The sequence below is a fragment of the Eupeodes corollae genome, chromosome 2, assembly GCF_945859685.1.
Source record: "Eupeodes corollae chromosome 2, idEupCoro1.1, whole genome shotgun sequence".
In the NCBI taxonomy this organism is placed as follows: Eukaryota; Metazoa; Arthropoda; class Insecta; order Diptera; family Syrphidae; genus Eupeodes; species Eupeodes corollae.
This window is the reverse complement of record NC_079148.1, coordinates 140,938,729-141,010,817: the sequence shown is the minus strand read 5'-3', so window position 1 is coordinate 141,010,817 and position 72,089 is coordinate 140,938,729. Positions and strand designations below refer to the sequence as shown.

General features: G+C 33.6%; 4 protein-coding genes across 5 annotated transcripts; 2 read left to right on the top strand and 2 right to left on the bottom strand.

The window, feature by feature from the left end:
• Positions 1-1,473: 1,473 nt before the first annotated feature.
• LOC129945167 (mediator of RNA polymerase II transcription subunit 14) lies at positions 1,474-7,361 on the top strand. Its single transcript, XM_056054827.1, has 14 exons — positions 1,474-1,862; positions 1,923-2,055; positions 2,125-2,424; positions 2,481-2,613; positions 2,674-3,177; positions 3,249-3,456; positions 3,519-3,678; positions 3,740-3,944; positions 4,068-4,339; positions 4,401-4,713; positions 4,783-5,087; positions 5,142-5,336; positions 5,404-6,600; positions 6,661-7,361. The coding sequence occupies exons 1-14, from the start codon at positions 1,702-1,704 to the stop codon at positions 7,072-7,074; spliced, it is 4,500 nt and encodes a 1,499-aa protein (XP_055910802.1). The 5' UTR covers positions 1,474-1,701; the 3' UTR covers positions 7,075-7,361.
• Positions 7,362-10,144: 2,783 nt separating this feature from the next.
• LOC129945271 (uncharacterized protein K02A2.6-like) lies at positions 10,145-14,229 on the top strand. Its single transcript, XM_056054928.1, has 5 exons — positions 10,145-10,733; positions 11,505-12,261; positions 12,335-12,393; positions 12,453-13,316; positions 13,394-14,229. Exons 1-5 carry the CDS (start codon positions 10,145-10,147, stop codon positions 14,227-14,229), a joined length of 3,105 nt encoding a protein of 1,034 aa, XP_055910903.1.
• A 3,006-nt stretch (positions 14,230-17,235) lies between these two features.
• Positions 17,236-23,693, bottom strand: LOC129947037 (protein henna). The gene is made up of 6 exons (XM_056057471.1): positions 23,297-23,693; positions 18,484-18,917; positions 18,185-18,417; positions 17,861-18,123; positions 17,575-17,804; positions 17,236-17,509 (listed from the first exon to the last, which is right to left on the bottom strand). Exons 1-6 carry the CDS (start codon positions 23,324-23,326, stop codon positions 17,347-17,349), a joined length of 1,353 nt encoding a protein of 450 aa, XP_055913446.1. The 5' UTR covers positions 23,327-23,693; the 3' UTR covers positions 17,236-17,346.
• Positions 23,694-30,580: 6,887 nt separating this feature from the next.
• On the bottom strand, positions 30,581-60,136 carry LOC129944741 (fibrillin-1). 2 transcript variants are annotated; one of them, XM_056054407.1, is made up of 13 exons: positions 60,018-60,097; positions 59,578-59,631; positions 49,492-49,683; positions 49,124-49,349; positions 48,832-48,989; positions 48,313-48,723; positions 48,121-48,246; positions 40,802-42,073; positions 38,951-40,183; positions 38,225-38,871; positions 38,059-38,161; positions 37,851-37,993; positions 30,581-30,904 (listed from the first exon to the last, which is right to left on the bottom strand). In XM_056054407.1, the coding sequence occupies exons 2-13, from the start codon at positions 59,621-59,623 to the stop codon at positions 30,785-30,787; spliced, it is 4,677 nt and encodes a 1,558-aa protein (XP_055910382.1). In that variant the 5' UTR covers positions 59,624-59,631; positions 60,018-60,097; the 3' UTR covers positions 30,581-30,784. The 2 variants fall into 2 exon arrangements, with proteins under 2 accessions (XP_055910382.1, XP_055910381.1); XM_056054406.1 differs by having other exon boundaries at positions 38,951-42,073; positions 60,018-60,136.
• Positions 60,137-72,089: the final 11,953 nt, after the last annotated feature.

Here is a 72,089-nt window from a genome sequence, read left to right as displayed (position 1 = left end):
ATCAATTGAGTGGTAAAGTCCTCTCTCGAGGGACCAAAGTGCCGCTATATACGACCCTTATCATCCCCGTCCTGCTATAAGGTGCAAAAGCATCGACCATGACAAAAGCGGATGAAAGAACCTTGGGTCGTTTCGAGAGAAAATTTCTTCGTGCGATCTACGGTCCCGTATGCATCGAAAGGGAGTGGAGAAGAAGATGGAACGACGGACTGTACGGGCTGTACAGTGACGTAGACTTAGCCAGAAGGGTAAAAGCCCAACGACTTAAATGGCTGGGTCACGTAGAGCGCATGGAAACCAATGCTCCGTCCCGGAAAGTATTCGAAGCCTTATTTTTTTTATATTCCAAACACAATCCATCCCTTTTTTCACAACTACAGTTCACACTACCTTACCATTTACTACAAAATAGCCTTCTATCTGCCATAATTAATACTTATTTTTAGGTTTATGAAATTAATCTGGCTAAATAATAGGATAACAAATTGGTTTTTAGCCCATATGAATCATTTTCCATAATAAAACCTGGCTTCTATAAACTTTATATACAAAGGCGTCATCGCATAAATATTTTAAACTAATCACTGATATGTATAATTATTAAATATTGCATTATTTTTTGTAGCATTTAACCACAAAATAACTACAAAAAGCCTATTTTGTCCGCCTCAATGGTGATTTAACTCTTAATCATACAATTGGCTTAGGGGCCATTTACAGCTATCATTGAAATCGATCCGAAGAATTTTTTGACTCCATATTTGACTGAGTTTCCCTTTGATTAGAAATGAAAATTGAACATTGATTGATCGGAAAACACAAAAAGAATTTTTTAAGAAAAAAAAGTGAAATTGTGCCTTTATTTCTCTGTAAAAATGATATTTTCTATTTTCAGTTCAGTTTCCTGAACAGCCGATTTTTATGTTCAAAAGTGAAACCAATCATTCCAATGATTTGTGTTCCAATTTCACACAATACCAATGACAAATTTCTTTCAGTACAAATTTGATGTTTTTCAATCAAGACCATTTTTTTCAATGACGGAATTTTTTAATTAAAACCAACGATAGCTGTAACTGGCGCTTTAATCAATAAACACTTTTATTTTTAAATATACATAAATTCGTCTATTCAAATTATTAATTTATTAAATACTTTGTTATCTTTTATCACTCTGCTTGATATGAAATTGTAGTTACATAGTTTTTAGAATAACAGAAATTTTCTATTATTATTTTTTATTCTGAATAAAATGTTGTTTCTATAAGGATATTAAGGACTTTCGTTTATTTAAATAGCTTCCACAATTTTTTTATAAAAACATAACCAATATTTATTACTATTAAAACAGTTTTAGGTAGCTTTGAAAACATTTGCGCATTAACCTTAACACTCCACCACCTTACCGACACCAAACAAAAAGTCAACGCCCGAAACGCTCCCTGTCACAAATTTTCCAACTGTCATCATAGCTGTCACACAAATCGATGCCGCTGTGAAAGAAAGTGAATCTACGATGCAGTGAAGTGAATTTCTATTATTTCCTTTCTAAATAAATAAATTACAATTTTATACCAAATAAATACAAAAATTAACAAATATTCCATTGAATATACCGAAAGAGCATCGTATTGAAATAAATTTCCATAGAAAAATCACGAAAAAATCGATTAAAATCGTGAAAAAGTTCAAAACAAAATCATGGCCCCACAACCACTTGAGGGCATGCAAGGCCCCATGTCTGGTTTCCTACCGCCCGGACAAGAACCTGCTGCCTCATGTCGCAATACAATATCCCTTGCTGTTCTCATAGATTTCATCATCCAAAGAACTTATCACGATTTAACAGTTTTGGCGGAATTGTAAGTCTTTATACAAAAAAGTCGATCGGGAATTTCACAATTTCTCTCTCTGCTCCTTAGGCTTCCTCGAAAAACAGACATGGAAAGAAAAATTGAAATATACAATTTCTCCGCAAGGACAAGGCAATTGTTTATAAGACTCATAGCCCTCGTTAAATGGGCCAATTCAGTTTCCAAAGTTGACAAATCTGCTGTGAGTTTTTGATCTTTTCTTATCCTGGCTTTTATCCCTTAAAAACGTACTTATTCATTCATAATTTAGCATATTATGAGCATATTGGATAAACAAAACATGCTCTTTGTGGAAACAGCCGATATGTTGGCGAGAATGTCGCGAGAAACCCTCGTCCGAGCTCGTCTTCCCAATTTCCATATCCCAGCTGCTGTGGAAATCCTCACCACGGGCACATACAATCGACTGCCTTCTTGCATTCGGGAGCGAATCGTCCCTCCAGATCCCATCACTCCAACTGAAAAGAAGCAAACTTTACTCCGACTGAATCAAGTGATCCAACATCGATTGGTCACTGGGAAACTTCTTCCACAAATGAGGGACTTCAAAGTGAGTTTTCAGATTCCCAAATACTTAGAGATTTATTTTATGATCTTATTTTGAAGATAAAACACGGACGTGTCACGTTTGAGGTCAAACACGAGTTCAACGTTTCTCTCACAGTCATGGGTGATGGACCAACTGTCCCCTGGAGACTCCTGGACATCGACATCCTCGTCGAAGATAAAGAAACTGGAGGTAACTTCTTCATTTATTCTTTTTGTTTCTACAAAACTAAAATGTCTCTTTTTTTTTTAGATGGCAAAGCCCTCGTCCACTCGCTGCAAGTCAACTACATCCATCGCCTGATCCAGGCTCGTCTTGTCGAGAACCCCAACGCCCTGAGCGAGGTCTACAACTGCCTGCACTACTTCTGTCAATCCCTGCAGCTCGAAGTTCTCTACACTCAGACACTCCGTCTGAGCTATGAACGTCTCGAGGATAACATCTACGTTGAGGAATATGTCCCCGGCGTCAAGGTCACAGTCTCCTATTGGCGTGAACTCACCCGAATGGATCCAAAATCTGAACTAGGCTATCGTCTAACAGTCCAATCTGATCCCAATGAAATTGGTCGTCCATTGGCTGTGGTGCATGTTCCTTCGTTGGGTGCCAAAGAATCCTCAGAAGTCGCCGATCGTGCTGTTCGCACCGAACATCTCTCAATGGAGCGTCTCATTGTCCACACAGTCTACATTCGTTCTGTGTCCCGTTTAAGTGATTTAAAACTTGAATTTCAATCGTTTTTGAAAGATGTTGATTGTAAGCAACTCGAAAAAGAGGTGTTTTGGGAAGCTTTTCCTCGTTACAATGATGTGGTCTTCTACTTTCAGTTAATTTGCAAGGAACTCCAGCGATCTTGACAGTTCCAGTGTTGAATCCATGTCTGCGAGCGGAGCAGGTGCACATAACCATCGATACACACACCGGAATGCTGAAATGCCACGTTCCCAAGCACTTGGATTGTCCAATCATGAATGAGCTCCAGACGACGCTCAACGGAGACCACAGCAAACTCCAGACACTTATCTCTGAACTGAGGTGACCCTCCTTAGTCCCAAGAACCACAATGTTTTCTTGAAATAATGCTTTTTCCGTTGTAGATTCTGGATAACCCATCGTCGCTGTGAGAAGACGTTGCAACATCTTCCCGCCGCGGCCACAGAAACTCTGCCATTCTTGGTAGTTCCGGATAACCCTCTGCTTCAGCCAGGACGACATAAGATCTTTGTCAAACTCAACCGCCAACCAAATGTGATTCTGGTGGGTTTTTAATGGAAGTTGCACCCACTAGTTCCTCTAAAGAATTCTCTCCCTCCTTTAGGTTGTCCAACTCAAGGAGAAACCTTCGGCTCCAAGTGAAATGGAATACACCTTCCATTTGGGCTTCGTCAGTCACAATGTCGTCGAATCCGATGATCCCAACAATCAACCTCCTCCGGATATACCCAAAATGTATACAAAACTCTTGCGTCTGATTGAGTTCGACACGTTCGTGGCAACCCATGGTCCTGGCACGCATGTTGATGGTAAGGAGCAAGTATATACCAATCAAGTGGGATGTCATCCCTTATCTCCTTCCATATGCAAGACAAAAACCCCTCCTTGGACGCCTTGGAATCGATGTTAACTTCAGTCTCTTTCTTTTCCAGATGTTCCACCACACAAACGTAAATCCTCCATGGAACTGGTTGGGCCACCATCGAAGCAACAGAAGACCATATTTCCAGCTTATTTCATCCCCGAGTTGGCTCATGTCGTGGCGATGTGCGATGAGAAGATTCCATTCCTCAATTTGGCTCAGGAATTTGCCAAACACAACATACCCCACAGTGGACTGCAGGTGGAGTCGAATGCTACTTCGTTGGTGCTGAAGTTGCTGACCCTTCCGATGCCTGTGGCTGCTGCTGATCCTAATCAAAAGGTTGGAGTTTCCTTTGGAAAAAGATTTGAATTCTTATGGTTTCTTTGCATCCTCCTTTCAGTCCACAACAACGATGCCAATAATCGAGAAACACGTGTGGAACGATTTGCTGAAGCGTCTCCTTTCGGTGTCCATTCGTTCCCAGATGAACAAGAGCAACCAGAATCGCACCTGGGTTGTGGAGTTCGTTTTCTACAGTACTCCCCTGCAGAGTACCCATCAAAAGGAGCAAGGAAACCGGCGAACTGTCTACCTGACCTATGAGCAAACCCACAACGACCTCGGCAAGACAGTCGAGGAGCTCCTCAAGGATTGGTCGAAGATAGTCTATCTCTATACGTTGGTGTATAATTTTTCAGAGCACTTCAAGTCAGGTTTGTCTTCCACAAAACCCTCGTTGAATCCTCAAGAATTCCAATTGGATCTGTGTTCCTTTTTTGCAGAGAAATTCAACCTCCACACGATGGTGAGTGTCAAGTCCTACAGCTACGTGAATCTTCTGATGGGTTATGGGCCCAACAAGGAAGTCACCTGCAACGTGTATTGGTCCGCCCAGCAGAAGGGATTCCGGTTGGTCTTTGTCGGTGGCTTATCTGCCATCAATGCCCACTCCATGATGAGGGAGCAGTTGCAGTCGCATCTCAACAAGCATCAGGATCTGACTCACATTGTTCACATTCTCCACGAAACTTATCAACCTTTGAGCTCGATATCGAAGTTGCCAATTATCCCACAGTTGGGAATTCCAGTGAGTGGAAGAGAAACCTTCCAATTATAACAGATTAACATTTTTCTCTTACAGCGTCCTCAAGTTCCAGTCCTGTCGTTCTGTATTCTCCCGCAATCTCCAACTCTCCTTCGTCTGGCTTATCAGGCTATGTACTGTTTGGAGATCCGGTTCAGGGCTGGAGGATTGGTGTCCATTCGAGATGGAGCCTATAGCCGTTTCGATAGGAGCAATGTCATAGATGAATTCACGCCCACACAGGGTCTTAAGGTATTGTGGGATTCTCAAGACTTTGTTCAGTGTTTGTTTCATTTTAAAAACGTTTGGTCTTTTTTAGGGCTTCCTTTCAAAATATGTCGATGAGAACGCTGTGTATAGGAGGCGTTCACAAAGCGAGGACGATAACCCACCGTCACCAGTGCCCATGGAGGACACACACAACACCCAAGGTGCTGGAGGATCTTCGCCGTTCTTGAGCAGTAACAACATCCGAGGACCCCAAAGTCCTCGAGATGGTGGATTGCGATTTGCCCCACCAATAACTCCCCCGACAAGTTCGAATCCTCACACCCCGGCAAGTCCACATCCCATCGGAGGCCAGCAGAATCATCCAAACTTTAGTATGACATCGCCACCAGCTCCCCATATGCCTCATCCATCTCCGAGCGGTCTTATGCCTTCGTCGCCTTTGAATCCACAGCCCAGTCCGATGGCCCACTCGCCTGGACCGAGTATGTACATGCAGCAGCATACAGACGGAAGTCCATTTACTGCGATGTCTCCGGCGACCTCGAACTGGCCTGGTTCGCCGAGCATGCCACGACCATCGCCCAGACCGGGACAGAGCCCGGAGCACAAATCACAGACGACCGTCTCAACAACACATTTATCGAGGGTGTTGCCAAATAGGTCGTGGGCTGGAGCTGTTCCCACTCTACTCACTCATGAAGCTATGGAGACTTTGTGCCGGCCGTGTCCACATCCAAATAAAGACATCGGTGGACCGGAGGTGTGTCCTTTGGAGAGGTTCTTGGGTTGTGTGTACATGCGAAGGCAGCTTCAACGTAACATCCAGGCTGAGGAGTCTCTGACGGCGTTGAACTCCAACGAACCAGGGGTGGTCCTCTTCAAAGTTGACGGCCTCCAGTGCCAGGTGGTGCTGAACCAGATACACATGCAGTCGCTGCATCTGAAGGTCTCGCAAATACCCGTCCAGCCTCTGCCCGATGGAAAACCCACCTTCCAATGGAATCCAGACGATCTGCAAGTGGTGGAGCAATTCTTCGAGACGCGCATAGCTGTGCCTCCATATCGACCAAATGCCCTGCATGGCTTCTGCCGAGCCCTCAACTGTCCCATTCAAGTGCTGAAGGATTTCATCCAAATTATGAGGCTAGAAATGATGCCTGAACTCGCTCAAGGTAGTCTCAAGTGGACTGTGCAGCTCTGTATGAGAGTTCCACCCTCAGCGCCTCCAATCGTTCCCATTGGAAGTCCGGGTGTGTTGATTTGTCGATTGAAGATACTCTTTTTCGTAAGTTCTTTATATCCCAAGTCTTGAGAAGTTTTAGTTGACTTTTTGTTTTTTCCTAAGCTCCAAGTAACACGGATTCCCTATCCCGGAATGGATCGCAGCAATAGTCCGTCGCTAGTTCTACCAATGATCTATGATCTGAATTCGAACATAACCCAGTTGGCTGAGCGGCGAGAACAAGTCCCATCACAAGCGGCCAATGCCGCCGGCATACTCCTTAGACGATTCGCTGACTATGGACCACAACCCGGCGAGTGTTCGCTCTTCCCAGCGGTGAGGGATCTACTGACGAATTTGACTCTCCCAAGTGACGTTCCTCCACCTGGAGCACAAATGCCTGGAGCTCAGTCAATAGTCCCATCGCCGGTTGGCTCCAGTCCTGGCCCCATGATGCACTCACCAATGCCTCAGATGGGACAAGTCGGACCACCTCCTCAGGGCTATCCTATGGCACCGAATCAAGGACCTAACTGATAATTACTGTAAAAATTAACATAACCAAAAGGCTGGCTAAGTGGTTTCTATAAAAATTAAACATTAAACAAAGAAAGTGGACGTGACTGGGCGGAATGACAGTTGAAAGAAATACAAAAACAAAACAAAAAAACGTAGCTCATTACAGTGGCCTATTATTTATATTTTAATTCTTTTCTTAGGTATAATTATTATAATTATGTATTATATATATAAAACAAAAATAATGTATTGTGTAATGAATCATCAAGTTACTTATATTAAAAAATTCGGTTTATTTAACTTTTTATTTACTCCCAAAGAAGTGATGATTTTTGAATTTTTGTTTTAACGGAACTCTTTGTTCAGAGATTTCTAAAGTTTGACACCTTAGCCGCTGCGCTGATGTCACATTGTTTAAAATGTAGGTATTGAAAAGATTCGCAATTGGGACGCCGAACTAAACGGTTGTGTTATCTGTCTGTGAATTTAGGTAAGTTTGAAAAAAAAAACTAAGTGAAAAAAATCTATTTTTGGGGAAAATGGCGAATATCAATTATTCGCGGTCGAATTTACCGACGGTTTCACCGGATAAATTTAAAGATGGAATTCTTTTCCCGTCGCTACTTATTAACGAGGAAGATAAGAAAAAGATTTCGAATAATCTAGAAAGAATCCCGTGGTGGGATGGAGAAGCCGTCGTTAAAGAGGACGCTGGCACGCACACTTCGGCAAATGTTGATTGCGTATCAGGTGAGAGCGAGATGGAGATGGACGCCAGTTTTTCGGCAACCAACAAGAAGGAGCGAGGTAGCTTTCAATTGCCTCTTAGCAACTGTGTCCACATAGGGACGAGTAACGGTCTATCTGTAAACAAGAAAATGAATGCAAACAACAATTTTGCATGTGGTACAGAAGAAACGCTGTGCAAGCATTTGGAAAACGATAAAGAGATGTATAGGCAAGTTTTAGCGCGCAAGAGGCACCAACATTATAGCAATAGGGATGCGAAAAAGGTGGCAATTGAAGCACCTAACAACGCAAACTATTATGTTCTTCTGGACAATTCAGAAAATGAAACGGTACAGAGTACTTCCAAATCCAATCAGCTTGGCAACATGGTCAGTGTAATCAAGGATAGTGTGAGTTGCAGTAACTCTAACAACAGCAACATAAAGCAGATGCAGGTTCCTGCTGCCCTCCAATCTTTACAAAGGGAGTGACGGCTAAAACCATAATGGAAATGTTAAGTAAGTCAAAATTTAACTTAGATAACATTAAATTTGTAATTAACGGTTTTTGCCAATTTTTTTGTAAGGGGAGCATTTCAAGAAATGTAGTTTTGAGGCTTTCTCTTTCACTCCTAAGGAGCATAAGAAATTTAATTTAGTACTTAAGGGACTCAGCGGCAATTTTTCACCCGAGGAGGTACATAAAGAGCTGCTTAGATTGGATTCCTCTATGAGGGTGGTAGTAAAAAAATGTGAGACCAAGTGGTCTAGAGAAAATGAGATTCCCTTGAATCGCTTCCTTTGCGTCTTGGAGGACAGGGAAAGTGTTTCCAAAATTAAAAGCTTGAAAGAGCTTTTCCGGCACAGAATTAAATGGGATTCGGTTAGGAGTTCTGGAACCCGACAATGTTATAGGTGGCAAAGATTTGGACACATGGGACAATACTGCTCATTTGCAGTAAGATGTGTGAAGTGCCTGGCTTTAGAGGAAGTGGGAAAGTGTGAATTGGGGCCTAAGAGTGAAACCTCGATTGCTTCATGTGTAAACTGCGGGATGACGGGTCAACCTAGTTCCTAACCAATCCTTCTCATATGCTGATGCAGCAAGAGGAGGTAAAGCTAAGCATACCCCTGCTTTGGTACAGCCCACTTCCATTCCGGGGGGTGATATATCGGACTTTATTGAAGAGTCCCAACAAACTATTTGGTTTACCAATTAATTGCCAAAATCAGAGAATTTTGGCCAACTTACACCAAACTAGATGCTTACCAGAAACCTGACGCATATCTTTGCTTTATAGCATCCCTTACACCTCCATCACCATGAATATAAACCTTATCACTGCAAACATCAATTCCTTTTCACGTGACAAACAAATTGAATTAGATCTCCTTCCTAAGGACACTCTTCCTACAGCCATCTTAGTTCAAGAAACTTGTCTCAAAAAAAATATATTGAAGTGCAATTTTAACGAAAAATGTGGCTTCATCAGAAATAATGAAGGTAGGGGAACGGGCATCCTTCTCAAAAATACTATCATTTCAGCTTCAATTCCTTTAAAATCATATAACTCAACTAAAATCTTAGCAATAGATTCTATTTATATTCCGTGTAGCGTCGGTTCAAGTTTGGTTCCGGTATTTGATTATCTTCTTTCCTGCCTTCTTAATCTTTACATCCACAAATCTGACTTTTTGGTGTGCTTTGCCATCGCCATGTTATTGCCAATATATCGCCAAAAATGTTGGAAAAAGTCATAGAAAGTTTGACTCCTAGAGTAATAAGAAACATGTTGGGAATATAATTTGCCATCATTTCCTTGCAGTGCTTTTACAGTTGATTTCGGTCCGAAGGTTTGCATTACCTAACTTCTCAGGTACTACGGCACTGCGGTATTAAAAATTATTTTCATTAATTAATCCGAACTAAAAATCTTTTTATATCTAGAACATATCGATATTTGCCTGGTGTCCGAAACTCATTTCTCCAATGGGCAAAGTCTAGATAATGTAATAGAAAACTATTCATGTTACCACGCTCCACATCCAGCTGACAAGGCAAGAAGTGGATAGGCGATTCTTATAAAAGAAAGCTTAAAACATTATGAAGTTGTTATAACCTTAAGTTTAAAATCAAGAAGTCTTTGAACGCGCCCATGTAACTACTAATGTGAATCTATTTTAATAAGAATAATAAAGTTAGTCGTGAAAAACATCCGTAGAGAACAGTTGTGTTTTTGTGTTAAATTGATGTATCGGCCACAATAAAATTGGCGACGAAAATTGGATAAAAAAGGAGTGCGTTTTTTTTTTTTTTGTTCTTAAAAAAGAGAAAGAACAAATTATTATAATTTATAACTATGGCTCAAGCATTCCAAGCTGCTTTCTGCGTCGAAACATTCGACAAGAATAAAACGAAGTGGAGTCGCTGGGTAAGTCGACTCGAAGGTGCTTTCGGTTTGTTTCATGTGCTGGAGGCACAGAAGAGAGACTTTCTCCTCCATTTTATGGGTTCGGAAACCTACGATATATTATGCGACAAGTTATCACCTGCGCAGCCAAATGACAAAACGTTTAAAGACATCGTCGAATTATTGGAACAGCACTTCAACCCGGATCCTTTGGAGATCGTCGAAAACTATAAATTCCATTTGCGGAAGCAACAGGAGGGGGAGAATGTCTGCGAATTCCTCGTTAACCTAAGAAGACTGGCGGCATCATGTAATTTTGGTGAGTACCTTCTTACGGCTCTTCGAAATCAATTCGTTTTCGGACTCAAATCAAAAGTTATGCAAAACCGATGCCTGGAACAGAGAAAATTAACATTGGAAATGGCACTTGATATTGCGAAAGGCATCGAGTTATCCGAAGAAGGTGGTGTAGTGCTCGGAAATGTTCAGGATGTTACATCGGCAGTGAACAAAATAACGACGAACAAGTCGAGACAGGGTTTGTCTGGTAACGGGATGGGTTATTCTCAAATACATCCTAATGATACAAATAAAAATAAATATGGTAGTAGTAGGCCTATTCACAATGTTAGAAATGGTGGAAATAAATGTTTTCGATGTGGTGAATTGCACTTAGCTACAAACTGCAAGCATTATAATTCGGTGTGTTCATATTGCAAAAAAAAAGGTCATTTAAGAAGAGTTTGTTTTTCTTTGAATAAAAATAGTGATAATTTTGCAAATTATGTTGAAATTAATGAAAACGAAAATGAAATAAACCAAATTGAGAGTATTTTTCAAATAAATGAAATAACAAAAAATAATGACGATGGACTTTTTGCAAAAATGTACATTAATAATATAAATGTAACTTTTGAAGTCGATACTGGTTCGAAATTCACAATTATGTCCATGGAAAATTTTAAAAACATCATACCAAATAAAGTAATCGAAAAACCTGATATTGTAATGAAAAGTTTTACAGGCAACAATGTAGGAATTTTAGGATTCTGTACTGTTGATGTTAGATACAAAAATATAATGTATAAATTAAAACTTTATTTGACTTCTATTTCTAAACATCCTTTATTAGGGAGACAATGGGTAAGAGCACTAAACATAAATCTAAACGAATTGGCAGGTATAAGTTATAATGATCTTGATTCAAATAATATTAACAAAATTAATTCAGACGATACCTCAACTGACGATACAGTTTTGATTGATAAAATTAAAAAAAAATTTCCTAACCTTTTTGAAACCTCTTTAGGTAAAATTCCAAACTTTCAGGCTAAATTAAACATTAAAGCTAACGCGAAATCAGTATTTGTAAGGCATAGATCTATACCATTTGCTATAAGAGAAGGGGTAGAACTGGAAATTAACAAGATGGTAAACGATGGTATCTTGGAAAAAGTAAATGCTAGTGCATGGGCGACACCGATTGTTCCAATAAGGAAAACTAATAACCAGATAAGACTGTGTGGCGATTACAAAGTCACGATTAACCCGTGTTTGATAGTTGATGAGCATCCTCTGCCAACAATTGAAGAGTTATTTGCATCAATTAGCGGAGGAAATAAATTTTCAAAAATTGATTTGACCAAGGCTTATCTGCAATTAGAAGTCAACGAGGAATGTCGAGATTATTTGACCTTAAGTACACATAAAGGTTTATATAGACCAACAAGACTAATGTATGGCATCTCATCAGCGCCAGCTATTTGGCAACGATATATGGAGGAATTATTGAGCGATATTCCTGGAGTATCCATTTTCATCGATGATGTCAAGATAACTGGCCGGGATAATGAAGAACATTTGGACAGATTGTTTCAAGTTTTGAGTCGTCTCGATAAAAACAACATGCGTATCAATGTAAACAAGTGTCAATTCTTTCAAGATAAAATCGAATATGTCGGATACGAAATCGATAAAAACGGTATTCATAAAACAAAGAATAAAATCGAAGCCATTGATCAGATGCCAGTACCAGAAAACAAGGACCAAGTGAGATCATACGTAGGGTTAGTAAACTACTACGGAAGATTTTTCAAAAATCTAAGTACAACTCTTTATCCGATAAACGATTTACTTAAGAAAAATGTACCATTTGTTTGGAATAAAAGCTGCCAAACTGCTTTTGACAAAATCAAAATGTAAATGCAAACCGATAACTTTTTAACACATTACAATCCAAAACTTAAATTGCTTTTAGCCACAGACGCTTCACCATACGGTGTAGGAGCTGTTCTCAGCCATGAATTCCCGGATGGAACAGAAAAGCCAATAATGTACGCCTCTCAGACGTTGACACCTACCCAACAGAAGTACAGTCAGATTGATAAAGAGGCTTATGCTATCACGTATGGAGTGAAGAGATTCTACCAATACGTATATGGCCGGAAGTTCACTCTTGTAACAGACAACAAGCCAGTTTCCCAGATTTTTTCCCCTAAAAAGGGAATGCCAGTTTTATCGGCAACACGCATGCAACATTATGCAGCTTATCTTCAATGCTTTGATTATGATATAGTTTTTAGAAGAACTGAAGATCATTGCAACGCAGATGCAATGTCAAGATTGCCTATCAAAAAAATATCAAAATTTACAATGGATGAGGCTGATATATTGGAAATATCACAAATCGAAAATTTACCGTTGACAGTGGACGAACTGGGAAAAGCAACTATTAATAATGATAATGTGAAGGTTTTAGTACAAGGTTTAAGAACGGGAAGAATTGTAGAACCAAAATACAGATTTGGAATTGACCAAAACGAGTTCACATTACAGCAAAATTGTATCATGCGAGGGATGCGAGTGTTCATTCCTGAAACTCTCCGTAAACGGGTTCTTAGCGAGCTGCATGCATCACACTTCGGGGCAACTAGAATGAAATCTCTAGCGAGAAGTTATTGCTGGTGGGAAAGGATCGATAGTGATATAGAAGATTTGGTAAAAAACTGTCCGGACTGTCAACGAATAAGAAGCAATCCTCCTAAAACTTCCGTGCATTGTTGGGAAGCACCCACTGAACCTTTCCAAAGAGTACACATTGATTTTGCAGGTCCATTTCTGGGTAAGCTTTTTTTTTTATTTTAGTCGATGCTTACTCAAAATGGCCAGAAGTTTTTGTAATTCCAAACATGACGACAGATACAACTATAACCACCTGTAGGAATATTTTCAGCCGTTTTGGTATACCGTCGGTTTTAGTTAGCGATCACGGAGTTCAATTTACAAATTACAAATTCAAAGAATTCTTGAAGATGAACGGAATCGTGCACAAAATGGGAGCGCCATACCACCCTGCAACTAACGGCCAGGCAGAACGTTACGTGCAAACAATTAAACAAAAATTAAAAACATTAGGACCGGACACGACAGATTTAAATACCGAATTATGCAGAATCCTTTTGGACTACAGAAAGATGGTTCATCCTGCGACAGGAAAATCGCCCTCTATGATGGTATTCGGACGCGAAATTAGATCCAGAATTGATTGCATGATACCATTTAGGTGTTTCAATTCAATCGAAGCTAAGAGGGGAAGATCACTTGAAGAAAATGACAGAGTTGCTGTGCGTGAATACCTCGACCGTGGAGTAAAGTGGAGATTTGGACAAATCATAAGAAAGCTAGGACTTCTTCATTATTTAGTAAGGATGGATGATAATCGTATTTGGAAACGCCACATTGACCAGATTCGCCAAATAGGCATAGATGTAAAAAATCAACAAACCTATGACGTTTCCAGAGAAGAACATCCTCCTTCACTTAACATTCAGCAACATTACAATGGTGGAGATATGCTTACAGATACTGAAACATCCGATAATAACATTTCAATGAATAATGAAAAAAATCATCAAAACTGTACTGCTGGTGAAGGTATAAATGATGACTCAAATTGTAATCAAAATAAAAATGTAATTAAGATTTTACGAAGATCAAATCGTATTATTAAAGCACCAGATCGACTAGATATTTAAGTTCCTAACTTTACATTTTCAAGCAATTATTATAAAAAAAAGTACATATGTTTATTTAATTTAATTCTTAATTCTTCTCTTGTTGATTTAAATACAATGAAAAAATGTATCTCTATGTTTGTAACAATAACAAAATTATATACTATTTTTATTTTTTTTAAGGGGCGAAGAACTGTTATAACCTTAAGTTTAAAATCAAGAAGTCTTTGAACGCGCCCATGTAACTACTAATGTGAATCTATTTTAATAAGAATAATAAAGTTAGTCGTGAAAAACATCCGTAGAGAACAGTTGTGTTTTTGTGTTAAATTGATGTATCGGCCACAACAGAAGTAGCCAAGTTTACAAGTGAAAATATGCAAGTAACAACTATTAGTATTGGTTTGAAAAAGAAAGAGTTTAAGATAGCAGCTATATACTGCCCACCAAGGCGCTCCCCGACAGAAGATGACTATAGAGATCTATTTAATCTTCTTGGGCATAACTTTCTTGTTGGCGGAGACTTCAATTCGAAACACACCCATTGGGGTTCAAGACTTATATCAACAAAAGGCAAAAAACTTTTCCAAGCAGGCCGTAAATACAATTGCGAATTCTATTCCTCCAGGTCGCCGACTTACTGGCCTTCCGATACTAACAAAATACCAGACCTTATTGACTTTTTCATAGCTAAAGGAATCAAACAAAATCACATTAGTCGAAGGTAATTATGACCTGTCATCAGACCATACTCCAGTGATTCTATCACTAAGTGAATCGGAAGTACTAGAAAAAAGTAATCCAAAGCTTGTAAATAAGAAAACAAACTGGAATGATTTTAGAGAAAGGCTTTTAAGTTTTATAAATTTAAGATCTCCCATGGATACAATCGAGCAAATTGACCATGAAGTGGAACAATTTATTGCTGATGTGCAACAGGCCGCTGAAGAAAGTACTCCAACATTTTCTAATAGAAGACAAAATTAAATAAAATAGCCTTTAGAGATAAGAGAGTTGATAATAGAGAAAAGAAGAGCTCGAAGAAAATGGCAAAATACTAAATTTCCAGATGATAAAACAACGTTTAACCGTATAAGCAACAATCTTAAAAAATAAATTTACAAATTCAAAAATGATCCACTCAGTACATTCCTAAGAGATTTAACGACTGATGCTTCAACCGATTTTTCGCTATGGAAAGCAGTCAAGCGCCTGAAAAGACCGCAGTTACAAAACTCGCCCTTGAAATCTCAAGATGGGAAATGGATCGGTAACCCGAAAGAAAAAGCTAACCTTTTCGCTGAACACCTTGCAAATGTTTTTAAGCCATACTCATCAAACTCGGCTGAAAATAACTTACAGTTTGTTGATAAGATGAAAGTGAAATACCAATTATAAGACTTAAAGAAATAAAAAGTATGTGTTTACAACAACTACCAAATAAAAAATCACCAGGTTACGATCTAATTACTGCTCAGGTTATGAAAGAAATGCCATGAAAGCCTTCATAAAACTTCAATATATAATAAATGCATGCCTTAAGCACCGGTATGTAGCACCATTGGAAAATTGCTGAAGTAATTGTCATACCAAAGCCAGGTAAACCACCTACAGAAGTGACGGCTTTCAGACCAATATCGCTTATACCAATGATGGCAAAAGTTTTTGAAAAACTGCTTCTGAAGAGACTTAGCAAAATCATACAAGAAAGAAGGTTAATATCAAACCATCAGTTTGGCTTTATAAATGAACATTCCACGATAGACCAAGTTCATAGAATATCGGATGTAATAGAAAAAGCATTAGAAAAAAAACAAGTATGTTCAGCTATTTTCTTTGATGTTACTCAAGCTTTTGACAAGGTTTGGCATATGGGACTTGAGTACAAACTGCAAAGGGATCTTTCCAAGCAGTACTTTGAAATATTAAAATCGTACATCTCAGACCGATTGTTTAGAGTAAGGTACGATCAAGAATACTCGGAATTGAAGAAAATAGAAGCCGGTGTACCACAAGGAAGTGTCCTAGGTCCTACCCTGTATTTACTATATAAAAGGGATATTCCAGTTGGTAATCACACCATAATGGCTACTTTTGCAGATGATACCGCAATTTTGGTACCCGACGAATGTGTCTCTAAGGCATCTGTAAACTTCAAAATGCCGTCGACACAGTGAGAGCTTGGTCCGAAAAATGGCGTATCAAACTCAATGAAACAAAATCTTCACATATAAACTTTACAAATAAAAAGATAAACAATATTCCAATAATCATTAATAATCAAACTGTACCTTACACCAATACGGCCAAATACCTTGAAATGACTTTAGACGCAAAGCTTAAGTGGAAAGAGCACATAATAAAGAAAAGAGAAGAACTAAACTTGAAATATAGAAAAATGTACTGGTTGCTTGGTAACAACTCATCAATCAATCCAAAACAAAATAATGCTGTATAATCAAGTTTGGAACTATGGAATCCAATTATGGGCTGTACAAAGAAAACAAATACCTAAATCATCCAAAAATTCCAAAGCAAAGTCCTTCGTGGAATAGTTAAGGGTACATAAGAAATACCGATCTACATCGTGGCTTACAAATAGAAATGGTTACAGAAGTTGTCAAATAATACGCTGTATCGCACAAAAAGAGATTGCAAAGTCATACTAATTCTGAAATGGAGCCCGTCTTGAATATAAGAAACCTTGCGAATACTGCCAAGTGTCTTTTGAAGATTTCCTCCTATCAAAAAAAAAAAAAAAAAAATTAACTGATTGAATATTTTTTTTACTTTACTCTTTCATTTTGTTGTACAGTTGTGTGACTATGGCTTAAAAGGAACATGCATTGTGCTGAGCGTATTATAAGCTCACTTAGACTAGACCACGTGGATGAATCTCAGTTAAGTGACTTCTGGACTTTCTCCTTTCAATTGATTTAAAATTCTTTGTATAAAAACAGTTTTTCACAAAATTATCAGGATTGATTACATGATGTCGTTATACAATAAATAAGACATACAAAAATTCATTTTTGAAAATTTAAAAAAAAAACATTTTTATTTTCATTTATATGTACAAAAATGCATTACGACACAAACTTACACTAAAAGAAATTAAACTTATATTAAATCAAGACCTTAGACCTTAAGCTTCATCATGGCATTTTGCAGAACTTGGAATTCCGATCCAATTATACTCATCAGGTTCTGAATTTGGAACCTTGAATCGAGAATGTCAATACTTTGAGTATAGGGATTGTATCGGACACCGAATGGGCGGGGAATTGAGTTTGCAAATTTTCTAAAAAAAATTAAACCAAAATTAAAATAAGTTCAGAAAATTGGGAGACTTTTGTTGCAGCTTACATTGTTTTCTCTTTGGCGCTCTCAAAACTATCTGCAACATAATAGACCTCTTGGAATTTCGTAATGGGATATTTAGTAACGCCTGTTATCGATGGATCAAAGGTCTTCAACTGTGGCTTATCGGTTAGACAATATTCTAATTCGGCATAAGATGATAAGAGACCAGCACCGTAAGCTTTGATTTCGTTTCCCTGCCGACACAGTCCATATTCCACAGTGAACCAGAAAATCTACGGCAAAAAAACAAAATAAATACAAATTTTTTGAATAATGTCGTTATTTTTACGGTTGCTAGTTTTTCAATATAATCATCTGGAGCCCCGAGAGAAGCCAAACCAATTTCTTGACTGAACTGTGCAAATGCAGGATCGGCAAAGAGTGGAGCGTGTCCCAGGAGTTCATGACACACGTCTGGTTCTGGGGTGTACATTGGTTTGCTGGGATGCCTTATATATTGAGTGGAGTGGAATACACGGAAGGCTAAGCCAGCGAGAAAATCACGGGATGATAGCAAACCAGCGACGGGCCTCAGAGTGAATCCAGTACAATCTTCGATTGAAATTCAAAATAAATAACACTCATTCAAATCTTCAAAGAAATTCAAACGTACCTCTTAAAAAGTTTGACACATCTTCCATTTGAGGGATATTGTCTTCCCTGTATCCACAATTGTCCACAAGGAGAGGGAACACATGGTTATACTCCCGACAGGCATGAGTTTTGTAGAGTTTGGTGAGATTTCTGAAGATCTGTCCCCAGGTTGCGATTTCTTCTTTAGTGTAGTCAACTTTTGGCAAAGGTTCTCCGTGCTTATAATTGTAGGCAATATCAGCAAAGTACTTCCTAAACAAACAAACAAACAAACATTTATTTCTAAGTTCCAAGATGGTTTATCAAGAAAAAACCCACCTCCTAGCACGATAAACAGGATCCGTGAATCCAGGATGATCAGAATCCAACTCAGATCCATACGATAAAATTTGATTAGCAAATCGATCTAAATCACGAATTCTTCTTGGGAACCATGGAACAGCCGAAGTGTTGTCTTTGTAATCTCTTGAGATGACATTGAAGTAACTGGCGTTTTCTTTTAAGTCATCAATAGCACTTCCCAAGGAACCAACTTTTCCATCACATTCGACAAAGAATTCATAACCTGGGACACGAGTTGATGATCGTGATTCGATGTGGACCAAATTGACGTTGTTCTTTTGGAAGATTTTCAACATGCTAGCCAGAGCACCACTGGCTTCGGTTTTAGGGGAGAAAAGAAGACAGGTGTTGCGAGCCTGTTGGGCATCGATGCCTTCAACGATGTAAGATGTGCCATCGATGCGAGTGGGCTGTGGGATATTAAAAAATGTAAATGTGTTAAGAAATGTTCTAAACGTGTTTAAGTTAAGGATGGAAAAAATTAAAACCATGAACTTTAGATGTTATGTTGACGGTTAGAGTGGGGAACCTCTTAAGTACAAAAAAATGTATTTTCAGCATTTTAAGATAGATTTAAAAATCTGAGAACGCAAAGAGATTTTAGATTCTGTTGTTTCAACATTGGTTTTATGCCAGCACTGTATTTTCTTTTCAAAAGTCCCGCCCATATAATGTCGATATACCTAAACTTCAGAAAAAAGCGGCTTTTTTAAAGAAGAAAGCATTTGGACAAAAAGCAAAATGGTTTCAGTTCGATAACAAAAACTAAAAAATCTTCATAAGAAAATTTAATAAAATCCTTAATATTCAAAATATAAACTTAAAAATTATGACAACAAAAACATTTTTAGTTTTTATAATCATTTTTGAAGAGTTATCATCTGTATACAAAATTATTGTATTGATAATAACTTAAAAGTATTTCAAAGATTTAAACTTTTTCTGTTTTAAATTTTATTTAAAAAAAACTCCCATCTTTGTTTGCATAGTTTTTTAATTCAAATTCCATTTCTAGTGGACACGAAGCCTTTTAAAAATATAACTTGTGCAAAACACTGAAAAAAAGTTATCAATAAATCTTTTGGTTTCGGTTTTTTAATATACTTAAAAAAGTGCATATTTTTTATATTTAAAAATAACTTAAGAGACTTTGAGTAATAATTACAGAGAAATGGGCAGAGAAATTAGTTTCAAAACTTTTATAAATATTGATGCTTTAGTTTTCCTTAAATCTTATGTTTACCAAAATAGTGTTGGTGATCAATATTTGCTAATTTGTTGAAAATTGACAATAAACTGAAAACTCACAAAAATTTATTCTTGGGAGCATTTCTTAAAACTGCAAATAAATATTGATCCAAAAAATTGTATTCGATTTTCTTACATAAATGTAAGTACAATTTTTAAATCTGATATTAAATTTTGTATCTCTGGTTCTTAACTGAAATATTTTGATAGCCAATTATAATAGTTTTAGAATTCTGATATATTGCAAAAAAAATCATTAAAAATACTTCGAAAACTTTGTAGTTGAAATTGAAGTGTAAGCTGTTTTCTGACATTTTCAAGATTATAAACTAATCCAGTCGTATTTTTGTAGGTTTTTATATTACATAAGAAAAAACAGCAGTTTGAAATTCGGATTTTATGATACCGTTTTTCGGAATTCGTAAAAGTTTCCGAATAAGATATAATTCGTGGTACGCTTATTTATAAAATTTTTCGTAAAATAAGTTTCAGGTTTTTGTATTGGTTATTGATTTGAGATATAATTGCTCTTATAAAATTCTTCAAGTCGTTTTATGAACGTACATAAGTACATTTATTCTCGGGCCTTGAAACTTAAAGAAATGTCAACATTTTCATTTCGAAAAATTGGTCTTCCAAAACGGGGACTAAAAAAAATATTTATGCGCTTTCAGACAGTATTTCAAAAACTCGAAATAAAATTGAAGAAAATCGACTCTCAAAATTTTGTTCCTGTAATTCCTCTTTCTTTATTTATTTTTTCCTTGTAATATATTTAACAAAATTAGTATAAAAGATTTACATGCATGGCTTACAAGCCGTCTGCCGGAAACTCAAATTATATGAATTAAATAAACATACGTATAGAGTTTTACATCCACTTTCTCCATTTAAAATTGCAAAACATTCTTCAATTGTAAAAAAACTTTTATTAAAATATAATCTTCGGATTTCCTGTATGATTGGACAAAACGCTAAGAAATGAGAAATATTTTCAGCTTGATTGAGGTTACATAGTTAACAATTTGGATTCAAATCATTTCTGTGAGGTCATTGTTATTAATGAAGTGGGAAAAAATCAAGAGACACAAAATGCAACCCTGTGGTACTAACGTTTCAGATTTCAATAGATTTGACAATCTCATACCAATTTTTATTACTGAACTTGTGTTTGATATTAGATGTTCATATATTCTTATGAACTTTGCAGACAAGCCTTCACCTGTAAGTTTGAAAAGTAGTAACCTTCTGTTCTGAGTCAAAGGCGGCTTCGAAATCTACAAAAAATGCATAGAGGTTTTTTTTTAAATAAAATGTTTAGCAACAATCGTTAGAGTAAAAATTTGGTCTATTGTAGAGATTTTTGATCTGAAACCAGCTTGGAAACAACTTATTTTATTATTTCTTTCAACCCAGAAACAAGCCTTAGGTACAGTAATTGAGTGAAAATTTTCCGCAGAGAGCTGAAAACAGAGATTCCCCTATAGTTGTCCGATAGGATAGGATCTCCCTTTTTTAAAAATCACAGAAATGTATAAAGATCGGAAGCTATTTCGAATTGTCTTATCTATAAACATCTTGTTTATTAAAAGTAAAATTTGTTCTAGAAATTGTGAGCTGGCATTTTTTTAAAACCCGGTTATTTGACCAGGGTCTGCTATGAAAAGTGTTTTGAAGTAAGTAGCCACTGTATCCACATCAATAGCAGAGACCGTTGACTTATTATTTCAGCCAGCTTGAATGCGTACATTTGACCAAAATGTTCTGGAATCATTACAATGTACAAAATTCAACGAGATATTTTTTAGATATTGTTGTTTTTTGAGGCTACACAATCTTCTGTACGAATTATTTGCCTGAAGATATAGGGACTTAGTTATTGTTTTTTCTAAAGATTTTAAGAAAAACGAAAAATTTGTTTATACTTCTCCTACATTCATCGTCATACCAACAAGATTTATAGTATAGACATATTTGCTCTATTGTGAGAACTCATGACAGCTGATATTCTGATGGTGTCAAAAATTAAATCCGTTGAGACATCTACTGTGTTGGAAACCAGACTTGAAGGATTGATTTGGTGTTGAAGTAGATTTCTTCTATAGATATCGGATTTTAAATTAATCCAACGTAGCTTTTTGCATCCGTTTTCAATTTGTTGTCGTAAATCGCATTCAGTGGTCCTAAATTTGCAAGAGGCACATATATAGGAAGATGCGATGAAAAGGAAGCAGTAATCACCTAGAAATCATTGACAATTTTGAGCCAGTCACCCTTTTGAGTTTGTGCATTTATCAATCGATTCTCTTTGGAATGCCAATTCTTCAAAATTTAAGAACGAAGAATTTTGGAAAACTCCTATTCGACTGTTAAAGTCACCAATTATTAGAATATTTTCATTAGTTTTTTTAAAGTTTTAAGTAAAGTAAAGTAAATTTGTATTATTAAATAATGTTTTCCGGTGAAGACACAGAAAATAAATATTTAGATTTCACTATTTTTGAATTTTAAATCTTGGCTTTATACTTTTTCAGCTGCGAAGTAAAAATACTTTGAATAAGAAATTTTGGTTTACCGCAAATATATCAAGAACTGCTTGAAGTTATTAATTTGTTTCAACTTAAATATCTAAGCAACAGTTAAATTTTAAAAATTCATACATTTCTTAAAAGATATCCAATCAGAATTTTGGTAAAAGAAATACAAAAAAATGCTACTAAAAATTGTGTTTCGAAATAAATATCTCGGGAACAAATGAAATACAAAATATTGTTATTAACTTTTGATTAATTGTTTAAAAAATCCAATTTACCACTTTTAATTTTTTTTAAATTTTACTACTACTTAATAAAACGAAAAATACGATGTTTTATTAGCCAAATTTATACTAAATTACATCAGAATCCTTAATTACGTTTCTTCTAACATTTCACAATTTTGAAGCAATAACACTCTCTTTTTTGTTGGAACATTTTAAGTTCTTGCACGGTTAGGGCCGAAAAGTTTCTCATCCTCCAAATATTTCAAGCTAATGAGCCCATTTTATAAGAATAATACAAATTAGTAATCCCCATTTTCACTTTTCTTATTCTAAAAGAAGAACGTACAAGTCTAAGCTCTCGTGAGTTGCAAAACTACTTCTTAAGAAGATTATACCTTTCACTTGCATGCGTTGATGTTCCAAAACGAGTTTAAGAACACCATCATTATTGTTTGTTATGTAACCAACATTAATTTCCACTTTTGATTGAAATAATTTGGTTTGGATGGTTTGACAATCAGGATTTAGGAATATGTTTTCGAATGCCTACTGGCATACTTTATTTTACACCAAAAATGGTATTGAACGTTGTAAGTGTTACACACAACATTTTAAAACGAATAAAGACACGTCACGAAAATTATTTTTAAATAAACCCAAAAAATATCCTTCTGTGTATTTTAAATAAATTATTTAAATATTTACGAACATTCTATGAGTCTGTCACTCTTCTTATTATCACAACATGGCGTATTTTAAAACCATTTTCTTAGTTCTTACCTTCTCAAATGAGGTTTGTCTTTCGTACATGATGTTGTCTTGTTTTATAAATTATATATTCCTTTTTTGTATATCCAATATTATTTTGTGTTTATATTTTAAAAATCCAGTTAAGTTTGAATGTTGTATTCTTCTTGAATCTCGGTACAATAATTCAAAAATATAAAATCCACGAAAAACTAAAAAATATTATAACGTAAATTAAACGCGATCGGTTTGTGCCACTATATGGACCATAAATCAAGCACTAAAAGAATGAAACACGACTGCTGACTTAAATAGACTTCTCAACCTTAATCGAAAAATCGAAGCTGCTGCTTTATGTACGCTTACGTTTTGCGGTGCGGTGGTGATAATGATTCCCCTTATAGGTTATCGGGGGTAAAATTATCGCCACTACCATCACCATCATCAGCCAGAGCCATAGCCAGAGCCAGCCAGCCAGCAACGTTAGCGTCAACTTTATCTACGAGTACCTACAACTGCAGCTATAGAGATTGAGAATCCTGTTTAATAATAATTAAATAAAAAAAATCATCAAAATGGTAGCAATAGCAACTAAAACCAGAAGGCAAAATCAACTTTAGTTGGTATTAATCTTTAAATAGTAAATTCAATCAATTTAAACTAAGAACAGTGCCGGAATGACAAAGAAGAGTTTATAGGGAACAAGTTATGAATGTGACTACTGGAATAATATCGGATTAAGAAACTTTTGAAGCCTTAAAATTGGGTTTTTAGTAATTTTTTCATATATAAATGGTGTTTGTTTTAAAGGTACCGAAGTTTGGATTGAAATAAAAAAAAGATAATTAAAAGCAAAGATAAGATAAAAGCGACTTCACATATGGCGTTAAAATTTAATTCACGGTTCCGTAACGTGAAGCTATGCGTTTACCAAACTTTTTCTTTAATAAAACAAACGTTGCAAAACAAATGGGATATGTTGTGCCATCTTGTTGAAGCCGCAATTTCTGCACATCGAAATACGGCCTTGGAGTTTTAATTCTTTAAACACCAAATTAAACTTTAAATCAATCACATGACTGCTGACAAAATGGGCGCCAGTGAAAATAGTGTTGTCAACTTAAATTTATATATCCTTAAAGTTGCTGTTATAATCATTTAATACAAAATGGTGGCAAAACAGCTTTCTTGAGATGACGTCTCCTTTTATATGGATCCAAGGCTGGACTTACGACTCTTGTAATTTTGGAATCATAATGATCGACTGATTTTTTAAAAATATATTTAAGAACCACGTATGATTTTTTCTAAAAGGAACACATTTTTTTAACAACTACCCAACAGAAGAAATATTCAACTTTCAAAAGAGAATGTATTTTAAATTATGAGTTTGGTCAATTTAAAAAAATCAAGGGTAAGCAATATCATTAGCACTTAATTTAAAAAACCAAATATTTACAAATCTGTCCCTTCCATAATATTTTGGGACAAAATTATTGAGATCCAATTGAATGTTCAAACAATTCTTGGCCTAACTTCTAAGAGTCTTTAAATTTGTGACGAAATTGAAATTTGAAAATGGTTCCTCAAGCGGGATGATCTTCGTTTCTGTTCCATTTTAAATGACATTTGTAAGATTTTTAAATTTAGTTTGTTTTCAGATTTTACTTCGTTTTAAAATATTTTTTTTTTTGTAGTAGTAATTGCTACTGTCTTTATAAAATGGCTACTTTTTTAAGTTCGTTATTAACTTGTTTGAAAATTTTAAATAATCTACGATAATAGCTTTATATAATGTTGACGGTCAGTCAGTTACTTTAGAATTGAAAATTGGAAAGTTAGAAAGTTCTTGACTAACTGTGAATTTGAACTTGTTGACTTAACTTATTCTCGTTTTACAAAACATTGAAAAGTCCTTGAAATTTACTTCAACAAGATCAAACTTAAATTGTAATTTTTTCAAGATTCGATGTTCCAGTATAACTACTAAATTAAAAAACGATTTCAGGCCCGTAAAATTCTAATTCGACTCTGAAAACCGCATTTCCATAAGTTTGATGTTGAGAGGTCTTTTTGCTGTTTATTATTATTACATTTTAATTAGGTACTTTAAATAAAAATAAAATAAAGAATAAGAAAAAACATGTTTTTGTCCAGTCATTGGAAAACAATTATGACGTCTCTACAGATGTACTACATACTCGTATTTTATTTTTGCCAATATTATTCCGGCTATCATTAAAAGGTAGTTTAATGGTTTGGTTTAAATTTTTAGTCACGTGTGCAAGTTTGGATTGAATTAGAATGTTTGTACCTAAGTTAAATATTATCTTTGATTACTTAATTTAAGCCATAAATCCAAATTTTAATGGCAATTTAAATTTAGAAAATAAAAACAATTAATAAAACCTGATATTAAAAACTATTTGTTCTTATTTGAATTGCAAATCGACAGCTGAAGAATTTTCTTTAATACATTTTAACAATGTAGATTGACATTTTGCAGTTGTTTTACCTACTTTTTTTTATTTTTGCAAAACAGGTTAAAAAGTGAAGTTAAAGAAAATATAAGTCTTCTTACAATAATAAGTGAATTTAATTGTAGTAACCGACTAACTAAACATGTTTTTAAGTAGGAAATCTGTGTGTACAGTGATACAGGTTTTAATTTAATTACTTGAACATGTAATCAGATGGAATTTGTATATTACTATTATCTACTAGATTATTAGAATATTTATTTTTTAAATGAGTTCAATGAATTATTATCAATGCAGTTCATATTAAAATTTAATTCTATTCTGATTTGTAAACAAATACCTAACCACTTCTCCTATCATCAAATCTGTTTTGAAGCTGACATAACAAAGTACTGATGCTTGTATGGATCCTCAAGGGCACTTTATAAAAATTTAATAAAAAAAAATCTCATTGATATTAAAAATACACGAAAAAAAAAGGATGAGATTGTAAAACTTGTTATTATTTTTATAAAGAAAATTAATTCATTAAATGATTCTGACTTTTTTGTCAAAAAAAATTTTTAAAATTCACTCCTATGTTATTAAGTGTCAGAAATGCAACTGAGAGAATTTTGTATCTGCCTACTTCTCTGATGTAATGGATAATGATACTACTGTTATCCCATGTGATTCAAAACTCGTACCTACATGAAGATCGCCGCCATAAAATATTTCATTAAATATATGTTTGTATGTGTATCCAATTTTTGTACCTTATGTAAAAATCATATCGAGCTCAATTTTAAAAAATAAAAGAAATAAGGCCTTGTTGATGTTCAAACTATCCAAGAGTGTTGAGGCGCTTAGAGTCTACCAATAACTGCAATACTATTTTGTGACTTATTCAAACTTTTTGTACTCTCAATTCATTTTTAATACTGAGTATTATCTAAAAATGTTCAAATGGTAGATATGAGCATTCAAGAGGACACAAGTGTTCTCAGGTTTTTCTCAAAACATACCTCTGTGTATCAACTCCTACTCTAACCTCCCTGCGGTGAACATCGGGTGCCTAGTACCTCATCTGGAAAAACAGCCCGCACGACAATACTTACGACAACGGATTCATGCTTATAGATTTTGCTGAGGGACGAAACGTCATGGTAGCCAGTACGCGTTTTCCACTCTTCAACATCCACAAAGGAACTTGGAGTTCACCAGATCAATCTACCGTCAACCAGATTGACCATATTGGGATCGACGCCAGACACGCTTCCAGCATTATGGATGACCGAACTTTCCGAGGAGCTAACATGGACTCGGACCACTACCTCGTTGTAGCCAAGGTAGCAAGTCGGGTTTCTAGACCCAAGGTAAAACAGGGATAAGCTGGGAGAAGGAACAACCAAACCAGCGGGAACATTGCCAAGATGTAATCAGAGAAGCCGCCTCTGATATGCTGGGTTTCAACAAACCACCAACAAGGAACCCCTGAGTTTGATGACGAATGTCGGCAGGCGAATGCAGCCAAACAACAGGCACGCAAAGCGGAGCTACATAATAGGACGAGAGCTGTCTTTTGAGTTCTACGAGCTGAAGAGGAGAGAGGAACACCGACTTCTCAGAAGAAAAAAGAGGGGACATGAGAAGCGTGCGATCGAAGATGTTAGTAGGTTTAAAAGCAGGAATGAAGGTTTTATGAACAGGTGAAACGAAATTTACAGGTACATAAACCTAGAACCGAAGGCTGCAAAGACGAAAGTGGAAACATCATAGTGGAACCGCAGTCAATACTGAGCATATATTATAATGACCACTTCTGCAGACTGTATAACGCAAAGGCGACGAACCGAATTCCGTTGTCAGGCAGGGTGATCCATTCAACATAGACGACGAAAGCCAACAATAATAATAACTATAAACTGCACCAACTATAAAGGAATCAGTCTACATCGCCTACAAAATCTTCTTTGCCGTAATATGTGAATGTCGCAAGCCTATCGTCAACAACCTCACGGGTCCTAATCAGTGTGGTTTTAGACCAGGAAAGTCTACAGACGATCAAATATGCACATTACGGCAGATCCTGGAAAAGACCCAAGAACACCAAATCGACACCCACCATATTTTCATCGATTTCAAGGCCGCATATGACAGCATCTACAGGGACGAGCAGGATGACCATGGAGAGTTCACGCTGCTCCATAAAGGTTGCAACCAACCAAACAGAACCTTTCGATATCAAAAAAGGTGAAGAAGTAAAAAGTGACCTCACCTAACTTGGAGCGTGAAACTGGAGACATCTAGCTAGGGACTAGTTACGAGCTAGAAGGAGAAGTTTGTTTTGGTGAGGCCCTAGTTCACACAGGACTATAACGCCGCCTTAAGTAAGTAAGTATTATCTAAAAATCTTACATCAATAAATTTAGCAATTTCTGAGGACTCTACTGATAGCAATATCTTATATCTAAATGAATGTTTCAGTAGTGGTTCTGGAATAATACCATCATTTATGTTTTAAAAATGTTTATTATGTTTCCTTTCCATTATTTTTTTCTTTTCAACAAGTCTCTGAAGTATTCTTAGTGCCCAGATTTTTGGAAATATTTATACTTAACTCCACTGTCTAGTCCATCAAAATTTTGAATTCGTCATGTTTGAATAGAGAACCATTTTTGTCTGAACTTGGTGTACTTGACTAAAAGTTAACGTTTACTGATCAGTGATCACTATAATAATATTATAAAAAGAAGCTAATAAAACGCTTGGATTTTTGTCATAATATTTTCCCGAGAGCTTCGTGATTCATATCTTATTAAGATTCTGTATTTGTATGGCAGTGCTGTTTTACAGGTGGTATATTGAATGGAACGTTTTTATGTCCATCTTCTGTCGATTGCTTTTCAATTTAAGTCAGACTAACTCAAGAAGTATTTACCCCTTAGAACTAATTTTAACATATTGAACAATATTGCTGACAAATTCTCTATACTCACTGATTCCTCAAACGACAATTTCAAGCCAGCTTCAATGCTGTAAACTGTAAACGATAGCATTTAACGTATTTTATAAATACAATATAATACATTTCTTTAAAAAAAAACCTTAACTTAGGAAAACAAAATCAAAAAACGTTTAAACGGTTATTTTTTAAAATAATTTTGTACCTACATAAATGTGTAATTTATTTAACTCTTTAACAAATATTTTTGGTATGCAGCTATTAAGTGCTTACAAATATACATTTTGCTTTTGAATTTCTCCAAAAACTGTTGGCTCGTTTTTGAAATATCGAATTTTGAAAAAAAAAAATATTGCTGGGTGCATTTGTTCTTGAGAAAATTTATACAAAAAACAACAGCTCTGAGGAAATAACCTTTTAGAGCAATACTAGTTTGTATTTTTATATTGAAAGAAGCTAAGGTAAAAAAAAAAAACATTTTTAAAAAAAATAAAATTTTCGATTTCTGAATAACAAATTTGTATGGAGACAACTGTTTATCTTCATTATAAAAAAAAAATAATGCGAAACTGCTTGAAGCCTTAATTCCCAGGTTTGAACATTTTGTCCGTCAAGTTTGATTAAAATCTCGAGTTCGGAACTTTTTACAAATGAGATACTTGTCATATATTTTGTATTATAATTTAAGGTCTCCAAGTTCTTCAAAAATAGCTGATATAAACCAAAACTAATTTTAATGACATTTCATTCATTTCCATTTTACACGAATAACAAAAACAATATGAAAACTACCGATAAAAGTTAAAGTAGAATCTTACTACTGATGGGTTTTTGACATTTGTACGAGTCTCGAATGGATCTTATGTGATTTCGTTCTCAAATGTTGGTACGATTGATATTGCATTCGTATCTCGATGGCTGTGTTCGTTGAGTAGTTGTGCATTTGGTATAAAGTGTTTTCCTTTTGGGAAAAAATCAATCTGTAAAACTAATTTCTTCTATTTAAGTTTTTTTTTTTATTATTCTGATAGGTCTTCTTTGAGTTGAACCAATTTTTAAATTCAAAAATTTGGCTACTGCCCCCATCTTGGACATTTTCTACTATACTATTTATAGAATTCCAAAAAAACATGGTTTGAAGATATACGAACTGTGCAAAGTTTAATCTAAGTAAATTTCTCAGTTGCTGTCAGTTATTGAGGAAGAAACTGCAAATCATATAATCTCTAAGATCTTGTTTTCCTTAACTCACCTATTTATATTGTTGTAGCAAAAATATTTAAATCAAAATTTGTTTATGTTTAACAATCAAAACAAAATATTAATATTGTTGATAAATGCGTGAGGAATTTCGTCATCATCTTCATCTCAAATAAACAACAATTTGTTGTTAAACTTCTTAACCTACTCTTGAAAAAAACATAAACAAAAACAATCCATACTAAAAGAAATATGATTCAAAAAGATCTTAATACTTGTATAGATCTTTTATAATTTATTTAAAGTCTTGCCGTGGTTTGATTATTTTATTTGGCAACGAACAAAAATGCTGATGTAAGAATGTTTATGGTTTTCAAATAGGTACTCGTGTTCAACAATACCCTACCTCTATTGCATAAGATTGTTTTTTCTTACTCAATCTCGATTTGTCTGAAGTCTGATAAGTGCTGTCTTAAAAAAAAAATAATCTAAGAGATGAGTTGAAGGTGAAGTTAAAATTGTTCTATAATTATGTGCATTGTATTTTTATATTGATCTTCATCTCTTTAAATTGTTATCAATAATTTGTTCTGGTTTTCATTGATAAGGTTTCCAGTGGGTTTATCCCACAGAATTCAAAATGAGGATTTTTATATTCCCTGGGAAAGACCTCGTAGCTACAAACTTAATCAATTAAAATTCTATATTTTATTTATTAATATCGTTTAATATGTTCATTTTAACACAATAAATGTATCTTAGTTATTTTTTCTTAACAAAAATTACAAAAATATATAAAAAGTAAAAATTGCATAGTTTAAATTGATATTAAGGAAATGAATCAAATAAAAGATCTAGTAATTTATTTAGGTAGGAAAATTAATTTCATTAATTTCATTAAAAACTACTAAATGGTGTCCATCGGTGAGTTATTAATCTTCTTCTCATATATTGTTGCTGTTGCCGAAGAGGATTGATTCGAACATTTTTAATGACGCAACCAGGAGGCAGGTTTATCTGCAAGAAACAAACAAATTGTAAAAACAAAAATTATTGTCGCACATAAACTTCAACTTAAATTCATTATTATCAAATTAATTTTGATTTATTACAAAGCAGAGTAAAGGTTATGCTCTCAATTTTATTTTATTTAAATTATTTTTTGTTTTTGCTAAAGAGAGATAACTTTGAAATTTAACATGCGTAGTCATACACGACAGGAATTGTTACCTCCTGCAGAGAAAAATAATAAATAATAATTGTATTTTTATTTATTTAATTATTAATTAAAAAACAGTTTGAATTTGTGTTAAAGTGATAAGACATAAGTTACGTGCGGTTATGTGTTATGAAAAATTAAACCTACAGCGTAGTTTTTAGAAAAAGCAGAGGGAGTTTTTTGTACTTATGTTATTCTAATGTAAAAGTTTTGAAATTCTTATCTAGGCTAGACGGATTCGATTTTTTTAAATTTCATAAATGGTGAATTTCAACAAAATTGAAATTATGTTACCAAAATAAAGCTCTCTGAGAAAAGTTATGTGAAACAGGAAAACTTAATGGAAGCGTTAAATAATTTGTTTTTAAAAGTCGAGTCTGATTTCAAAATTGATTTCAGTTCAATTTCTTGATAAAGTTCTAGTCTCTAAAACTCGGTTTGTTGATAAATTGGAGTTCAATTGAGTTCTAACTTATTTCTTCATCAAGTTCTCAAGTTTTAGAACTGTGATTTAGATCTCCGCTTCGATTTATTAGACCCTCAAAATTGGGGATATTCGAACTCGGTTTAGCAATGTTTTTTACTCCTTCCAAAAGCCCAATTTTTGGTATTGGATTAAATTTCAAACCACAAGAATTTTTATGTGCAACAATAAAATATTATAATAGATAGAAACTGAATAACACGAATCTTAAACGAAATCCAATAAAACATGAAACACCATTTTTATTTCGAAAAGTGAATACCAAAACCAAATCTTGAAATAAATTACTAAACCAAGTATGAGTATATTTGATTTTAGAACTTCGTCCGTTAAATTTTTTAAAATTAAATTTTGGTAAAAAGAAGTCAAGTGAAATTTTCGCTTTACATATTAAAATAAGGGTTTAATGAAAAGACCAACTTAGTTTTACCATAGGAAAAACACCCATCCATTGAATTTTTAAAGTTGGCAATATTGCACTTGGCTTTATTTGCTGGCGCCATATATTTTACTTATAAAATTTTAAATACTATAAAAGCTTATTCAGAATCTAATAAAGGTTGTGCTCTCAATTTCTATTTGTAAATCGATGTCAATTATATTTATGTGGCGTGAAATAAAAACAAGGAAATAAGACCATTGCCCTTAACAAAAGTGAAATAAAGCCAAAGTATTTTGAAAAATAAGACCGAATAAATGTTACCAAAGAAATTGCACCCAGAATCACAATGGGTATAAACTGTGAGGTATATAGGGAAGTTATTAAAATTGGCCTTATTTTACACGATCAAATTTGACGTGAACCTAACATATGCTAAATATGAATTTTCAAAATATGGTCACAATTACTAAAATCCTTAAAAATATAAAATAACTAGCTGACCCGTCAAACGTTGTTTAGTCATATAAATAATTTCTAGAGAATATTTTGATAGATATAAATAACTTATTGTATCTGTGTAAGGATGGTAAATCCGATGAGTTCAAGAACTCAGTTGGATAGTTTACAGCTTCGGTAGAATCACAAACTGTATCAATAGATTTGTATGACTTCAAGTCTCCTGGTAACAAATGTTGTATATTAAGATTTAATTCGTGTTTTGCTGATAAAATTCCTCTTTCTGCCAGCCACTCATGATTTGTATACTGTCTGTGTACATCGTTAAATATCTGGTCAATGAGAGCATTTTGTGAATCAATAATCATGCAGAAATCATCGGTAGTACCTTTTCCGTCGCCTATATCTAACATTTGTTTTGAGAAAGTTTCAGCGGAGGGATCTAGAAGCATTTGAAGCATTTACGCCACAGTGGCGATAGTTTTAAACACGTGTTGATCTCATCAGCGAACGTTGAACGCGGAATAACGGGTAGTATTTTTTTAAAATCAGTAAATCAAATTTTGCAAGTTGCACCTGGGCACCCAAAAAATAAAATCAACCTTGACCTGCCGAAACTATGAGCATGATGTCGTCATAAATGGTTCATTCATTAGTGGGACATTGCGAGCAACAATGGATGCCCATTCTACAGTATCGTATTGTAGTTCACGATTCAATTCAGTGTCTATTAAATAAGATGCATTTCGATTTGGTGAAAGCATACCGAAATGACTAAGTGATAAGTTGGCAATGATAATGTAAAGGTCTTCAATAGCAATCAATGCTTCATTGTACAAAGCGTCCCTGAATACTATCGTAAGATCGTTGCACTGTGTACGATGTTGATGCAAATAAACCATAGCACTTTGGAATATAAAAAATAGATACAAACCTATTCTCAGACCTACCGAATGTATATGCAAAATTTCATTGAAATTGTTCAAGCCGTTTCGGAGGAGCATGGAAACTAACACTGTGACAAGGAAATATTATATATTAGATTTTCTAAATACTTAAGGTTTCTGGAATTTCAAATATTTTATTAGATTGTATGCTTGACAGTTTTGCTGGTATCGTAAGCACAATTCGGCACATAAAAACGGTCATTATAACTAAAATGCGGTTTTCGCATTTACCGAAAGAAAGGTATAACAAATTTTCAGTTTACTATCTCTCATTCCGAGGTGAAACTTTATTTAACTGTACTGTTATCAAGCGCCTGTTTTATCATTGTTTTTCATTATTGGAAATTTTATCATAAAATTTCCGAGATTTAAAGCGATTTCGTATGTTTGGTGTCAAAATGAAGTTTATCATTTTTTTATTGATAATATAATAGTTTTCAATGTTTAAGTTTCAATGATGAACTCTAAGCTTAAATATACTTTATTTCGATCTGATGATTTTGTTTCAGTGATAGAAATTTTCAATGATCACTATAACTAAAGCATCTTGCACATGAGCTACGAACTGCGAACTGTGGATGTTCGCATATATTGACTTTTCTTTCACATGAACTTTATTAATATTAGCAGATAGCGACGAATTGTCAATTTATAATTATCATTTTCAACAAACAAAACAAGAGTGGTATAATTTTGAGGTTAAGTTGAGCGCGAACAATTTATTCGTTGCAGTGTGGATGGTATGTGGAACCCGAATAGAGTTTGACAGTTCGTGGCAACCACATTGCAATTCGTTACTACCAAATTGTTTTTACAAAATTTGTTTTGTTTAAGAAAACAAAATGAAAATTTTATTTAACATAAGTGTAATCACGCTAGTTGGTATATTCGTTCATTCGTTGTTCGCTCTCATGTGCAAGGCCCTTAAGCTGTCAAAAACTTGCAATGATTGCTTTAAATGATGCCGTTTATTTATTTTAAAAACCTTAAATCACCTTTGGTGTTTTATTAAACTAAAATAAAGTTGAAAATATTGTAATTATTGGATATCCTCAGAATTTAAAAATTTCCTTTGGAAGTTTCAAATAAAAGGGTATTTTTTCAAGTATCTGAGGCATTGGTTAGTTCATCATGTTAAAAAATATTCCGAATTTTGCGTCAGACATAACTAAAAAGAACGTACTTAATGAAAGCTTTTGTAATAATTTACGGGTTTTATTTCCCGAAACAGTATGAAATAAAACCCCGTCACCAGGAGTTTGTATGCCATATTTCCTAGTTGCTGTTGTCCATCCCATCATTCTTAGGTTGAGCTAACACATGAATAAATATAAGTTTCAAAAACAAAGAGATGATGTTAGATTTTTCTATTTTTACATATCCCTTTTGTTTGTTTTCGCATATTCAATTTTACCGTAGATTGCTAGATCGAATTTTGAAATTGTCAAATTCGTTTTTCTTAAACTCACCATGAAAATACTAGAAATAATGATTTTGAATGCATTTCGAACCTTTAGACCGAAGACATAGGGTCATAACCATAGTTCCTTGAAAAGTTCTGATTATGTCTTTGCTAAATTAAACTTCAGTTTATGTTATTCATAGACAATTTAAACCCATTTTAAAAAGATAATCTATTGAACGTCAAAAATAAACAAACTGATTGAGTGAATTAAGTTACGAGACATTTTATTTAAAAATTTAAAAATAAAAATTAAAATGTCGAAAGACGCAAGCATATGATATTTTGCTGAATGTTGGAATGCCACCAACTAACAAAAAACGTAAGCTCTACTTAAAGAAAGACCCCTTTGAAATAGATTTGTATGAAAGGTATCGATTCGAGATTAAAAATGTGTCAAGTTTATGAGTGACCTTCTAAATATTATAGATCGAAATTCAATCTGCGTGCTTCCAAGTCTTAAAACCACCAACCCGAATTCATAAAATTTCTGAACTAACAGCAAACAAAATAGTTTAAAGGGTTTCAAAGATTTTGTTTCCAGCCTACGCAATTTATTTTGTTACCTCTATAAGTCATTTTGTATAAGTTTAAGTGAAATTTTAAAAAAATATAGTAGAATATGCCTTAAACCTGTTTCTAACTAAACAGAGCTGGCAAATTCTTTATGGATAGCAGCTTTGTCTAACCTACATGTTAAATTTAGACTTCAGTTCAAATAGACTCGGGTTAAAAATATGACTTTAAATATGCCCCATATTGTTTTGGGTCTTACATTAAGGTTTTTTAAATGCATAAACGCATTAAAATGTTTAAAAATATTGCATTTAGGAGACATCACGTAACTTTAATTATTAATTTGATTCTTGTTCTTGATAAATAGGAAAAAAACGCGACAAAGGCAAACGACTGTTTTTGTTTTAAAATATTCTTGTGTCACAATTCAAGCACTGAAAAAAGTTAAGTTAAAAGATTTTTTTTGATTTGCAGTTAAAACGAACATTAATGAACCGAACAATTTTTCGGTGTTTTGATATTTAAATGTGTCATAAGTGGCCGTGAGATCGTTTCAAAAACGAGTACAACAACTTCATTTTCTGTTTTTAATTTTTCATTTTCATGCCGAAAGAAAACATCTCTGTTTTAATAATAATACTTAGCTTCATACAAAAAGTTAAAAACCCTTCATCTTCTACCTTAAACCCCCAAAATCCCCACCTGTATTCGCTCTACCCGTCACTATTTATCTTTTTCATTCATCCTAACTACTTGACCATTGTTTTATTGATTAAATACCTGAAAAGGAACAAACGACGGTTTTTATACGTTTCTCCTTAAATTTTGAAAATATTCGTTTTCATCCTTGTTTTCCATACATTTCAAAAACTTCATGAAGTAGCCTTGTTTAGACGACGGATAAATTACAAAAATTAAATAACTTCCAAACAGCCCTTACTTTTTCTGTTAAAAAAAAGATTTGTGTAAAACAGATGAAATATGAAAACCTATGGGAATTTTTCGAAGATTTTACGAAATATTATAAATATTTGAAATAAGTATTGAAAATAGGGATTTTGGATTTGGAAACCATTTTGAATTTTAATGAATGAATGAATTGAGACTTCTGAACTAAAATAATAGAGTGATTTTAGAGTCGGATTTTATTCATAACCATCCAAACCCATAGCAAAAGTGCAATTTCATTTTCGGGAACAAAACCTTGTTCATCAGCGCAATTAATCATTTTGTCGTAATTTATGACTGATTCCAAACTGTTTTAGATCACCCGTAACCGTAAAAATATTTATTGAAAGAAACAGTTGCTTATCTAAACAATATTTATTTAAAACATTTCTTACTCGTGAAATTAAGAAAAAAATCTTAAAAGTGATAAAAAAATTGAAATTATTATTTTAAGTTTATTCTGTCAATCATTAAGTTGGAAAGAACTGCCATTGTTTGGTTCCACAGTAAAGATCATCATTTTATGGTTATGGTAAGTGATAATCTTGACCAATGAAACAGTGGAAATAGCCATGAATTTCAAATAAGCTTTAAATGCATTTTTAAGGAGAGCCCGAATTATTTTAATAAATCCTTCAACTAAAGATTTGAATATAGTAGGTCCTTAGGAACAAAACTACAGTATTATATATAATTACCTCTTATTATCAATCTTAAAAGCTAAAGGTGGACAGGTTTATTATTTAACCAGGTTCTAACGAAAACAGTAGTTCCATTGAAAATCAAAGACATTAAAGTTTATTTTGAATTCGACTAATGAATGAATACAAAATACCATTGTGAATTTTTTGAATAAGACGAGATTTAGAAATAATGATTAGTTTTTGAAATAAGTTATGATCTTTTTTCAATTACAATAACATGTTAACAAAATATATGTATGGTTATTATTAATTCAAAGCAACACACCTACAACACAAATTTTCACTTCAAAAATTATTTTGTAATGTAGCATAAAATCATATTTACGATAATAATACTTAATTACATTTCTGTGTAAAGATTACGGGAACAACCATTATTCCTAACTTTTTTTTTTCATTACATGCATGTAATTACAATGCAAGCAATTGAAACTTTTGAATTACTTATCATTAGTAATGTAATGGAATTTTAGTAACTTAAAGTAATTGAAAAAGTGTATAGAGATTCCAATTACAACTTATTGCAACATAATATACATAACTCTATCCTTTGTTTTTCATAATTACAAAAATAAAAATAAAACTCTAAGCAAAAAAACTGTATTTGTATCTAATTGTAATCTTACGAATATTTTAGAACACCCTTTATTATTAAAAAACACAAAAGTGTAAAGACGAAACACACAAAAAACAAAAGTATTTATAAATATAACAGAAAAAAAAAACACACAAAACAAACACAGTACGAACAAAACATTTATTTAAATAATTTGCTTGGTTATGTTTATAAACAAACGTTTTTAATGGCTGAAAAACATATGCCACACCCAATACGGAATACTTACAGATTGAGTGCCATAAATCTTAACTGGCGCTTGTCCAGTGCAAATGATATAAGAATCGTGATTGGCCAATAGTTTAGAACTTCTCTCGCTGGCTTGAGATGGATAGCCGTATGACGTGTAGGGCATGGATTGGAGTTGAGGAGCTAATATGAGAGAAATCACAAACCTTAAAGAAATCCCTTGGTAGACAAATATGAACACTCGTTACCTTTCACGACAACATTGAACTCGCATCTTGCTGTCAGACCATCCTCATCAAAAGCTTCATAAGAAATTCTGTGAACACCCTCTGAAAACAGCTGTCCTGGGATCTAAAAGTTCAACAATTTAAATTATAAACCTCACACACTCAGAATCATACTATATAAACTCACGTTTGATTTTTGAATGTTTCTTATACGACTTGGACTTTCAAACTCTGGTTCCTTCCAGACAATTGACCTCTTCTCCTGGGCACTGGCCAAAGTAACCTCAAACGAAGGCGGACAGAATGTCACCTTCGGTGGTTCGCTATTCTTCACTGTGATTACCGTACGACACAATGCTCCACGTCTTGTAGTTGGTTCATGTCCACGGAATGTAATAACATGAACTCCAGCTCCCAAATGCGCTTGCAAATTCCTCGACCATGCTGGGAACGATTGCACATAGCGATAGTCCATATTGGTTTTTGGTTTTTGTAGGATTATATGTGCCGTCTTGTGGCCCAATGGCAGCAGGACAGTTGTGTTGCGAGGACACTTGATAAATGGTCGTGGCTGTGGCACACCATAACGCCTATGGGCATCGACTCTTTCGTGGGGAGCATTAAATATGGGAGTTCCGATGGGAATACAATCGAATGTCGAATTAAAGGACCACCTCTGGTCGACATTGCAAACGTTGACTTTCAGGCCGGCTGGCATGTAGCCAGGATGACAATGCAACAGGCATCGCTCGCCGACGTAAGTCTTGCCGAGTAGACAATTGGCTGGTAATATTGTTCCATGTTCTGCTCGAGGCAAACGGGGGCACATTTGAGCTGGAAAAATGAAAATAAGAATAAAATCATTCTATTCCTTCACATTTTCATATAAAAAAAAAAAAAAAAAAATACTTACGAACGCAACGATTTTCAAAGTTGTCCCATTGTCCAGATGCACTACAATGTCTGACTGCTGGACCTTCGAGTTGATAGCCGGGAGTACACCAAACGGAACACCTGGTCTTGTAGTACATGTGAGTCCTGTGACGTGACCTGGTGCAATGGATTTCACCATATTTGGGAGGACGGAATGGATGACATTGATCACGGATTTTAATGCAGGTCTTCCTGTCTTCACTGGGACGAAGTCCTCGTGGACACTTGCATTCGTAGCTTCCAGGCAAATTGACACACTCGCCAGGGCATCCAGCGTTTTGGAATTCACATTCGTCGATATCAACGCAGCGACCCTTAGTATCGCTGGCATAACCTTGCTCGCAATAGCATTCATAGGATCCTGGTGTATTGCGACAGCTCTGTCCGGGACATGGATTGCCTACCTGGCATTCATTTATGTCATAGCAACTGGAGCTGTTGAAGGGATTAACAACATAGCCAGGCCGGCAGCCACACTTACCATCACTCAGGCACAAATGCTCACATCCGCCTGGGTTCTGACGACAGGGATCACTCTCCCGACAGGTTCTTCCATCTTCTTGGAGGGCAAATCCTTGGCTACATTCACAGGAGTGTCTTCCTTTAGCATTGATGCAGTAATGCTCGCACCCACCATTGTCAACATCACACTCGTTGACGTCCTGGCAGATCTTCCCGTCTTCACCGAGCTTGAATCCAGCTGGGCAGAGACAGCTATAGGAGCCCTCTAGGTTGGTGCAAGTATGTGAACAGCCAGCATTATCAACCAGACACTCGTCAATGTCCACACAGGTGAGCGAATCACTTCCAATTTTCAGACCTTGTGGGCAAGAACACTCAAAGCCGTTGTCAACGTTGTTGCAGAAATGAGAACACTGGGGCTGAAGCCGGCTGCAGAAGTCTCCATTGACACAGGTCTTCTTGTCATCGTCCAGGACCATGCCCGATGGGCATTCGCACTCAAACGAACCAAGAGTATTCCGACAGCTATGGCTACAGCTAGAGTAGCCCAAGCATTCGTCAACATCAATACATGTCCGCTGGTTTGGTCCCAACACAAATCCAGCGGGACATGTACAATCATAACCTCCCACCTTGTTGACACAATAGTGCGAGCAGTCGTGCAGAGACTGAGAACACTCGTCAACATCGGTGCAGGTCCTCAGATCTTCCTTCAATTCAAAGCCTGCGTCGCAGGCACAGGAGAAAGAACCTAAAAGATTAATACAAATATTGGAACAGTTGCCATTGTTGTCAACACACTCGTCTTTGTCAAAGCAGTTGCGCTGGTTTTCCGCAAGGGCATAACCCTCAGGGCAAGCACACACAAAGCTGCCAACAGTATTCACACACAAGTGTGAACACTTGTTCAAACCCATCGCACATTCATCGACATCCAGGCAGGTCTTCCCGTCGGAGTCTAAAGCATATCCATATGGACAAGCACACGATGTGTGAGGCTTGTTGAAAACACATTTATGCGAACATCCGCCATTGTTAAGCAGACACCCATCGACAAAATCACAAGTCCTTTCGTCATCTGTCAAAACCTTTCCACTTGGACAAGAACACTGAAAGCTGCCGTGTAAATTTATACAAAAGTCGGAGCAATTTCCGTAATTAAAGGAGCATTCATCTATATCAGAGCACTCTGTGGATGAGGCTCCAGCAAAAACAAGACCCCGCGGACAGTGGCAAGCATAGGAACCATTAAGATTTTGGCAAAGCAAACCAGAAGCACAATTATGAGTATCTAAAGCACACTCATCCACATCAAAGCATTGATTTTCCCTCGGAATATAACCCTTTTTGCACACGCACTCATACCCACCAGGCTTGTTGACACAGATGTGTTCACATCCACCATTGTTTTCAATACACTCGTCGTAGTCACGGCAGGATTTGCCATCTTCCTGAAGCTCAAAACCTGGCTCGCAAGAGCAGGCTCCCTGAAGAAGTTTGTTACAGACCTGGGAACAACCGTTGTTGTTGTTAGCACATGGGTCCAAATGGACACACGTGAAGCCATCTTCGGAGAGTTTCATATCCTCAGGGCAGAGGCATACAGCTCTATCTTCTAATGAGGAACAGGTATGGGAACAACCACCATTGTTGTCCGAACACAGATCGTCTTTAACACATTTATCATTTTGATCTGGATCGCTACCATCGGGACATACACAACTGAATCCACCTACTGTGTTCTTACAGATCCTCTCACCACATACTCCATCTTTGTCCGAACACTCATCAATGTCCACGCAACTGCTGGAGTTACCTTCCATCACTTGGAAGCCAATGGGGCACTGACAAACAAAGGATCCTTCGGTATTAAAGCAGATATGGGAACAGGTATGTTTGCTTTCAGAGCATTCGTCGATATCTTTGCAGAAGTAAACTTCATCCCTGTATCCAGCTGGACAACTACACTTGTAGCTTCCATCGTCTAAGTTATTGCAACTTCCTGGTAAACAACGCTCATTTCCACCTAGTTCAAGACAAGCATCTTGGGCAGTGGGAATGCAAGTGAACTTATCCTCAGCTAATTGGAACCTCTCTGGACACTTACAAACCGGTCCTTCGGCACTCTCTTCACAGTAATAGGAGCATTGAGTTCTATTGGGTCCCATGCCCTGACACGAATCCTTAACACAAGTTCGTCGATCATCGCTCAGGTGGAACAAATCTGGACACTTGCATACGAAAGACCCTTGGGTGTTTTCACATTCATGAGAGCATACAGCTGGAGCTCCTTCCTCTTCTGCATAGGCTTCACACTCATTCACATCAACGCAGGTTGCTTCATCATCGGAAAGTTCAAAACCACTCGGACAAATGCAATCATAGCTGCCATGATTGTTTCGACAATTTTGACATTTAGCAATTCCTTCAGCACATTCATCGATATCGACACAATTTCCATCAGAACTTTGACGGAACCCTTCTTCACATTGAACGGTATATGTTGGATTGGGGACGGATTCGACTTCGTTGTTACGAGTTTCCTCAGTTGGCTTTGGTAGGCAGGTATATGATCCAACAGTGTTCTCGCAACCTCCGGGACACTGAGCGGCAATGTCAGCTGATTCACATTCGTTGATATCTATAGGAAGAAAATAAAATGGAAGCAGTTAGTATAACTCATAGTGGAATAAGGAGACAAAATGCTATTGATGGGCTTGGTCGAATCTTGGAAAGACGCAGAAAAGAAAAAAACCTTAAAAACGGAAAAAGGCCTTAAATATGAGATGTACAAATTCTACTACCAAGTATTCATATAAAATATTCAAGTTAAATGCAATCCATTTCCAACATCGCTAGCGATTCTTCAAAGTTTTAAAGTGTTTCAAATAATGTCTGAACTATCTTCAAGACGAGACTATAGGTGCCTAGAAGACTTTCAAATGTAATACCGTAGCCTCCATTGAATTTTGCAGATAAGATACCAAGATTTTAAAACTCCAAAGTAAAGTGTGACGCTCCTAACGCACTATCACAACGCTATTGACTGCTAGAACTTGTTGGTAATTTCCACCAAACAAGCTAGATTTCTTATAACTCAAAATTTTGAATTGTGAGGTTGTTCTGGAGCCATAAGGTCCAAATTCAATATTATTTAAACTGAAATAAAAACTAATAATGATAAGAATATGACGTATTGAAAAAAAAAGACTGAGCTATCAGTACAAAAACGGTTTGTGCGTAATGAAAACAAGTTAATAAAAATTCAATATCAGGAGAATGACTTAAGAACTAAAATATTAATCATAAATATAATAAAAATAAGCAAATATTTCGCTGATGAATAATTTTTGTTTCTTTTATTAATTTAACCATAAATTGAATATTTTGATACCTAAACATTATGGGACAAATATATTGTTCCAAAAATAAACGCAACATTTGAAATGTTGATAGTTTACAGTTCTTCGGCTCTATGATTGATCTGACCGAATATTCAAACTGCCAATGTAGTTTAATTACACAAGTTTACTAACGTCAAAAACTGTCAGCTTTCAATTTTTTCAAGGGTTGCCAATTTCCAATCACTTAGATTTGGAGACAAATTTTATTACTACGTTAATTTTATAAAAACAAGATCACAAAATTCTCATTTATGTTCGATTTTCGACTCATACAATGTATGATCAGATAGCGATTATTAGGGGCCAGTTATAGATATCATTGAAATCAATCCGGAAACATTTTTGAGTATATATTTATTCATTTATTTATTTATTTATTCATCTACGGATATAAATCTTACAGATTACTAACAATTTTGATATACAAATATAATTAAATACTTAAATCTAATTTATAATATGCTTTGCAATTGCATTTTAAATTCACACCTGTTTGTAGAAAGATCAAAAAATGGTTCGTTGCACCCATAATTACATTCATGTTAAGGATTGTTAAAGAAATGAAGAAGACGCAATCTTCTCTTCGGAATATAGATTTCAAAAGTATAAATGATTTGTGGGCATTTGATACGGTATGAAAATAAAATACATCATGGACAAACAGTACACTCCAAGTCCATTCAAAGCACATCTTGACGGATAGGAAGGAGTATCAATTTTCCATTTCAGTTACCTAACAGCAAATCTTGTGAAAGCCTTTTGAACTCTTTCAATACGAGTTATTCCAATTAAAGTAGAAGGACGCCAAACAATTGAACAATACTCAAGGATCGGACGAACTAATGACATGTACACTGATTTCCGAGCATAAGGGTTAAAAAACTCGTTGCTGTTTCACTTAAACTTGCAAGCATTGAATTAGCCCTTGCAGTTACATAATCTATATGTAACGAAAAAGACAACTTCGGATCAAAAATGACTCCAAGAAAACGAATCTCAGATTTGCGATCAAGATTCTGGTTGAACATATGGTAGTTGTGGATCATTGGAACTTAAATGTAATGTGTGCCGTAAACACACTACATTTTGTGATATTTAATGGAAGGATATTCCTTTTACACCAGATAGAACATTTAAATCATTTTGAAGATTTTGCTGATCAATTCTATTTTTGATAGAATAGGGATATCATTAACAAATATATTGAAAAGAAGTGGTCACCGGTGGCTACCTTGAGGAACTCCTGATGAAGCTTGTATGATATTAGAGAAGAATTTCCCCAATTTCACACATTGTGTTCTTTTATAGAGGAGCTGAATATCCGTTTCAGAAGCAATTCGTGAATGCCAAAAGCTCGAAGTTTAGCTAGAAGAATTTCATGACAAATACAAACAAATGCTTTTATAAGGTCTGTGTAGATAGTATCTACCTGATAACAAGATTCTAATGAATCGACGACATATTTTCAATAACGCATGAGATTTGTTGAAGTAGACTTGCCTGACAAAAACCCATGTTGTTCAACGCAAATATGCTCTTTTATACTAAAATACATACGGTCTTTTACTATAAGCTCAAATAATTAAGGTATTGCAGAGAGCTTAGTTATAGCGCGGTAATTTGTTACAAGATTTTTTGGACCAGCTTTGTAAATAGGACTTATATATGAGAACTTCCACTCATCAAGAAATTCGCCAGTACAAAGAGATTTATTAAAAATTATTAGTATTGGGAACACTAATGTGAATTGACATTGCTTCAGAACCAGAGATGGAATTTCATTTGGACCAGGATTTGAGCTAGATTTTAATTTTGAGATATCATTAAGAATGTCAAACTCAAAGAATGAAGTTTTGAGATATTAGCATTCTTAATGCATACAATTTCTGTTTGATGAAGCTTTAATTCGCAATGCTGAACATAAGCCGACTCAAAAAATTTTGAGAAAAGTTCATATGAACTCTTTGGAATCCGAAGAAATACGGCTTTGGATGTTGTTAAGAAAATCATATTCTTTATGAAATTTGATTTTATAAATTTGTTAAAAGCTTTATTTTTAACATTTTTTAAATTAACTAATCGTTGATTAGACCGATTAGACCAAGGTGTTTTAAATGATTTCAAACATTTCCTTTTTTGAACATATTGTCTTAGGCCAAGCGAAAAAATATCTATAAACTTTTCAAACGAACCTTGAAGTGATAAACCGGAAAGATCATGCGCCCAGTCAATGGACTGAAGGTAATTGTTGAGTGCAACAAAATCTCCTTTTTTGAAACCAAAAAAATTATCCTTAGACAAAAGTACAGAGTTTTTAACAGAGTTTTCAAATTTTAAAATAGAACATATTGCAACATGATGAATTGAATTTTTTTAAAGTGGAAATTGAACTTGAATAACTTCTGTGTTTCTTTTTAATAAGAAATGAAAATTATTTACTGATCGATAGGAAATCGCACAAAGATTTAGTTTTTGAGAACAAAAGTTATTTTTCGCTAAAAATGTATTTTTATATTTTTCGGGATGAAATTCATTTTTCTGAACAGCTGTTACCATAATATAAAAAAGTGAAATGAATCGTTCTATACCAATGATAGTTATGATTCCCCTCTTAAGGTTAAACGAGAAATGAAACAGCCGAAATAGGAACCACCCTACAGCATAAGGTTTAATTTTTTTTAAACACTCGCAGAAGACGCTTTTTATTTTTTTAAAGACAAAAACATCATTATTTCCCATATAAACTTTTTGTTCGAAATCGAAAATTCGAATTTTCTAACAAAGACCCCGAGAGATTTGTTTGAAATTTTCAAATTTTTTTTTAAATTTTGGAAATTGTGGATTATTTTTAACAGCCTTCAACTCCGGAGAAGATTAATTAAAAAAATTGTCAAATTGTAGCTTAATGCGTGTAGTTTTTAAATCTAAGCTCATCTAAGTATATGCGGTTGTGTAGATATTTAAAAAAAATCTTTTACTTTTAATTTATTTTTTAAATTCGATTTCAAAGCTCTTCTAGGAAATAGAATTCCCTTTTATAACTCCAGAAATTAGAATTTTGTTTGTTCAATTCTTTTAAAAATGGTTTTCCTTAAGCTAACCACATAAAGCAATTTTTTTATTTCTATAACTTACTTCTGATTTACAGTCTGTTGGAAATAACCAAAACATTTAGATTTTTTCCTATACCATAATTTATTTTACAAGTCAAAAACATTGATTATTAAAGCCTAATTTAGGTTAGGATTGGGTGCGGATTGATGACGTTATCGCCAATCTTAGATCAATGTAGACCCGTTGTGATTCCCTTAAGTATTGAACTTCCCTTAAGGCGTTATTAAACCTATGATATTATAAGTTGTCTTTTTCTAGTCATTAAGAGTCTTTGGTGAAGCCTGAGAGGCTGCTACTTGGAATATCTTTAAGTTCTTCAAGAAGGAGGTGTCTGCCTGAAAATTTGTTTTAGTATAGCAGAGAGTTCTTGTTCTTCCTTGCTTATCATTGCATCCTCTGCACATGTCATTGGTGGAAAGTGTATTTTCTTTTTATGGTAACCCAGCTTACAAGCAGTGCATAATCGAGCGGGATTTTGGTTTGTCGCCATTGCACCATAGTTTCCTGGTCGTAACACAGTCACAGGTTTCAAGACTTTTTCATCATTAATTTTTTTTTGGATTATCTTGATACCAATTATGTGTTTTAATTCACAGGATGGGGTATCTGTGGTGGTGTTTATACTGGATTTGTTCAGTTTTGTATCAATCCTCACCAGCCCATCAGCTGTATCATTTCCAGGTATCACAGTCTCTACCTGAGACCTGGTACCCAGTATCATGCATCGCATGTTACTGCCAATACTTCGGCTTGAAAGACATTGATCGAGAAGTCTGAAGAAGTTGTCAAGATTTAATTTCTCTCATAAACTTTGATTGATTATTGTAAAAAAAAGGATTCATAAAATGTTCCTCTAAATTGTTTCCATCTGCAGAAAGTTTGAAAAGTGAATAATGTGAAATTTTCTCTTATAACTAATTGGTATCAATACTTAAGTTAGAGGATCTTGTGTTGAATTCTTAATTGTCTTTTAAATATTGGAAATTTAGATGGGAAGAACTCCGAATATTAAGGATTGATATAATTTCGACTTAGGATTTATTTTGGAATGTTTCATTAAAACAAGTCTTTTGATTCTCGAAGAAAATTCTTCAAAATGTGCCGAATTTATTAGTTGATAATAGGGTTCCATTGGTTAAAATCAATAAATTTTACATGATCATTACAACCAGACAATTTTTCACCTAAATCATGGTCAAAGTTCTTTGAAATACAATTTCTAACATCCTCTTAAAGCCTTCGTGCATATATCAAGTTGAATTCCGAAGGACATATTAGCTCAAAAAGGAAAATGTAACCATCATATTCCGGTGAAAACTCATAGAAAGGAGATATTAAATTATTTTTGTCCATCAACTTATTTTTTTATTTCGTCTTTTTGTCGCCTCCAATTTCTTTCGAAAAATATAAATCAAACTATTTTTTAACGGCAATCAACCATAAACTTATATTTTAAATTAATTACTCCAAAAATATTCAAGTTAAGATATCAAATCAATAAAGAAAAACATTATAATAAGTTTATTTCATCAAAGACGATAAATTTTTACAAACCTTGACAGTTCTTCCAATCTTTCGATAATGCAAAACCCCTTGGACATAAGCAAAATACTCGTCCTAAAGTTGCCAAACAAATGTGTGAGCATCCACCATTATTTATTGCACATTCACCATTGTCCTCACACGATATTCTATCCACACTTAATTTTGTCCCAGGTAAACCATCACAGGAGCATCGATAGCTACCCAAGGTGTTGTGGCAAGTATCCTGGCATGGACCGTGTCCGTTTCGCAATAAACATTCGTTAACATCTATAGACATTGTTGTATAGGGTGTTTTTGTTTTCGTTTTTTGTTGGGATGGTTTTGGAGTTGAAGTACAACAAAGAAATATAAGGATTCAATGAAGATTCATGTTGGAAAATACGATGTACGGATACATAAAGTTTCAGTACAACAAAAATAGAAGACTATCTACCAAAAACCCATCATGCAGAGAGCAGGAGAGATATAACATAAAACACATAGTTTGTACAAAAGTGAAAATTAGTTCAGAAACAACCCCTGCAGAGCACCACCAAAACTACCATAACCACCACCACCATTCATGAGATTAGTTTAAAAGTCCTTACACCTTTAATACTGTTTACAGCTCAGAAGCAAAACTTACCGATGCAAGTATTTCCTGTGGCTGTGTCGATTTGTAATCCCTCTTGGCAGCTGCATTCAAAGGAGCCGGGAATGTTTTTGCAGGTCTGCTCACAGCCGCCATTGTTGACGATACATTCATCAATGTCTGTACAGGAAAAAGTACATTAAGCACTCAAAGTGACATGACAACCAATTTTATGAAACTCCTTACCGTGACACTGTCGGTAGTTGTAGGGATCCAGAGTGAATCCCGAGTAGCAAGAACATACCACTCTCGGTTCATTCTCTCCTGGATAAAGAACCATTTCGCAATTATGATCACAGCCTCCCTTATCCGGACCACAGCTCTGGTTCAGTACCCTCGGAGTGTAAGGATCCACAGTGGGCTGAACAACAAAATTGACGTCCGTAGCCACTTCCATTTTTGGGGTCACCACTTCATTTGCATCTGCATCTGCATCTGGAACTTCTTCACTCACCTTAACGGTGTACTGAACTTCAGCTTCCGCAGCTGTCGTTGCCGATGTTGGTGGAGTGGGCCTTGCTACAGCAGCAGCTTCTTCCTCCTCGTCCTCATCTTCGTCCTCTTCCTCCTCGGCGCCATCATCATATTCCTCGTACTCTATATAATTTTTGCCAAGTCAAACACACCAACAAAAAAAAAGACAAAAGTAAAGGAACTGCCCATAAAGTGGCCAGAAATAAAAACCTCCATTTCAATTTGCCTTACCCTCTTCATTGTAATCGCCCATGGCAATACATTTTGGCAGTTCGCCAATCCATGTCCTTTTACTACAATAGACGATATTCCTTTGGCTATTCTGCAGCTCGAAGTTATCGTTACAGGAGTAGAATGCGACGATGAAAGTACTTTCGCCTTTGCGCCTTCTGTAAAATTTTATAAGGATTTTGCCCCCCAAAGTTAAATAAAGTAAAGTAAAACAAAGCAAACGAAAAATCATTCCGTATGGTTTTATGAATAATTCAAAGGATAACTTTAAAATTAGGTTGTTTTTTTGTACCTGTCGTATTTCTGCACGAATCCATCTGGAATCTCTGGAGCCTTTATTCTTGCACTGACGCAAGACATATCCAAGTTTTGAGCATAGTCAGCTGTGATGTATTGATCTTCTAGAATTTCTTGAGTTTTCTTTTTTCGTTCTTGGCTGGTTTGTTGTGAGGTGTTTGTGTCTTCGGCATTGATGTCATTTTCTTCATTGTTTTCATCACCATCATCATCAGATTCGACTTTTGGGAATAATTTAAGACACGTTATTTTTTTGGTTATGTTTAGGTATACTTTTTGTCTTATTAATTTTTAAGGCTTTATTCAAAATGTATGTAATGCATGTATGTCTGATTAGATTAGACGACTAAATTAGGTTCTTACTTTTAACACAAATTGGGGCATCTGTGTTCCATTTGCCAGTTTCTGGGTCACAATAGATTTCTATTTCACCCTTTAAAGTGTATCCACTGTTGCAGGCGTAAAGAGCTAATACAGTATCGTCTTCGTCCTTGATGCGAACTGTTCCAAATTCCACAGTAGGTGGTATTCCGCAACATTCATAGAGAGCAAGTCCTGGAAAGAAGAAAACGGGACAATTAAACAAAATTTTAAATGAAAAATTTCCAAAAAGTAACGTTTTAGGATTTTTTGAAGACTTAATAATGTTTGTATTTATATAAATAATTATTAAAGACATAATTTTAATATCCTCAATCATAACTCATTACGATTTGTTCAATAAGTTTTATGTAGTTGTCATTTTTCAATATTTCGCTGCCTTTTTATAATTTTTGACACTTTCAATTTTAACAGCGATTATAGCTAAAATGAGATTTTAATAAAATAGTTGATTTTTTTCGCCGCGAATGGAACAAAACTAAACGTCATTGTGTTATTGTTATTAGATATCAGCGAAACTAAAGAGTTGTTGGAACTTTAAATTCTGTTTTTGATGATTTTAATATTTGAAAACTTCAAATTCCAACTTGATTTTCCATTTTTAAATCCTGACATTTTCAATGTTGACAGCTTACTATAATAAATTATGCGAGTTCCATTGTTTCAATTGGTAAAATAAAATATCTGATTTGTTCGTTCCGAATGGAACACGATTGAAAACTGCAATTGTATCTGTCAATTTCTTGTGACTAATTGAGAAAAGAAAGGATATTGATTTCATCGTATACAAAATTTTATTATTGGCACTATGGGTGGCAATCAGTCTTATTTTTACTTTTAAACACGATTTTTACAAGTGAACAAATAACAAACCACATCAACAAAATTAACAGAAACAAATTTTGCATTGTTCTTAATGCAAGAATGAGCAAATATGCTTTTAAAAAAGGCGTTTTGACAGATTTCATTCAAAATTAAATGATTTATTTAACCAATCGAAAACCCAGATAAGTTTATAAGCTGAAGTTCCTGACCATTCTTCACTAATCAATCTTAAGATCTTTGCGTTGAATATTTTAAAATCTTCAAAATATTGTATGATCACTAAAGCCCCGGCTTTGGTTTAAAAGTGACAAAATTTTTGTCGAAATCTAATAGTCTAATTTATTTTTGTAAACAGTCACATTGAACTTCTAATTTTAGATTTTCATTAATTTTAATATTAAATCTGCCATTGATCTGCATTTCAAATTTTATTAGCAGCTGCTATAAAAATTTTATGACCCATAAAACTTTTCATTTTATACGTCATGTTGTAATAAAGCTCCTTTGGTATGTTTGTTTTCATAAAATTTTAGAATTCTGTTTGACGTAACCGCACAACATTTTCAAAATTTTCAATATTAATGGTCTTTTAAATGAAAATATTTTATGTCTCACAAAATAAATGCATTTAAACGACTTTCCATTATTTTCATGGTCTTCATTTACAAACTAAAAACAACACACAACTGTCAAACGTTGGAGAATTCAACTGTCAACTAAAATAAAAACAACAACGGGCACGACGGCAGCGTTTGTTTGTTTATTTGTTTAAATTGTTTATCAGATGAGCACGTTCTATAAACACGGTATTTACAAACCTACCCTACCACATGTTGCCATAATAAACAAATGGAAACATTGTTAAAAAGTTGCAGGTATAAAGATATCACCTCATCATCATCAAGTCTCATTATGCTTATCCTCCCACAGAGTGATGAAGATTTTTTTTATTTTATTTTTCATTTATTTGCTTTTAGATTTGACAATCTTGACATCAAGAGTGTGAAAACACTATAAGGGAAATCTTTTGGCCTCTAAGAATGTTTTCTTTTAAATCCAACAGGATGTTGCATGAATAAATAAATGTTTTGGGGAAGCTTAAAAGTGTTTTGATATTAAAAAAATTTAAGGAATTATTCTTTGTGGGTGTGTTTCGGAAGAAAAAATGATTTGTTTTTAAAACTTAGTATAGGAATTTTCAGAATTTTTTTTTATAATAACATTTATGCACTCTAGGCTCAACAAAACATCTATCCCATATCAATTTAAACTAAATGTTGATGGTTTAGCAGCTTTAAAAAAGTTGTGAATACTAAGCAGCTTTTCAAAAGAAGGAACATGTGAATGCGATGGAGGAAGTAATACATTGTCTTATTTAACAGCTGTTAAATATTTTTGTTTGTTTTGGCAACACTTAATGACAATCAAATAACCGCCTCCAGAATATTCACAGGATGATGAATTCAGAATTAGGCAAGAAGTCTTGAGCTATAGGTGCATCAATGAGCGCCTCATGACCATATGTATCAAGGCTAAATTCGGAAACATTAGCCAGATATGCGCGCCCGCCCCAACAGAAGAGAAAGATGACAACAACTAACATATGTTCTTCCAGCTCTTAGACAAAACATATAAACAGTGTCCTAGCTACGATATTAGAATTGTCCTGGGCGATTTCAATGCCAAGCTAGGAAGACATCTTTGGTGGAATAATTGGGAAAAATAGCTTGCACGACAACACTTCCAACAACGGATTAAGGCTCTTAGATTTTGCTGCAGGGTGAAGCTTCATGGAACTTGGAGTTCTCCAGATCAATCTACCGTCAACCAGATTGACGATATTACGATCGACGCCAGACACGCTTCCAGCATCATGGATGTCCGAACTTTCCGAGGAGCTAACATCGACTAGGACCACTACCTCGTTGTTGCCAAGGTAGCACTTCGGGTTTCCAGACCCAAGGCAAAACAGAGAGGTGCTGGGAGAAGGTGCAACGTCGAACGGCTGCAATTGCCAGAGATCGCCAAGTCCTTGTCCGACCGAGTTACAAGTAACCTCTCTCGAAGTTCTCTGCCGCCAACATAATGTATCTAAAACCAGTGGCAACATTGCCAAGATGCAATCAGAGAAGCCGCCTCAGATGTGCTGGGTTTCAAGCAGCCACCAACAAGGAAACCCTGGTTTAATGAGGAATATCGGCATGCAAATGCAATGCCATCTACCTAGGCTCCGCTCTAAACGCAGAAAACAACACCAGCGCTGAGACCAAACGCAAAATAACTCTTGCTAACCGCTGTTTCTTTGGGCTAAGAAAGCAATTGAGTGGTAAAGTCCTCTCGAGGGACCAAAGTGTCGCTATATAAGACCGTTATCATCCCAGTCCTGCTATACGGTGCAGAAGCATGGACTATGACAAAAGCGCCTTGGGTCGGTTCGAGAGAAAAGTTCTTCGTGTGGTCTACTGTCCTGTATGCATCAAAAGGGAGTGGAGGAGAAGATGGCATGACGAGCTGTCATTCCATGGTAAAAGTCCAACGACTTAGATGGCTGGGTCACCTAGAGCGCATGAAAACCAATGCTCCCGCCCGGAAAGTCTTCGAATCCACACCCACAGGACAGCGCAGTAGAGGAAGACTGTGGAGCAAGTGAAGCGCATAAGTGGAAAGTGACCTCACCCAACTTGGAGCGCGAAACTGGAGACATATAGCTAGGGATCGAGCTAAATGGAGAAGTTGGTTGGGTGAGGCCCTAGCGCCACCTTAAGTATAAGTATGTTAGTAAGTATGAATTCTAACCACTATTCTAATTTAAGGCAGTATTCCAGTTACAACTTGACTAGTGTTGGTTTTTGATGCGTCTAGAGTTCATGGATTGATTTTGAATCACTACTTTTGTTGTAAGCTTTTATAATTTGTACGCATTGTTTAATTTTGTTAGCGATTCATTATGGTAATAGACAATTTGTGAACTATTAATATGACACTTCAAATTATAGCTCAATTTGACAGTTGTCAAATTCCAGCGCGACATATATGGATGCCACCAATAAATTACCCTGAAAACGACATTTGGTAATCACAAAGAATGAATAAATTAATGGAAGTGTTCGTTTTTATAGCAGATTTTTTTGTCTTTACAGACACTCAATTATTAAAACTGTAACAAAAAGTACGTTGTCGTATAGAAGATATTTTATTTTTTTATGAATGAAATAAATATGAAGTCCAATATTCAATTTATTAATGGAAGAACAACAAATTTTTTCTTTGTTTTATTAAAATCACGCAGAGTATCAATTTTCAACTCAAGTAAATAATTCCCTTAAATTTCAAGCCCTCACAAATGCCAATTTTTAGAATTTTAAATGCTCCAATCCATTGCAGAACCAAATCTAAGTGTTTAGAAAATGTTTAGAGCAGACATTGTTTTGAGTGTGTTGTTTATTCAAACTTCAGAGCTATAAACTAAAAAAAAGCTTAGCTCCTATTGAAAAAGTGGGTGGATATCACGATTGATGTATCAAAATCATTGATTTTCTTTGCTTGTGAGTGAGTTCTGGTTTCTTCGTGTTTGAATCCCTTTACTTCAAGAACCACTAATTCGAAAAGTTAATTTACTTGTTTAGCTTAAAAAATATGAAAATTCAGATCCATAGGGGTTTAAGTTAGGGTTTGGGTCGACCCATAAGTTTATTCCTGTTATAAGGATACGAGTATAAATAGCAAAGAACTTAGATATTAATTTTTGACATGTAGAGTAGGTACATTTATATTTAATCCATCGTGTTATCAATTTTATAGAATTAAAAACAAAATACAATAAATGTTTATATCGAGTACTCATTTAAGTGGAAATGATTACTCCTGTTTCGCCACAAAATGTTTACACCAGAATACAGCTCTTTAACGAAGCAAAATCGCCAATTCAACTGAAAATTTCATACTTTATAATGTGAACTGTGTTCTTTTAATTATGTGCATTCAATTATCAGGTACAGATTGAACAGTTAACTCATATCATCAATCACTATAATATGCTTCATTTAATGTTTTTTGAACATTGAATATTCCAAATTATTGAAATGCAACTACGAGTACATAATGTATATCCAACCACAAAACTTATATTTGAACTTGTAAGTTGCTCATTGAGCTCCTTTTTTGTGTTCTGAATTTCAGATAAATTTATTGGTCTTTCGAATTTAGTTATGAGGTTAAAGATGCATGTAATATTTCTATAGACACATATATCTTATCTTCATTTCCTGAAATGAAAAAATATGGATTAAATAATGGAAGCACATCTAGAACTATATTATTCATCCTAAATGACCCATGCATGACTCGAATCACGTCTTCAAAATGAATGAACCCAATGTTTTTCAAAAAAACTGTCTCCTTATATTAAATTCGCCGTTAATTTTATTGAAATTTTATAAAAATCTTCATGTATTCTTTTTTGTTGTTTTTCATTATACGTAAGAAAAATCATTTAAAAAAAATATTTTAATAATAAGCAAACCCGAAAACGCCTACCAAACTTAAAAATAAATATAAAACAACACCAATATTTCCAACACTAAACTCATATCGTTTGATAGAAGTAGGAATAGGTAAAAGAAATTTGTGTTATTTTATTCAATTTATTGATATAATCTGACAACGAATGGTTTCTTTCCTCCGAGGAACATCTTTATACACATCTTCTATATGCATATCATAGGTATATCTTTTGGTTGAAGAATATTGTATTATTAACAAAAAATATAAATATATAGGCCTTTGAGAATATGACGTGAGATTTATTTTATATCTTTAGGGAACTTGTCTCTCTGGGTTATAATACAAAAAAAAATATAAACTATTATTAGAACTTTGAATTTTTCTTTAAAATGAATTGGTAGTTAGGAGGGATAGAACAAATTTAAAGAGTTGACAATTGACATGATACTTTTTTGATATTCAACAAGATATAGGTTAAAAAATGCAGGTATTTGTTTAAATGTTTAACAAAAAAAATAATTTATGGTTGTAAAGAATTTGGTAAAGAAATAAAAAAATCATAAAATTTAATAGGAGACATAATATGTATGTATTTCAAATGAATTTTGAAATTTCTTAGTACTAAAATTAAGGGTTATTGTATCATACATCAGTACAATATCTGACATGAGGGTCACAAATTATAATTCAAATCTCATGAATAATATTCAAAAATTGCAACATAGAACATCATTATTAAAATTAAACAAAATATTTTGACCTTGGCTTAATTGAATTTGATAATTCGATGAATGATAAGGATGGGACCGTTTCATAAGCTTTTGAAATATGTACATTCAAAATGAATTTAAAAATTCAAAGAAATACTTACACAGTCAAATTATAAACTTAAAATCGCAATACATGATGTAGTTTCGAATTGTAAATTTTAAGTAATCCTGAGTAGCTTCAAAAAACCCTGTGCTGAATGCAATCCAAAAATTCATAGTGTACAAGTCGTAGAATACAAAAAATTGGTACACGCATTTTTTCACAAATAAATTAAATATTCTAAATGAGAATTGCCAAAATCTTGAAAGTTTTATTTAGTTCCAATTTTAATAATTTGTCGAAATTAAAAAATAAAATTGCTTGTTTTCATAAATAGAAACAAAATAGAAAAAAAAGAATCTTTAAAACTTTCTTTCATTTTCACTTGTCAGCCGTTTCCACTACCAGTTTGCAAAAAGATGTTCTTTATAAATGACAACAATTAACAATATTTTAATTTTGTTGCCCGCGAATAGTCTTTCAGCAATAAGAATTCTTTAATTCAATACTAAATTTAATAACTATTTTTTATTTGAATTTAAAAACTGTTAAAAATGATAAAGAAGAACAACTTTATAAATTCCTGTGCTCATACAATTAATTTGGCAAGAAATATTCCTTACATAATTACATTTTGAGCTGATAGACATTTTTTACTAAACTTCAAAAATATATATTAGGAAAAATGTTAAACCATCTGAGAAATGTTGTTATTTAATTGTTTTTATTTTTTTTTTCGAAAAAGGCAGGTGTCTACTTTAATATTATTTCACCCTTTTTTTGGATACATTTTTAAGTAAAATACAACACTCTTGGATGTCATAATTTTTTACCAGAAACTCAAATTAATTTAAAATGATTTTTTTTTAAACTTATGGCGGAATCACATACACGCTTCTGCTTCGACTTCATCTGCCTGCTTTAATGTTGCTTTGAATAACATTCCTATTATTTCATCCCTCTAAAGAGCAAATATTTTGTTTGTTGACATTTTTTTTACAGCTGTTGAGCTCCATTGTGATAGCAGTCATTGAATTCCTATGGCTGAACTCGTAAACGTAAGGTGAAGCCGAAGCTGAAGCGTGTTTGTGATTCAGCCATTAGTGTCATTTGTTTAAAATGTATGTACCTATAGTAAAATGTCCAAATAAAAATTAGGTTCTAAAAATTGTATGAAATCAAATAAAATTATTTCAAAATATTACACGTTGTAAGAAAACATAACATCTGGGATAAAACAACATAATTAAAATAGAGGGTTTTTTAAAAAGAGTTTTCATTTGGAATATCTCGCTGCTCGGACACCTGCCAATTTTTAAGCTGTTATCTTTTGACATTTGACAATAAAAAACTACATCGTTACTGAGCACAAAATAAAACAAATTTAAACAATTCTTTTTTAAGAAAAAGTGTCTGCAAGAGATGATCAGAAATGACCACCGGATGTAACTATGCAATTGTAAAATACACATTTTAAAATCATTTTAAGAAGCAGGCAAAGTTTTAAAAAGTAGTGTTAAATATATTACCTTTTTTAAAACGATTTTGAAAAAGTACACAAAAAAATACCTTCTTCTCTATTATGTCGAAAAATGCTTAATTCATATGATTTTCTTTGCAATTTATTTAATTAATGGAACAATTATTGGAAAATGATTTTATTTTCCAAGTTGTGCCATTTATTTAAAGTAAAACGTCTATATAAAAATTAGATTTTAAAAACTTGATGAAATCAAATAAAATGCTTTTAAAATACTACACGGAGTGACAAAAAATATGGAATTTGGGATTAAACCAACAGAATTAAAATATAGGGTTTCCCAAAACAATAATCATTTTTTTGGGAATCTGTAGCTTTTTAAACTGTCATCTTTTGGCATTTCATAATTTTTAATAACATTATTACCACAAATGAAACAAAACTTGGCCCAACAACGTATTAAATTTGTTAAAATTTACCACACAAATGGCAAAAAGTTGTCCTGACCATGTTTTATCTACAAGAGGTTGTCACAAAAGACTATCGTGGTGATGTGATTTAATACTTTAAGACTTCTTTTAAGATAAAAAACAACATAACTATTTTTTGATTTGTTAACACCAGAAAGACAAAGTAATTATTATTACCTACATTTTACTGAAGAAGTCTAAATGACTGCATTATGAAAGAATAACTTACGTGTAAATAAATTTGTTTAAAATATTTTTTTTTTATATTTCTTATATTATTTTAAGTTAAAGAACATTTATATGTCTAACAAGTCATAAAATTTTAAAAGCTGTGTCTTTATATACAAAATTGTTTTTATGATAGAAATTAAAAAGCAGCACAATGACTTTTCTCGAAAGAGTATTGTTAAGTACACATTTCAACTCAAAGTCGCTTCAGAAATATTAAAAAATATAATGTCAAATTTATTAACTGAACAAGAATTTCTTTTTTTAAACGTTTTTGAAAAAGCTCGCAGGTGTTTAAAAAAACTACATTTTTATATTATTTCAAAAAAAAATCCAGTGATTCATATGATTTGTTTTGGTATATTTATTTAAAAATAAAACACAAACTTTTTGTTTTATGTTTTTGTTAGCCACCATGATCACCCAGCAATAAAAACAATTATTGCAAAATGATTTTAATTTACAATTTTATGTCACTAACTTGAAGAACAGGGAATGGAAACCGTTATGGAAAGTTTTATTCTTTCGAAATACGTTCTTCTTAAAAAAAAAAACATTTGATTAATAAAAATGTGATTATGCTGAAATTGGCACAGACTTTTGTCGAAAATTTATTTCACAAAGTTTAAAAATGATTTTTCGGAATGGTACACATATGTAATTTTTTGTTGGTAAAATAAATGTCAGGAAACTTGGTTCTTCTTTTAAATAAAAAAATAAGTACTTTGTTTCAAGTATTTTTATTGTTTCGGAAAAATCTTTGTTTAGGTTTTTTTTTTGACAAAATTGACAATAGGGCCACTTGTAACAGCAGAAACAAAACTTCTATTTTCATTGTTCGAAATCACATATCAGTAATTCGCAGTGTCCATAATATTCTAAAGAAACATCCAATGATGAATGCGAGATCAGGTTTTTCAAAAACTGTTAAATGAAATTTATATTAAGCTGATGAAGCTTGCAGGGCTGCATCGTGCTTTTTATTTTAACCATTTTCTGAAAGATTTATAGATACAAAAACCAACAACGTAATTCACTTCGATAGTCTCCATTCCAATTTTTTTTAAATCCAAAAATTACACTTTTAATGTCTTAAAATACATAAAGAAGTCCCTTAACTATTTTTTTTGTAAAGAAATACGAATTAAAATCATAAGTTCCGTTAAAAAATAAAGCAACACTTTTACTTTAAAATGCATTAAAATTGTCAAATTGGTTAAATTCCCAAAATTAAATTATTTTTAAAATATTTTTTTCTCCAAAAACCTTGAATTTTAGCCAGATTTGTGTTAACTAAATGTAAAGGCTTGTACACTCTTAACAAGGTTTGACTAGATAAACTTGAGATCCCTTTTTAAGAAACCGGCTATGTTAACCCATATATCAAATTGTACCTTGTTCAACCTATAATATTAGGTTCTTAAATCAACATTATAGTAATATAATGTTGATTTAATAATAAGTTCTAGAAGATTGGTAAATATAATCACTTTTAATTCTTAAAAATTAAAAATCCAAATGATAGTTTTAACTGGCGCCCAATTCTAGATCTTAACCAACATTAAAACATAAATTTGTGTTTAACTGATTTAGTACCCTTAACCATGAGCTTTTCAGAATGATTGATTTATTTTTTGGTGATTTGGTTAGCATAATTCTCCAATCTTAATCTTTAGCACGTGTCTTTCAATTTTAAAATTATTCAACCCTTCTTAGCAATATTGAGCTTATGTCGAAATATTTGATACTTACCACCTAGCAGCCATAATGCAACTATCCATAAATTTTGATGTGTCATTTTGTATCCTTTATTTGAAATGTTAAAAAAAAAAAGAAACAAAATTTGTTTAAAACAATAAAACTTCACACCCACATGGGAAAAAAATATATTTGATTCATAGCCATAAACCCGAATGTTGAAAATATATGATTTATATTTTTTGAAAAATTAGCTAATTGAGTGAAATATTAATAGAAAACACAACATATTTTTTTTTCAAAACTTCATCATCGTCGCGTGAGTCATACCGAACTCATGTTATCATTTATTTAAAACATATTTTTTTAAACAAGAGACAAATTTACACATTTTACTTAACGGCTAATAAATCTTCAAAAAAAAAATATTGAAAATACAAGAGTTAAGCTTATAACGGACAGAATTTAGTTTTAAGTTTAAAAAAGAAAGCTACCTGGACTTATCCATCCAACGAACAGCAAAAGACTAGATAGTTTTTCTTCGGAAAATTCAAATCGCAAGGAAACTGCCTCCCAAAAACAACAAGAAGTATCTAAAAATCTGATTGTGAGATGAAAATATCAAAAAAAAAAAAACGAAAATCACAAAATACGCTTAGATATATGATGCGAAGGGAGCGTGAGCGATAAGGAGGAGCATGTACGCAGGCGACATCATCTTAAAGATAGGTATTGTAGCGACATGACGATGACACACCACCGATCGCTTCTAATGCTCTGGCCTAACGTCTAAGGCGGAAGATGCCAGATCCCATTAGATACAAATGTATACTTGGTGACTTTTACAGAAGTTCACACAGCCACCGAATGCTGACAATCGGCAGTGCGTCCCCGTCCCCATTCTCAATACGGCCGGCGACACATCATAGTGAAAACAGAGACGGACGACGACGACGACACCGGCGACACCGGCGACAATGCTGGCGCTGCCTCTGCCGCCAACGACGAGCGACGATGACGACGACAACGAGCAACGTTGAGCGGCATGATCATCATGATCTTGGTCCAGATAGAAGAAAAGCATTTCATTATATTTTTTCGTACATCTATGAAATATTCGTCTCCCCCGAGACTGGCACTGGGACTGGGACCGGGACGGGATGTATATCTACTTATCTATCTTTTTGGTGAGCCGCTCGATAGCCGAGAAAAAAGACCCAACACTGTAAATATAGATTCAGATTCAAAGAGTTTTTTCACATCAGATTTTTCTTCGTTCCAGATTAGTTTCTCTTTTTGTTGCTTCTATTTTTTCCTTAAGGAACGAAGCCTGAATGAATTTCTTACACTTGGACCATGGAATATAAGGAGTTCTTTATTACGTTGGTTCATATCGCACCATTAAGTGTTTTTATCGTCCCATGGTGTCAACTACTCCCTGTTGAATTAGAATAAGAGGCACTTTATGTTCTTCTTTGGGTAAACTTTTGAGGCAAAACTTATATACCTCAAGTATCTATATAAAGACATAGATACTTTTTGTCAAGCTTTAAAGATAATGATAATATCCCTGTAATTTATAGGGAGAACCATTCATTATAAATTGAGTTGTTGTAGGAGCAATATGTAATGGGACAGATAAATACCCACAAATTGATGACTTGTTATATTTATAGTTAAAAAAAGAAAAGAGTATAAAAGGTAACAAGATGATGGTAATTTTTGAGGAATTCAAATGACTTTAAATCTTAAATGAGATCAGGAGCTTTGATGCTAATTTGTTTCATATTTTGTTCAACACAAATATTTCAGGTTATTAAATTTAATAAATTCCCATAGGTGAAACATCGAGATCTTTTATTCAAATTGTACGTGTCAAAGGCGGAATATTTTTGAGTTAGGTCATAGAAATATTCGAAATTGATTCTACCCGTAAATAAATTATTACGTATGTCATTTACAAAATTATCAAGACAAAATTGTGATAATTAATAATTTTATTTGATTAAGTGGCTTTTGGGGTTAAATAATGTTTGTAGAATGCTTTGGTTAGTAAATTTCTATATAAATTACTGATTATTTAAATCAGTTTGATATTTTTAGAAATTAAATAGATGCAACTTTAATCTTTGAGATGAAATAGGTCGAAAGATTGAATAATTAAAATATTATATTTTAACAGTGTTTTTCAATTAAGTAAAAGGTGTACTTTTTTCTTTTAAAACTTTAACTCATTTAAAAGGTTATTACCACCCTTAACATGTTAATAAAATAGAGAAGGGTTAAGAAGGTAATAGTTCCAATTAGACTTCGAAATGGGAAAGAAAATCTGAGTTTGTTAAATATTTCTGCATTATTGATGTTCGACTGATGGACATTCCTAGAATTTTTTTATAGGTAGACGTTTTGATAAAATTGTTTAAATATCAATAAAACGACGAAAAATTATATCAATAAAGTAACATAAATGTATAAGCTTAGTCTTACAAATTATAAACACTCAAGTAGCACCTTAATAGGCTGTTCCCACCAAGTCCAAGAAACGGTTTTAGCGAAATTATCGGTTTTGGCCGAAAACCTACATCGAAAACTCAAGTTTTCCCATACATTTTTGGTAAACCACAAGTTTTCGTAAACCACAAGTCTAATATAAAACCTCTCGAAGACTAGTAGCAATTCAAAGTTGAACTAAGCAAACAAACCTTTCGAAACATTGAGCACTCAAATTATTTTAAACAAAACAGCCGATGGCTGCTGTCAAACCATATTGCATTTTGAAATAAATTAGGTCGTGGTAAGTAATATTATTTATACAATTCCCTTCCAAAATAAGAATTATTGCTTTCTGTTTTTTTTTTATTTACGGAATATAGAAGAGAAAAAAAAAAAACAAAAAAGGAAACTTTGGGGGAGCTGCTTGGCAACAGAAAAAATTGCGGGAAAATTTGCCAATGTTGAGAATAAAAGCCCCAGTGACTATTTGCGGCACTGGGGGTGCTTTATGTTCCTCCAGAGTTTCAAACGCCAGAAACCGGGATTCACTTGGCTACCCCAAGGACGAGGAAGGCTTGCTCATAGCTCGTAATAACGTTTCCAAGGGATGCGTCTTCGAACTCGTCGCCACAAATATGTTTTGCTTACTACCTGGAGGAAGACTTTCTGGAAACTCCGTTCAATCACAAGGGTTTGGGAGATATGAGGCGACAAGTTCATTTGTGGAGGAGAATAAGTATGAAAGAAAATCTCTGGTGGAGGATAAGGCTAAGGCTAGGCGCGCACATGCAACTTTTTCGAAACCAAATCAACCAATACTCAGGAAACATTTATTCACCGTGACTAAATTTTCCTTTCTCTTGCACTTACAGAAAATTATTCAACAATTTAGTTGAATGTCCGCGCAGTTACCTATAGTTCCTTGTGACGCAAACTAAGGAGTTGCAGATCGTCTAGTTTCTGTCAAACAAACTAAAAAGTTGCTCGGTTTGTGGTTTATGCAAGTCGCAGCGGACTCGGAAAATTAGGTCGTGGTATGTAAAAAATTTTAGTGAATAACCAGAACAGTGGTCTATCGCCCCTTGATGGACAGCGATGCCAACATCAATAAGATCCTCAGTGCCTTGGACAAGCCAGGCGAATCCTCAAAGGAAGAAGCCAAAGAGGTAGTCATGGAGAAAATTCAGCCAATCATAACAGATTCAGTGATCGCTCTGGATGAACATAAGTGTGATTTTGGTACGAATCTGGAAATAGGAATTGACCTTTTCTGCTCCGGCCATAAGAACCTACACGAAATCTTTCAGAATCTTCCCAACCCCGCCACAATATATGTAGATTCTGAAGCCAATGTTTTAAATAAAATAAATTTGTATTTGTATAATTGTTGATTCTATGATATATTTTCTAGCTTCTCCTTAGCGAATTGTTCGGAGCGGTTGAAGTGAACAAAGAGGATAGCTGCAGCCAAGCGAGCTTAAAGTTCTTGTTGGTTCATGTCGTGAGCCCATTCCACCCGTCCCCAGAACTTCAGTTGAAGCTCTTCTTCGAGACGAGTTAGTGTTACGGCCTTGTCTGCACTTATATGCTGCTCAGGAAAGGATTATCGACTTAAGGGTGTCGACTGCAAAGACAAATCCTTAGAAGAATGTTGTTTGAAATACTCATCATCGTTTACTAACATTTCACGTTCCCAAAAAGTGCATACCTGCATAAAATATTTAGATTTACATATAGCTTCCTATTAATTGCATTTTTATAACAAGCTAACCTTTGTCCACATATTTCTTTGTAGATTACAATTTTCAATTGCATCAACTAAAGCTTTCCTTTTCTTTCGAAGTTCCAGGATTTTCAAAAGAAAACGTCGTTTTTTTATGATAGAGATCTTCATATTTTGTTCAACTTTCATTTTATGTATTAAAATCAATTTGAATTGGTTAGAATAAATTTTATTTTCACAAATAATTAGAGAAAAACCAACATTTTTTACTCACAAATTTTTTCATCAATACAAAATTTGACAGCCGGTGTTAAACAAATTTAAATGTCAATTGAAAACGTGCAAATGTTCGTTGTGAACGATTTTCGGGTTTTCGAAAATTTTTTGTCGAAAACCCGGTCTGGATTTGGTGTGAAAAGGCTATAAAACTTGTCAATTGTCGTAAATTAAATGATTTTATTCTTAAGTTCAATATTCATGTAACACACCTGATGATGTTCATTGAAGTGAATGAAACGTAGTGACAACATAAATAATTGTTTTTACTTGCGACATATAGGAACTATGTATATGGCAAGTTTTGCATTCGTGCAAAATTTCGAACTCGAGATTTTAATCAAACATGATATTACGATGGTAGAGAAGTCGAAAAAAGTGGGTCCCGCGATTCCGTCCGGTCGGTTTTGTCTGTCTGTCCACGCTCCTACCGCCTAAACCGTCGGGTCGATGGAGTCCAAACTTGGAAGTTAAGGTTTTGGGCAGATTCGCGTTAGGCGTTTTTTTCATTTTTTTTTTAAGATCAAAACTAACAGTGGCCCCCATACAATTTTTTTGGTCAAAAACCGAAAATTTAAATTTTCTCAAAAACAAACCGATAGATTTTTTTTAAATTTTCTCTAAAATTTTATTTTTTAACTTGGCTTCTTTTTATAAGAAAACCATATTTTTGTATTGCTCAGGAAAGGTACCGCTCATAGAACCGTTATTTTGTTTTTTAATTTTCTCAGCAACTTATGAACTGATTTAAATAATTTTTTTTCTGAATAAGCTCCTATAATGCCTTAACAATATTTTATTAACAAAAATGCGAATTTTAATTGTTTGGATTTTTTAAAAAATATTGAATTTTTATTTTTCAAAACTCTATATCTCAAAAACGGGTCAACAATTTTTTACGAAATTCAAACTTAAGACGTATATTTACAATCGCTAAACAACTGCATACCAAAAATATTTTTAGAACAAAATTGGAAAATTTTATATATAAAAAATTAATTTAAAAAAAAACCGCTCTAACGATTTTCAAAATAAAAATTTGAAAAATCAACGGTTTTTTTATTTATAAAATGGCATTTAAATTTTTGAAGACAAACTTATTTTTCAGGTAAAATTTTGAATCTTAAAATATTATTTTTTAAATTATTTTAACTGTGCATGAGCCCGAAAGAGCGCATTATTTTGACAAAATTGTAATTGCATTCCTATCTTTCATCCCAATTAATGCATTTGGTACACATTTATATGATATATTTAATCAACAATCTATTTTAAAGAGTCTATCAAGAAGTATTATCTTGGTAACTTTGTATACCTACCTATGTGTTTTTAAAATATTATTCTTTACGAATAAGGTTGTTTCACACATGATTTACTGGCCTTCGCCTATATAAAAAAATAAATACCTACTTAGTACCTACAAGTTAAAGAAACTGGCCAGAGAGAGTATTTTCTATTAGAATCACTTTTTCAACACATACACATTGTACCAACCTATTTATAAAGGTATTATGTACAACTTCTACAACTACTGCTTACGTGTCACTTCTTAACTAAAATCCAAAACGCAGAAGAGCCTGACTGTAAACAACACATGAACAGCAATTTCTTGTACTTGTTCGTATGCTTGTTTTTTAAAACTTTAGTGAAAAAATAGACTGAACGTAATAACTCCATATGTTTGCGCAGAAAACTTAAGAAGGAATGTAGTATGTACCTTCTAGCCACCAATAACATTCCTTCATTCCTTCATCATAAACATGAACTTATCTATCTATCTGCATAAAGCTAAGCACGCCAAGTGAACTATTCTATGGTCGTTTTAGACATCTACCTGCTACCTAACTACACAACCAATAGGCGATCGCCTTACAATTTAAACATTCATGGTCTGCCTCTTTCTTATCTTATTTATTTTCGATCCTGGTTCTTCTAATATGAAATTACAATAAAGCTATCTAAAGGAAAAAAGCTTTTAAGGAACAAGTTGAATCTATATGAATCTCATTGTAGCTTTATAGATAATAGAAACCATTTTTCATATACAAAGATCGTACACAAATAAAAGCAGACTTATGAATGTAAATAAAAACAAATATCGGTAAAAGATCCTAAACAGCTGACTTAAGCATGCAAAAGTTTGTTTCATCCCCTTATTAGATACAATATTAAGCCATTTTGTTTGTTATATAAAGTTCATTGATATAAATAAAACAAAAACAAATTCATCAACCTTCATATGGAAGCTCTTTATGTGAAAACATATACGAGGATAGACTCAAATAAAATGAAGGAAATTGTGTGAATCTCCCTTATTCTGCTGCTTATGCGAATGGAAATAATATTTTTCTCTCGTTCCCTCTGAATTTCTCCACTTTCAATTCTAACGCCACGCCCGCCATCGACTCGGCATCTGGTCGCCCCAAAAGTTTCTGCTCATGAGAGTTCTATGGTTTTCAAATACAAAGATCGTGCGGTTTTTTTTTGAAAAACTAAATGGCATTTATATCTTTAAAGGCAAACTTATTTTACAGGTATATTTTTAAATCTTATATAAGTACTTTTTTAAACAGACTCTTAGCATACAGGAGCAAGTTCGTGCGACCCAGTCGTGCATTTTATTTTATTGACCTAAAGCCCGTCATTAATATTTTTATAAATATTTAAGACAGATAAGATTCACAGTTAAAAAATTCAACAGAAAAAAAGAGTACTATTTAAAATAATTATGTTTTTTCTACAAGTCTGAATGTAAACCAAAGATTAAATGGCACAACTTTATTAAAAACCTTTTTTCAAGGGTTTAACAATTTACTAGTTATCAATTTGCTAAGTATTTATCAATTTACTAAGGGAGTCCAAAATGTTAAACCTTTCTTTCCATTCTACTAACTTGTAAATTGTAAATTTTTTTAAGAGAATACAAACATGTCTAAATAGAATGACAGTTTGTGAAAATAAACGAAGCAAATACTCTTTAACAGACGACCTGTTAATTGGAGTTCCCAACTGTTGACTGGACCATTCCTTCCAAAAATTGCTAACTTTTTTAGTAGCCATTCTGTAATTTTAAATTTAGCAAATTGTTAAGTGATAGTGAACTTTTAAAATCATTTAGAATTAGGTAAACCGTTATCAATTAAGCTGAGTAAATACTAAATATGGCTTTAGAAGTTACTAAGTGTTTTGAAATTTAGCGCCAATATCTTTATTATGTCTCGAGACATCGAAAATTAACTTTAGTATTGTTTTTTTTTATTTTTTAGAAGGACCACCATGTTTCAAAATATAAGTTACAGGTCAATATTATCATTTATTTTCAAGATATAAATAAACAAATAATGCTTTGATTTTATAAAGAAAAAACGGTATATTGGGCGTATAAGCACTTTTGACATTGCGTGGAAATTTTAAAAATATGCCCCTCTTCCGTTTGTTTTTCAACTAGATTACAACATAGGTACACACAAGGAGATAGAATGCCTAGTAACCTTGTGTCTAAAAATGTTGATACCTTCCGACTATTTATACACAATTGTTTTCAGATGAGTCCTTTTCCAATAAATTTTAAAGTGAAATACTTGTATGACAGTTATTTAAATATCTTAAATCTTTCCAACATTTAATTTTGCATAAATACTTTAAACAACATTCATATATTTTGAAAATTGTTAGGAAACGTGCTCGATCTTAACTAAATTTCTGAACACAGTTATCACTTACCAATTGTATAAAATATTACATTTTTAAAGTTTGCCAAAATTTGTGTTTGTCTTCAAAGTTGGTAACGATCTTAAGACAGTTTAATGCGGGCTTCAATTTCACTAAAAAAAAGAGGCTGGGATTTGTCTTGCTTAAAAGTTTGTCTGTATGTATCAATTTTAACCAAATTTGCGTACATTTTTTTGTAGATTTTATTTTTTTATGAAAAAACGGACTGTTGGATTTTTTTTTGTAAAAAATTAGTGAATATCGAAATCAATATTTTCTGTGAAATAAAATAAGTTTGAAACCAATATTTTTAGTTTTTAAAAAGCTATTTGAGTCGAAAGTAAATTTTTACCAAGTTTTAGTACTGTTTTTGTTTTTGTTTTTATTTTTTGTAAAAAAAATCTGTCAATTCGATTTTGCTAAAAATTTTACTGAATTTACGTCGAAAAACAACTTTTACCAACTTTTATAAATTTTGTTTTATTTTTTTGTAAGAAAACTGTCAATTCTGTTTTTCTCAAAATGTTTCTTTATGTTGAAAACAATATTTCTTATAAGTTAAACGTAGTAAGAAGCTATTATCTCAATTTTTTGAAAAGGTATTTGAGTCGAAAAACAGTTTTTAAAAAAACTTTTATTTATTTCTTTCGGTTTTAAATTTTTTGTAAAAAACTTTAAATTCGATTTTTTTCAAAATTTTACTGAATGTTCACTACAATATTTTTTGAAAAATAAAAATAGTTTAAAGCCAATATCTCAAAGTTTTGAAATGATATTTGAGTCGAAAATCAATTTTTACCAACGTTTATAAATTTTGTTTGGGTTTTTATTTTTTGTAAAAAAAAACTGGCTATTCGATTTTTCTCAACATTTTCCAGCATGTTGAAAACAATATTTCTTATGAGAAAAAATAAGTTTGAACCCGTAATCTCAAGTTTTTGAAAAGATATTTGAGTCGAAATTCAATTTTTACCAATTTTTTTTTAGGGTTTTATTTTTCTCAAAATTTTATGACATGTCAAAACATTATTTTTCGTTGTAGAAAATTGTTTTGGAGATGAAACCATATTTTAGTCGTACAATTTTCGACTTGACAATTTTTTTTTTCAGTTTTTTTGATTTATAAAAAACGGTTATTGGATTTTTTTTTCAAAAATATGCTTTGATGTCACGATACAATATAAAATTTAATTCAAGTCACTAGTACCTTTTTTTAAACTGCTATGGTAAAAAAAAAACACAACCCACGCAATTTTCTTGGAAGACTTTCTGCTTCTTTCTGCCTTTATTTGAAGTCAATATCTCTTCTGTTTCTTGAGATATGGATGACGAAAAAAACGTTGCGTACGGACGTACAAACGTAAGTTAACAAGCACGCAAAGACATCCTTATAAAAATCTTTTATTTCGACTCTAGGGACCTTGAAACGTCGAGAAATGTCAAAATTTTCAATTTGACAAATCGGACCCATTACAATTACTTCCTATGGGAAGTTAAAAATATCTTGAAAGACGATGCCGGGATTATTTTTAAAAGAATGTAATACAAAATAATCTATGTCAATTATGTTAGTTTATTTGTTTGGAGGTCAAATTATCATTATTTCTGAATCACTGTACTCTTTTTCCCTTTTCAATTTCCGAAATAATTGTTTTCGATTTGTGTGAAAATGTACTTATGAAGAAGTTAGCATTTACAAATTTTAAAAAATTACTATTTCTTTGAATCATTTTTCCATTTAAAAACAGATGATTTTGTGTAACACAAATGACCAAACTTAGCTATTTTTTGATATCGTTCTTACTCATCCAAAACTTACCTACCCAAAAGTTACATATATCGGTGATGAGTTTTTGACTTTCTTGAATGCAGTTTTGCCTCATTCAATGCTTGGCCAATTCTAGCTGCATCTTTTTCAATACTCACAAATGCCCCATTGACACTCGCATATAAAAAATAGGTAATAAATCATTAAAAATTACGACTTCCAAATTAGAGCTATACCCTGTAATTGACATTCAGTTATTCATTTTTGCTTACTTGTCAAAATTAAGGAACATTTCCAATTTAGTGCCGCTTTGCACTAGTAATTTAATTTTCCAACGTTCCTCTGTAAAAGCCAACTGCTTATATCTTCTCAAACATCACTATCATTTCAAAACCAACAGAGCTTTTTAAAAACATACGTTTCAATTATGCAACAAATCAAACAGAACTATAATTCAAAATCAGATTGAATGAGGATGGTCACCTTAAAATGATGGATAATCCCACATAAACAAAACAAATACCAAACCTCAATTTGACATTGACATTGAAATTGAAATTAAATGAAATTGAATTGTTTATTAAAAATTTTATCTTTTCTATATACCTACCACTGAAATACACATATTCTACACCGCATATGAAGAAAAATCTATTCAAATCATCAGCAATAAACATTAAATATTAAAAATTATGTCTATGGTGCACTCGTATCACGGCGAGAGAAGTCGTCGTTTATATTAAAATCGTAACTCAAAAAATAGCAACAACAAAAATTACGAAGTAAACAAACAAACCGCCAAGTAGTAATACGGTGAGTGGGTGGGGTTTTATAAAAACAGAGTCACTGTGCGCCCCCATTTTAGGAAAAGAAAAATGTTCGATTACGTATTAACAACAATAAAATACTTATACCCATACTTCGAATGAACATTTATGGTTGACTGACGGATTAATTGCGATGTTCTATCAAATTGATCTTCGATTTTATTACCTTTATAATTTAAATAAAATATACTCGTAGATATGTAAAATTAAAAGTGCAGTGCTTGCGCGTGTAAAACTACTTTGTTAATAAAAAAAAACGAGAAATTGAAATGTGAACACCATCAGCTGTATTTAATGTTGCCGCCACTTGCGAAATGTAAATGCAAATCCATAGAATTATTCAACAATAAATAAAAATTGTTTAAATAATTTTAAATGGTTCACATTAAGGTCATTTGCACCTGTAACGTGTCTGCTCTTATACAGAACAGCTTCAATATTGAATTTGGGCCTTATTAATGGATTTCAAGACTAGTCTGAAGTCGAAATTCAGATTTAAAAGGGTTTCGAGTTTGGTGTTTTACAAGAGTTTTCTTATCATGTCAATCCAATGATAATAGTCTTGGATGATAATAATTTTAGTGACATTTAAACCTAATTTCTAAAAAAAAACATTTCAAAACTAGATTTACGGTAAAACTGGTTTTGAAGAAACTCAATAATATGGACATTATAAATTCGTTCAATGACAGCTGTCACTTTTGGAGCTGTCATCTTTTGACATTTGACATACAAATCTACGCGATTACTAAAAATTTAACTATATACGTTTCAATGACACATTCAAATAATTCAAATTAACCACAAAATAGTACAAACCATGCAATTGGAGTCCACAAGACTAAACACTTTTAAGGCATGTTGGAGTAACTTCTCAGCAGGAAATCTTAATGTGAAGAAATAAAACCCTGTAAACCGCTTAAAAATAACTGAGAACATTTCGAACGTAGCTCGTAGTGTTGACGAAAACCAAGATCTTAAAGCTTTCCAACGATCTTAAGCCGGTTGATCGTTAGCAACGTCGTATTATAGCAGATTTAGTTCTTTGAAATTGATAAAAATGATCCGTATTTCCATCGAAAAATCATCTTCAGTAATGAGGCCTATATTCACTTTGAAGACTATGTCAATAAGCAGTATTGTTGCATTTGGGTCTTGAAAAATTATTATTGAAAAAACTCCTCATCCTCCAATTTAATTAAATTTGAGTTTTTTTTTGCGAGTCCAAAACATGCCCCTATTAGCTTCAAATTGTTTATTTAAGAATTACCTATGTAGGTAATTAACTTTTACACCTATTTGAAAAAATGTTCGACCAAAAACACACCTAAGTTTTTAAGATTTTCAGATTTTGAGTCACAAAACTATTAGAATTCACCTTCTGAAATAATACAACTCGGAATACAAAAAATGTGTGCGTAATTTAATACCAGATACGAATAGGTTTGTATTTAAAAGAAAACTATTATGTTACAATTCACAAAGATAATGAATAAATTTCAAATTCTTTTCGAAAATAGAACTCTATTAAACAATAAATAAAAGTACTGTAGACAGAAGAACCTTTGTCAAAAGTAGAAGGCCTATACCATGAATGGCTATAGTTTTTTTTTTTTTTTTGTTGGTCCAATGTTTTCAAATTAATTTAATGATTTAAATGTTTTGAAATTGAAATAAAGTTTGAATTCGTTTTCTGTTATTTATAGAATTTAATTGGTTGGGAGTTTATTTTTCTGTTGTGTTGTTTTTTTTTTTTAATTTGTTGGAG

Bases quoted from the DNA above. Each gene is read 5' to 3' on its own strand.
- LOC129944741 (XM_056054406.1), bottom strand. From the start codon at position 59,623: ATGACACATCAAAATTTATGGATAGTTGCATTATGGCTGCTAGGTG. The intron at 48,724-48,831 runs GTAAGGCAAATT...AAAATTATATAG, and splicing joins GGGCGATTACAATGAAGAGG to AGTACGAGGAATATGATGAT. The intron at 38,162-38,224 runs GTGAGTTTATAT...TTGAACTTTTAG, and splicing joins GAAACATTCAAAAATCAAAC to ATCCCAGGACAGCTGTTTTC.
- LOC129947037 (XM_056057471.1), bottom strand. From the start codon at position 23,326: ATGTACGAAAGACAAACCTCATTTGAGAAG. The intron at 17,805-17,860 runs GTAAAAATAACG...TTTTTGCCGTAG, and splicing joins ATATTGAAAAACTAGCAACC to ATTTTCTGGTTCACTGTGGA. The intron at 17,510-17,574 runs GTAAGCTGCAAC...AATTTTTTTTAG, and splicing joins AGCGCCAAAGAGAAAACAAT to AAAATTTGCAAACTCAATTC.
- LOC129945271 (XM_056054928.1), top strand. From the start codon at position 10,145: ATGGCTCAAGCATTCCAAGCTGCTTTCTGCGTCGAAACATTCGACAAG. The intron at 12,394-12,452 runs GTAAATGCAAAC...AATTGCTTTTAG, and splicing joins GCTTTTGACAAAATCAAAAT to CCACAGACGCTTCACCATAC. The intron at 13,317-13,393 runs GTAAGCTTTTTT...ACATGACGACAG, and splicing joins TTTTGCAGGTCCATTTCTGG to ATACAACTATAACCACCTGT.
- LOC129945167 (XM_056054827.1), top strand. From the start codon at position 1,702: ATGGCCCCACAACCACTTGAGGGCATGCAAGGCCCCATGTCTGGTTTC. The intron at 2,614-2,673 runs GTAACTTCTTCA...TTTTTTTTTTAG, and splicing joins CGAAGATAAAGAAACTGGAG to ATGGCAAAGCCCTCGTCCAC. The intron at 6,601-6,660 runs GTAAGTTCTTTA...TTTTTTCCTAAG, and splicing joins GATTGAAGATACTCTTTTTC to CTCCAAGTAACACGGATTCC.